The sequence below is a fragment of the Magallana gigas genome, chromosome 4, assembly GCF_963853765.1.
Source record: "Magallana gigas chromosome 4, xbMagGiga1.1, whole genome shotgun sequence".
Classification (NCBI taxonomy): Eukaryota; Metazoa; Mollusca; class Bivalvia; order Ostreida; family Ostreidae; genus Magallana; species Magallana gigas.
The window spans coordinates 5457973-5530061 of NC_088856.1; the positions used below are offsets into that span (position 1 = coordinate 5457973).

Sequence of the window (72089 nt, forward strand, 5' to 3'; positions counted from 1 at the left end):
TATTTTATCATTAGGTGCCAAATTTTATTAATACCATAAAGCAATGGTCGGGATTGCGTTAAGTGAAATTGAAATTATCCGTCACCTTGATAATTGAAAAAAACCCTGGAATATCGATTGCTTAAAAAAGGTTTATTCTCATATAAAATCACAAATTGCATATTCTTGTTTATGGGACAATTAGATTCAAATCGCAGCATCAATATAGTATTTCGTTTTAATATTATAAAGAAAATATTCACAAAGGTAAAATGAATTTATACAATTTTTAGCAATGGTATGATTAAACATCAAAAAAGTCATTGATGACATGTAATGAACTATGCTTGTAGATTACAAATCGATTCCGTGTGTTGGTACAAACATGTATAAAATATAGGCATAAAAAGCTTGTACTTTGTCATTCGTAACGGGACCCGATATGTGAGGCGTAATGATGACATCTGGGTGTGTCCACAGCGGACTGTCCGCGGGCAGTGGTTCCCTGTCTATGGCATCCAAAATGGCACCACCTATCCAACCCATGCTGTTAAGTGTAACATATAATGCATGGTTATATTTACATCAGGTAATTATGATAGTTACTTACTGTGAGAACAATATTAAATGTATGTTTTAGAAGAACACTTTAACAATTGTGATATTTTGATTGTTTTGAGCTAAAAAAAAAACATGATATGAATAGGCACATATCATGCTTGAATACAATGAATTTAGTCAGGTTCGGTTATATTTACAGCCCGATTAATCTAATAATTTTTACCTGAAAAAATAACTATTATTAGTATATTTATGTATGCAGAGTCAACTGTAATAGCATGTATGAACTATCAATTATGAATAAAGAAAACTTACTTCAAAGCCTTCAACACAGAAGCTTCGTCAATAACTTCCCCTCGACCTACATTAATGAAGATAGTGTTCTGTAAATAAGAAGAAAATCAATTAAAAATCAATAACTACATAATATCTCAACGGTTTTTTGCGGACAATTTGGGTGTAGACCAATAAACCCACGATTTTATCTTTCTCACGTCAAATTCGTGTTTGTACATGTACATGTAGCAACTAAAACAATGCTCTCAGTGAAATGTTGTGTAAACAAGCTTGAAACCTAAACTGCAAGTATCAAAATTTTTGATTTTCAATAATACAAAGCAAAATGCCGACTGCATATTTTGATGCTGCAAATATTGCTGTCTGAAATGCCATGTCCAGCTTTGGGGTCTGGTCTTATTGAAACTCATGTAAAAAGCATTCAACACATATAGTGTTTTAAAGACCTTCTCTTGATCTATGGTAATTTGGACACGGAACAGCGTCATAGCAAACTAGAAAACAAAACAATTAATAATAATGATAATAAAATCGTTCCTACAAATCGGGAAAATCATCACGCAAAAAGCCGAGCGATGTTCCGATCGTGATAATTTACTGCAAAAATGAGTTATTATTATTTATTCAACATTTTCACCAACTTACACAGTATGGCACAGCTTTTGAAGCTACTTAATGAAAATTTGATAAACTATATTAACCTTTTCTTGACACGCTATTTAATACATCTCCAGATAACATCCCTTTGGTTTCCGCCGTACTTGGTAGAACACTGCAGACATAGTCACATCAGGCGAGCAATTGGGCGAGATCTTGGCTCTGTCTGCATATATCAAAATAGCTCACTGATATTTATTGTAAGTAATGAAACACTTGATGGACAATTTATAATGAAAACTATTGAAATCTTCCAGGAAAAGTCATTTTTTAAATCACTACGCGCTTGCACGTAATTAACTGTTATTGTTATAGACAAAACGTAAAAAATATTTCTTACAAAAAAACATCGAAGTCAGATATGGTAAATTCGATTTTTGTTCTGGTAAGTCCTTTGACTGTCATCCCAAAAGCCTTGCAAACAGCAGCAACTACACAAATCAAAATGAAAAAAAAATCGGCATAGTTCATATCATGTAAAACTGTCAACCAAGTTATAACCTAAGTTCTTTAAAACAGAAGTTGCTCCTACGTGTTTAAATAATCATATGTGCCGACTTATAATTGAAATTAAAGAAACCCTTAAATTGCTGTAAATTAACATCATTCCAATACACACTGAATCATACTCTTTATGCCAATAGCACCAGTTCCCAGAAATCCAATTGTCAATGTAGTTAAAGACCGTTTCTGGATAAATTTGGATCTGAAATTGATTCAGGGTTAAACGTTATAAAGACTGTCTTCTTCAAATACCCAATCCCATTTTCTATATACACCACAAAGGTTAATAAAGAGATAAACGAAATAGTTTATACCTGCTCCAGGTTTTCTGTCTTTGGTACTTTGCCATCTGAGAGAAATAGTGTTCCCGGGAAATAATCTGGCCCAGCACGTACTCGGCCATGAACTCCCCAAACCCTTCGCCCATACGTGTTAGAACCAGGTGGTCTGGTTGCTACAATTTGTGAATAGTCAACAATTGCAAATGTATAATGCACTGTATGTTTTTTTTGTTTCTTTAAAGTCTATAGTTATCTATTTATAATTATTTCAATGAAATGAAATTTTCTGAAACATTTATTGTTCTGCTTTAAAGTCTATAGTTATCTATCCATAATTATTTCAATTCACTGAAATTTACTGAAACATTTTTTGTTGTGCTTAAACATTTTGTATACCAAATCTTTAATAACTATAATATTTATTTAATAATAATAATTGCAAGCTTTTATATAGCGCTTTTTTAAATTGCCGAAGCAATTCTCAAAGCGCTTTACAATTATTACCCCAGCAGACCTTAAACCATTCCAGAGCCTTCTCAGTGCGGCAGCCGTTAAGGCGCTCAGACACTCACATTCTGACAATATCTTTCACTGTCTATAGCCAGATACATATTTTTACACTTGGGTGGAGTGAGGAAATACATGTAAAGTGTCTTTCCCAAGGACACAACGTCAACCTGTCGCGGCCAGGATATGTTTCAAGGTTCGCAAGGCTGTCGATGTTTTGAAAAGTTGTCGTTGCTTTGCTGTGCAAAGAATACCCTTTTTAGGCCACCTGAGTCGCTCAGATGACCTATCGGAATTGGTATTCGTCCGTCGTCGTGCGTTGTGCGTTAACAGTTTTACATTTTTCACTTCTTCTTGAAAAATACAAGGCTAATTGTTACCCTTTTTATTGTGAAGGCAGGCATCTCTACGGTAAGAAAAATCTATATTGTTAAATTAATGCCCCGGGGGTCACAGACGGGGCAAAATATGAAAAAAGGCCTAATTTTCAAAAATCTCCTTCCACACACGTGAGGAAAAAACTGAGTGCATGGTTATGATGTTCATAAGACCCTCGACCAAAATTGTGAAATTCATGACTCCTGAGGCAGTGCTTAGGGCCTTAGGGCGGGGCCAATTTAACCATATAGTGAAAATGTATTAAATCTAAGAAAATCTTCTTTACGCCCACACATGTGGGAAAAAAACTAAATGCATGGTTATAATGTCCACAAACTCCTCCACCTAAATTTGGAAATTCATGCCCCCTGGGTCAGGGGTTCAGGTCGTAGGGGGGGGGGGGCAATATGGCCATAAACTGTTAATGCACTTAATGTTTAAAAATCTTCTTCTCTACAGTAATGAAGATGTCCATTAAAGTTATCGAAATGATATTGTGGAAGCATTTAAAAAGAGTTCAGGGAAGAGGATTATAACAGTCAATGGAGTTGACTTCCCTTGTTTCATCCTCATAGAGTTATCTTCCATCGCTTGTTCATATTTAGTAATGAATCATTAAATATGATGTAATTGGGAAGTTGTACGATCAAAATAGTGATGCAAGCATTTTTATCATTTGAAACAAAACAGTTTTTTGAAATAAACAAGTATGCCTTTAAAAGGAAAGTAATAAGAAGTGTACTATGCTCCTTGTTTTAGTTTATCTATGAAAACATATAAACATAAAATCTATATAGAAAGTTAACATACCTGAAGAAAATTATTTGTATAGAAGCTGTACACTTTTTTCAGTAGTAGGTCACACACTCTGTTACGAGGTCTAGTGTTAATCGAAAGGATTACGGGTCCTTTCCAAAAGATTTCAGGCAGGGAGGTGGATGTCATTACAATGTTATAATTTTCTACTCCATAATGAAACTCAATTAAATGCATTTATGAAACTCCTCCACAATTTTAATTTGTGAATGGACTATTGTACTCAGGAGACCGTTAAGGCCTGTCAATTTGACAGTTATTGCATTGTTGTGCTTATTATATATGTGTGTATCTATGCAATGTGTATCGTTCCAATCCTCTCAAATTGTCGTTTAACTGTATTCCACCTGTATCTCAAGCGACTGTGTAGTGCGCGGCCAGCGCGCTAGGTTCCGTTCGTCATCGAACGCAAGATTTTTGTCTTGCCTAGATGGCCAAGTGGGTGGCGCGGTGGCTGCTTACTGCTAGAAGAATGGGTTCCATTCGTGAGTTCAAGCCTCGGTCGGGGCGGAGGTGAAGCTCCAACAAAAGTGAATTTCCCTGTGCTATATATATATATATATATATATATATATATATATATATATATATATATATATATATATATATATATATATATATATATATATATCGGTAAAAAAAACCACGAAGCTATTGTGTTGCATATTTTAAATTAAGTATGTTTTGTTTACCAGAGAGCCTAGGACAATGTGAAACTTCGTCCGGTTTATAGACTTAAAAATGTGTGTACATTTCTTTTTCAATGTTTTAATATATGTTGAAGGTTATAGGTTGTCACTAACTTCCTGGAATCGGACAGTTGATGACGGTCAGACCTGGTATCCGGTGTTATATAGTGCCTTTTCCCCCTAGCCATCTTTCCCCCCGGAAACATGGCTATATAGCAGTTCTTCCCCCCGGAAAACTGGCTATATAGCAGTTTTTCTCCCACGGAAAGCTGACTATATAGTGGGCTTTCCCCCTTTTTATAGCCAGATTACCCCCACGGAAAACCTACTATATAGTGGATTTTTCCCCCATTTTTACTTTCCGGCCATCTTTATTGCGGACCATTCGTGACAATAATTTGCAATAACTGATATGATATTAATTTCTCACAAAAAAGGATAATCATGGCATTTATTTTTTTCAACCCCAAATATGAACTAAGGCATGCGCCTTCATAACATGCATATGTCATCATCGTTTATTTCACCTGTTCTCACCCTTTTTTGGAACACCTTTTACACGGATTTCGGAATACCTCGAATCTTTTTCATCTAATCGATGCTTATCTACAGTTTTGACTTCGACGTTATTAACACGTGAGAACACATTTGAGTGAGAAAAAGCCGGTTTGGAAATTTAATTTTCCAATGTATTACCATCAATGTATAAGCTTAAAAACAATTATAATATATTTCTTCTTCTAAATATCAAACGGGAGACAGGGTGCAATGATATAATGAGAAACTGAAATGTTTTAGTTTTACTTTGATTGATGGGGTTCGAAATCATGGGTGAGGGGTATTTTAATTATGTATTAAAAGCATGTGTAAAGTTAGTGTTTACAATTTCGTTTTAAAGTTACGCATATTCATATTTTTAAGCACATTTCTACGAAACGCGAGAAATTATGATGTAAACATTTTAAAAAACAATGAAATGTCTTCACAACCAGAACAATGTCGGTATCTTTGCTGGTTACTTTGGAAAATGTGAAATGGAGCCTGAACTAGCTTTATGTTTATATTGTCACTCACCATTTGCTAATTATTCCACTTTTATGTTTGCAACTTGATTTATAAATGTACAATTTTGAAATCGATGCCATATAAATCAAGATATACGATTCAATTACCTAAAAATTTATACTATAATAATTTGTTTCATATTTTTGCAATTAAAATTTACTTGTGTACCATATCATTTCTACGAACAATTAAACAAGGGTAATTAAAAAAACCAAAACAAAAAAACCCCCCAAAAACAACCAACACATATATTGTGATGAGCTGACTTTTTTTAAAATATAAGCTTGTTCTTCTAATCAACTAACAAGTAAAAAAGTCGTATATGCGCTTAGGTTGGTTATTTATTTTTGATTTTCGGTTTCTCCTTTTCATTGATTTATTTATCTAATTATTTATTATATCATTAGTCATCTTATGAATTGATTAAATGTTTTGAAGAATAATGAATTTTTCTCGGGTACCTTTTTAAAAAATTTTGTTCGTAAATTTAAAAAAAAGCAGCAGAATTAAATGTAATTTTCAATCATTTTGATAAAGAAATATATGAGTGATTGTGTATTTTTAAATGATGTTTTTACTTTTAAATGACCGTAAAAAAAGGTGCATGGGGTTATCTAGAGTTTTTGAGATATGGGGCCCTAAAAATACATATTCTTTATAACTGGATTTCAAACATCGGGCTCGAAAACAACAAAGGCTCCTACCCTGCATGGGGGCTTAAATTTTTGGTGACATCTACTAGTGGTATACCACTACCACTGTGAAAATATGGTTAATTGGTCATCTCTAGAATTTGAGATTCGGGTCCCCACTTATAGAACACTATTCAATCATTATAATGGGGTTTTAAACACAGGGCCCTGAAACATCAAGGGTCACTACCCTGAGGGCTGAAATTTTCAGAGTCATCTTCAAGTGGTAAATCACTGCCACTATAAAAATATGGTAATATGGTCATCTCTAGTTTATGAGACATTGGACCCTAAAGAATATGCACTATAATTATTATAAAAGGATTTTAAGAATCGGGCTCTGAAACATCGGAAACAATTTTCCTCTAAAACGGAGGTTTAGCCTGGATGAAATTCTCACAAACAGACAAACAGTCTGATAGATTTATCAAGAAATTCTTAAAACATTCTCGTTTAATACAATTTCAGAACTTGTAAAACTTTTTTTCAATAAATTACCTAAATTAAGTTCTATGTGTAATTCCATTACACACATGTTCAACTTTCAGCATTGTCTATAAAAATAATAAATCGGCAAAACGAAACTTAACCTGTACAGATGAATGCAGATATACATGTATGCAACTTGGGAGTGTAGAAACATTGATTTTAATCCTAACTGGATTTCCATAAATATTTTTTATAAAATCTGAACCAAAAACGTGAGGGAGAAACCCTACTATGGGGGAAAAGCTACTATATAGTAGCTTTTCCCCCCGGGGGGGAAAGGCTACTATATAGTAGGTTTTCCGGGGGGAAAAGCTACCATGGGGGAAAAACTGCTATACAACACCGGTCCTGTATCAACTTGGGTAATCTTGATAATGGCAACACGGTTATCACAGTGTGGTTCTGCCGTGGATGTAGAACTTCTCCGCACATTGCTTCACACACCATGGAGGGCAGATAAAGCTACACTTGTGATTTTAGAACGGAAGAACGTACTGTTATCTTGCTTAAAACTCGCTCTTCAATATTCTGATACCCGTTTATTACCCATGTTGAAAATTCTGAGTCATGATCTGAACTTGCTAGTTGTTCTAGACAACACACATAATAACTTTGAAAGATATGTTTAGCAATTTTTCATAAATAAAAGTGTTTATAGTTTGAAATGTTTAAGAGGTTTTTGCAATTAATTTTGAAAAACCCCAAAATTCATTTGCACGATAATAATGTACTTTTGTTGGTGGTTCATGTGGGTTCTAAAGGTAGCATAATTCAACAAAAAAATCACGTAAACCGCGTTAGCACGTTAGATGTGTCAGATCTTATGAGATCAGCTATACATCTTCATAAGAAATTTGTTATGCTCCTGCAATTTTTTCTTAGGGTGGGTGGGTTGGGGGGGGGGGGGTGAAAAGAGATGATGTGTAAATCGTGTTCCTTTCATCAATTTCAAGTGTACTTCTTGATAAGTATGTAATTGTTTGTTAAATTTCATTAAAATATTGGGGAAATAATAATCTTGGACAGACTTAAGCTGTCCATTAATGATAAAATTACAAAATAATATCATAATTAGTTCAGATTTCGATTCATTATTGTTTAATGATAGGAAATAAAAAAGCAAAATAAGCCTTTTAAAAGATATCATTATATGATACATTTATGTATAAAATATCAAAAAGAAATAACATCTCGTCTCTCTGCAACGCACTAGTAAAATTGAAACAAAATAGGCCGCAAAATCATGTTCCCAGTACTAATAAGAGCGTGCAGCGTATATAATATCTTATCTAACAGCTCAGGTGACACAATCATGAAGCGCCGGGCACTAGAAATGAGTAGTGCACTACATGTAATTGTTGTGTTATTTGCGGTCGCATGTCACGTTACACAGGCATCAGAGGATGAAAAACTTACCAAAATATTAGACTGATTAGAGAAACTTGAAACTGAAAATAGGAAGAAAGACTCTATAATCTCCGATATTTTAGAAAAAACAAAATACTGTCCTTCTTGAGCTGACACCGACCACCAAACAGTATTGCGTAAGTAAGAAAATATAATTAAAACTGGTTGTTTAATAATACTGGTCATGTTTTCACGAAGATAACTAAATACATGAATGTGCAAGGCTTGCAAAATGCATCCTTGCTAGCAAAGGGTGACGATCCAAGGGGATTTCTATCGTCCGTGCATCTCTATTCATGAATAGGAAAACACCGTTGATCGTCTCCCTTGGCTAGAGAAGATGGTCAAGTGCTATGATCATTCTGATAGTTTGCAATATGTGATTTGTAGTAAAAGTAGTTAAAGAACAATGTGGATATGTAAGTTACGTAAGGGTGTAAAAATAAAGCACACGAACACACCTATATACATGTACTGTGGACTCGTTTAAATTTACGGTGGCCAATTTTCGTTGATTATGGGTTTTTGGTTGTTATTCGTGGGAATGAAATTTCTTGGATATGTTGCTTTTCAATTTCATAAGAATACTAACTCTTCGTAAATTTGTTTTTGTCGAGGTTGTAAATTAATGGGGGAGGACTCCCCACAAATACCTCGAACATTGAGTCCCACGAATTCTAATGATTCAACAGTACTTTATTTTGTTATAGGTGGCAGAAAGCTATTGTTGAGCTCGGCTGCATCTGGGCAACTTGCAGTATTTCACGCACGACTGTCACATGATTTACACTCCGTTGGTAAAGGTCAACCAATCGTCTTTAATTTCGAACTAGTGGATACAGCTAATGCTTACGAACATACCGATGGGATATTTACTGTCCCACTCACAGGGACATACGTATTTCACTGGAACCTGTTGACTTTGGATGCCTCTGGGATGGACACCGTTTTAGAATCCTCTCACGGAACATTGGGGTTTGGATATCTTAGCCATGCGGTTAATGGTGGCAATTTGGTCATTGCAAGACTTGCTGCCGGGACTCATGTGTGGGTTAAAAAAGCAGACAATTATGGAAATTCCCTTCACAAAAGATTTTCTACATTTTCTGGATATTTTCTGACCGAAACTGTTTAATACAATGTTAAACTGAAATTCATTAAATCGTGAATGATATACACACATTGCTACTAGAGAAGTACAATTTTAACACAGCGCAATAGATGAAAAACTACTGTACTTTTTAGGTACCTAAATTCTTGTATCGATAAAATTATTTAGTGACAAATTGGTTGATGTTTTCTAAGATAAAATTACCACTATTTGAGACCATCTCTCTGTCTTAAAAACAAAGACCCATGTGGATGTATTAAGAGCAGACACCAAATTTAAAGGTAAACCTCTCTATTGCTTTAAATCAGCATCAAAAACAGATGTTTGGAAGATCATTATGGTTTCTCCACCAAAATCGTGCGAATTAGACCCGATTCCAACATCTGTTTTGAAGTCCTGTGTTGATACCATTCTCCCAACAATCACAATCATCATAAACAAAGCTATCTTAGAATCAACTGTCCCGACATCACTGAAAAACGCCGTTGTTCGTCCTCTTCTGAAAAAGCAGGGATTAGACAAAGAGGTGTTAAAGAACTACCGTCCTGTCTCTAACCTTTCATTTATTTCTAAAGTCCTTGAACATGTTATCAATTCTAAGCTAGAAGGTCATTTACAATCAAACAATCTGCATGATGGACAACAATCAGCATACCGTGCTTATCATTCTACGGAGACAGCACTCTTGAGAGTCCATCATGACATAACATCTGCTCTAGACAAAGGAATGTGTGTTGTTCTGTTGACGCTGGACTTATCTGCAGCATTTGATGTGATAGACCACACTATTCTTATGAATTGCCTAGAATTTTCTTTTGGAATAACGAGTGCTGCCTTGTCATGGATACAGTCATATCTCAGTGATCGACAGCAAAGTATTGCTATAGGCCAGTCTAAGTATAGAGACTTTCTATTGAATTTTGGTGTTCCACAAGGTTCGGTCCTTGGACCAAAGCTTTACAGCCTATTTGCTAAACCTATATGTGATATTTGCCGTAAACACAACATGAATTTTCAGTGCTATGCTGACGATACTCAATTGTATATTGCAATTACACCTACTAGCAAATGGATAGATATAGCATCTCGTCTGCAGACTTGCCTGTCTGATATTGGTTCTTTGATGCGTTCCAACTATTTGGAGATTAATCAAGAAAAAAACAGAGCTAATTGTCCAAAACACAAAATTAATTACTTCAACGAACTCAGCATCAATTTTGACGGCAACAAAATTAGCGTCTCATCAATTGTAAAAAATTTAGGTGTCAATTTTGATTCGTTACTGAACATGGATCACCAGGTTCGAAACATCACAAAATCATGTTACAACCAACTACGGAATATTGGTTGCATTCGACCCTTAACATCAGAAAGCGCTAGTAAAACCCTTGTATGCTCACTTGTGACATCTCGTTTGGACTACGGCAATGCCTTACTACACGGTGAATGTACCAGTTCCTTGTCAAGACTTCAAAGGGTTCAAAACACAGCCGCTAGGATTATAACGCGTACTAGGAAATATAACCACATAACATCAGTGCTGGTCAAGTTACACTGGCTTCCAATCGAGCAGCGAATTCAATACAAGCTGATCCTACAGGCTTTCAAAGCCTTACACGGAATTTCGCCATTTTATATACAAGAACTGGTCCAGGTCTACAAGCCAAATAGGTCTCTGCGCTCAGAGAGCTCTATGCACCTTGTTCAGTCGCGTGCGCGGACTAGGTTGTATTGGGACAGGCGGTTCGACGTGGCCAGTTCTACATTGTGGAACAACCTTCCCCGAAATCTTAGATTAGAGGGAAATTTTATTCGTTTTAAAAAATTATTGAAAACCTATCTTTTCAGAAAGGCTTATCTAGACTATTCTTAAGTATTTACGCTTTTCAAACTTTATTTTATTGAGTACAGAGACAGCACAGCATTGATTTTAACATGTAAACACAATTTAGTGTTATTTAGGTATGTATTCTTTATTTTTGACCACATTTCATTTTAATTAAAGTTGGTGTATTTAGGTATATTATTGATGTTCTTAGCTTTTTATGCCAATAGCTTTTTATATGTACAGTGCTATAGAGTAATTTAATATAAATTATATATGGCGCTTTATAAATTTTGTATAATAAGGATAATAATAATAATAATAATAGACAAATGAAAAATAGTGCTAATTCACCAGTTTCACTTTGTTAACGCTAGGTAAACGTCAATAACACTATGCAAATTTTTCTATTGATAATGATCAAATTAGATTTAGTTACAGCTGTTGTTTTACTATAATTTGTTTTGCATAAACGTTAAAACAGAAAGAACAATTTTCGATTTTTAAGGTTTTTGAAATTCATTTAAACTGGAATGTTTGTAGAAACATCTCTGACCTGCGAAACTTTGCTTTACAGAATTCTTAATTATAATTAATTAGTATACTATGTTGATTTTTTTAATAAAGCAGTTGAAAACATCATTGTATCACACTATGAAACTGCCTTGTCTTAATCTTAGTACACGAGTTAGAAATCGATTTGAATATTTATAAAAAAAAAATAATAAATTAAAAAGTTTAGAAGTTTAATGTTCGCATACTTTCTGATGTCTCAAATTTATAAATTATTCCCCCTTATGTTTGACTGGTACATGAATCAACATTCAAATACTATATCTTGATGACAGGAACAGTTTACAGGAACAGGGAATTCTAGTCAACTTCAAATTTGTCTCATCGGATTAATAATTCGGTATGTCTTTGGGACAAAACGGCATAAAACAAAATACAACAATTAAACAGAAGTAAAAAGTTTATTGGAAATATAGAAATACCTTTATTGGCAGATTTTTAAAAAAAGTTAATTTACATTTTGTAAAAATATAATAAATAAAAATACAAAATCGCCTTCACTTCTTAGATTATTAATATCCCGATGGAATTTAATGTAATGTTAATATACACTGTATACCATATAACAACCTCATATTATTTTTCGATGTTATAGTATTGAAAAACTACTGAAAAAGTCAGCAAATGCATAGTTATAAAGTGTTACATTTATCTTAGAAAATTTACTTAAATTATCGACATAACAAAAAAGGTTAGGACTTCTCATGAAGCATTAAATCCCAATTTGTTGAAGGTTCATGATTTCTTTTCAATATTACAGAGACTTACTTTCTATCTACTTTTAAAATAATAGCAATTCCTAAAAAAAATTGTTCTACCTTACAGAAACTAACTTCCTACAAATATATATTTAAAAAAAATGAACGAAATTAATTATAGAATTCTTATATTGTATACGTGGCTCAATAAAAGAAAGATGCAATTGTTAAGGTTTTTTAGATCTAAGATTAACTACCATTTTATATTTCTAGACTATTTGACATGGATGACTATTACCAAATCATTTTTAAATTTCTATTCAGGTTTTGTAATAAGACTATTCTTTAAAAAGGCAAAATATGCGTTGGTCAAACAATTACAATATTATAGTATACGCTGAGTTCAATTGATCCTTAACTTTTGCATCAACATACTGCATTTAAGTGACATACAGCGCTTTTGAATACGTTGTTGTCAATACAACTTTCTATAAAACTAAAATGTAACTCTCTCCTTCATAAAGTGATGTTTTTTTTTAAACAAATCGTCATTGTAAAGTAAAAATCCATCCAATGTCGATAATGATGGTCTACTATCATCAGCATCCTTTGTAAAACAATTGCAAATATTTAGACAAATGTTGTTAAATTGATTTTCAATTAAAATGTAATGTAAAATAATGTAATTTTATTACTATGTATTACTATACCTATTTCCTTGAAGAACTTTTCACTTGTTGCAAATAACAGCTTTTGCGTCAGCAGCTGAAACTAGAATGTTGCTTACTCATTAACATATAAAGTGTTCTTATTTCTTCAAACAAAGCTGTCTCAAACTTACTGAATTCCATAGAATGCTGGAATCTGATTGGTCCAGAGATCGGTCCACAATGGCCGCACCATCCTGCACAGGTGAGTGAAATCAGGTCCCTATTCACGGAACGATGAAATTTCTTTATAGCCGTCCCAAACCCTTTCATGGGACCAAATTTAATCTGAAAGTTATAATAAATACAAACTTAATATTGTTAAGAAATGTTTATTCCATACATTATTTACTGTTTGTGTTATTGTGTATATGTCATGGTTTGGGAGTCATATTCCTGCGTTTAAACTCAGGCTCATTAAGAAGAGTGCATTACACAAAAATGGTCTTGATTATAACGAACTGAATTCTGAGTTCTTCTGACAAACCGTATCTTGAGAACCTAACTCTGATTTTGTAAAAAAAAAAAAAAAACCAAAAAAAACACGCTGGCATTGGGATTCGACGAGGCAGGCGCTTGGAGGGAAACACCAACAATTTTATGAAAAAGAACGACCATTACCTTGGAGTCGGAAAGACGCCATGTACACATATAAAACAGCAGCCTGCGAAAGTTAGTGATTGTTTTAATCATTAGGGTTTCATTACGCACGAGCCTTTAGGGGGAACCCTCTGTATTAGAGACAATAATTTTCCCTCCTCCTCTTAGATTTAGAACTGCATGAATCCAACTATTTTTTTTTAATCGATATTCTACAGCTAGTAATTCATTATAATTTATTAAAGGACGTACACTATCAGATGTAACAAATCCATTTTTTTCAAAACAATTTAATTTCTCCTACTAATTGTTATTTTTTCATTAATTACAAGCATCTACTTATTGGAAAAATACTCGGAAACTTTAAATATTAAAAGAGACATTAAAATCACCATAACATGCACACATTTCAAAAGTATTTCGACAAAACTAGCTAATATTTACATTATTTCAACTCACTGGGTAAGTAAAGCGAATAAAAATTTACAATATAGAAAGCATCTTTAATAACAACAACAACAACAACATACGATAATTTTTCATAATTTCTCTTTTTTGTCAAGAAGCAAGAGACTTTTAAAATATAGCTTCTCCCATTTCCTTTTATACTTGTACCTTGGTTTTAACGCATGAAAAATTATTGACATCAATTGCTATAAAATGTCATAAAATGTCATAATGTAGAAATGACATCTTTAGTTTGTCTTGTTTTGATATATTAATGTAATAAGGCAAAATATGGATGTTTTCGAATTGTTTTTCGACAGTGACAAATCGAGAGCATGCTTGCACAAGTACCAATTTTAACTATAATTATATGAACAAAAACATCACTTAATATCGTACTTGAGTAGAACTGGGCTCTTTACTTCCAAAAACAAAATATGAAAGAAAACTGAAACTATTTTCATTTGTTTGCACAATTGCGGAAATAAGCCCGTTTTGTGACGTTAAAGACGTCAACAGCTAATGGACAATGATTTCTTATATCAAATTCAATGTCAACAGCTTTAGGACAATGGTTACTTATATCAACTTCAATGTCAACAGCTTTTGGACAATGATTACTTATATCAACTTCAATGTCAACAGCTTTTGGACAATGATTACTTGTATCAACTTCAATGTCAACAGCTTTTGGACAATGATTACTTATATCAAATTCAATGTCAACAGCTTTTGGACAATGATTACTTATATCAAATCCAATATGAGAGCCGACCTCTGCATAATGTTATATAAAAAATTGATTTTGATACAATACTATTTACGAAATTTGTATAAATATAGGCAGCTATTAATATGAAATAAAATAAATATTAATGCAGCTAAGAAAACATTATAAAAAGTATTCAACATTCAATCATACTGTAGGATCAACAATCAGTCCAGTCCCTCTGGTATCAATGGTGGCGGTCCCAAAGTGAGGACAAGGGTTCCTGAAGTGTTCCCCATTACAGTCACTAGCATATCCATACTGGATTGGTTTTGATCCCGTCAGCGATGTGAACGTATAATCATTTCCATTTACCACCATGCTCTGTAAACGGACATCGCATTTTTAAAGTATTTCAAAACATACCGAACATATCATTTACAAGTATAATTCCATCTGTGTTTATACATAAAATAAAGGATGCGATACACAAGTTTTACCTCTTTCCGTAATTTCACTTTTAAAAATTTTGTTTTTTTCAACCGGAGGCGAATAGCCGATTGGCACTGTCTGTGCTGTATTATCCAATTTGATTCGTCATGAATGATAAAGTTGTTGGGATATTTCAAAGTTATAAAATGTGAAGGCTCAGTCGCTAGGTTGTGACAGTATATTTTCGTTAACCTTCGATTTGTTACAGCTGGATAGACCCAGTATTCTCCGTTTGTTGTAATGCCAGAACAAGTTGAGAGGGCGAGACACGACTCTGGAACTGCAAGGAAAAAATCTTTTAAATGTTCGCGGTTAAATTTCGTTATTTTGAAAGAACTAGTAGGGATGCTCATATTACTTGGATAACCTTGTCGATTAAAACTATTTTTTGAAAATGTTTTTTATCTAAATATCCGACATCAAATGTCATTGCTAATCTTCTTTTTTCTTTTTTTGACGCTTTCATATAATTGAGCTACAAATTATCTACAGTAATAAAAATCAAACTTGTCTTGTTCCATGATAGGTCCTTGTTCCGTACCTAATGAACAATGAAGGATAAATGACTATAACAGCAAGTATACTAATAAAATTAAACTTTTAATTGAATTAACATTTTTACCAATTTCTATCTAAACTTAATACTCTACAATATAAGAAATATCAACTTAGTCTCCTATACTAAATGCATAACTTTTGATTTTTTATCAAAAAATTCATTTGATCTACAAAATCAGGATATCTTGGACACTAATATATCAGCCACTTAAAATATACCATGGGCACCGGCGGAACAAACTATAATGTAAGGAACAAAAATGCCGGGGAAAGATGTTTTTTTTATTTGTTGCCCAAAAACTGCTCTTAATGAAATGATTTTTTTTTACTAACGCCTTAGTCACATTACTCGGCTGGACGCCGTAGACCGGAGTTCTCGGTGATGAGAGCGATGCCTCAATAAAGTGGACAAACATCGGACAGTCTTTACCGATCATCCTACAATGGTCGACGGGTGGCCGGACCGTGAAGCAAACATCATACGATTGTTGTCTGGCCATCTTACACACATTGTATGATACCCGGATGATGGTCGGCCGAGAACTATTAAGTAATTACCACACCTTGCATGGTCAATAAAAGATAATGTGATTTGCACCGATGCATCTGAGATTACCCATGTTACAGTGCACAACTTGTACAAGCCCAATAAAGGCCCAGCGTTGCATTGCTAAACATATGCAGATATTCAAGCGGTAATCGGCCGATGTATTAAATGTTGATCGTACATTGGTGAACACCGTTTGTATATCGGAAGTACATTGGCTGACCATGGGCAAATGTTAGGTCGATAATCGGCCGATGTTTGTTAAACACCTCTAACCTCAAACTCAAAGCGCACCGTACAATGATCGGTCATACAGCGGCCGAATCTTCAATGATGTGTTAATGATGTATTGCCGATGAGAAGCAACAGAACATTGGTGGAAACAACTTATTTTCTTTCAATGACTTCCATCGATGTGTCCGATGACCGCAGTCACTGTCTGATTACTATGGGTGTCCGGTCGGCATCCACGTCAATTTCACCTATAAAAACGCATCGGTAGCACATCGTTTACCCCATAGCTGAGTAATGTGACTGATACTTTAACGAGTAATCAATAAGGAACATTTTTAGTGATGATCGTTATGGCTGAGCAATTGTCGAGTACTCGTTGACATCCCTATTTACGGTAAAATCATTATTAAACACATTTTTTAATGTGAAACTGTATAAGGTCAATTGCATAACCTTTCATCGTAATTTGATACTTTGATTAATCAGCATTACATGTACATGTTTTTGTCTCTTCTTAAATTAACATCTTGGTTCATTTGTGTATTTTTTGTCCGTGTGAATAACTTTTGGAACAATACGTTGCAATCCATTCGGTGAAATAGTTTTATATTTATTAAACATCCAAACACAATAAGAATTACGAATGAAAATATGAAATATGCCTATAATTTTTGAAATAAAGTAATTCATTGCAACCACAAACTGATAATGTTAAAGGCATTGTTTACTAGGGGTTTGGTTTCTCAAATTAGGATTGTTATAAAGTTTCTGTGAAAAGTGAAAAATAAAACTACAATGAAAATTCTTTAGCTCATAATAGATGGTATTTCCTTATCTTCAGTGTTATTTTTTTTATTTTAAGTAAACGTTATTATTAATAAAAAAAAATCTTTAAAAAGATGTATTTTATGATTATGAAGGGTAACATTTTCGACCTTTTTTCCACTTGACAAGACTATTCGTATAGCTCAATGTCCAGTTATAGCTTACCCCATCGAGTTCCCCTGTCTTCCAACACCCAGTAATAGTCGACGTCACCTCTGTCGTCACTGTCATAGATCACGTTGAAGAGGTCACATGATCCGTCAGCCATGTTGTACAATAATGACACACAGTCCGGTTCCTGGGTACACTTGGAGGTACAGTAACTACGACGGAGGAAATGTCCGGACCATATTGCCATAGAAAGCTCTATTAGGTCTATTCGTGTTGTAGTCCGCCTCAGAAATATTTCATCTGAAAAAATTAGTTTAGTTTATTATATGTTAATAAGCATTTTATGAACAAATAAATTTATCCATACAAGATAAACAATATTATGACGAAGAACTTTTTTCTTAATGTAAATTCAATTTTGTTTATATATATATATATATATATATATATATATATATATATATATATATATATATATATATATATATATATATATATATATATATACATTTTCCAGTGTCTTTGACTGTGATAACACTACGTATCGATTTTGTACTATATAACCTATAATACAAATGACGCCGGATTGAGGCGCCAGCGGGGTTTGCTTATTTATATTTAAATATTTAATCGTACGATGGCTCAAGATTATATAAATATAAGTAATAAGGAATGTGTGTGTGTGCGTGTGTGTGTGTGTGTGTGTGTGTGTTGGCAAACCAACTTCAATTCTGTATTTCTTTTTTTATCACGGGTTTTAATTTTTTTTTGAGATTTTAAACTTGTAGTATTTTTATGTTCAATGTATGGGCAAAAGGAGCAATGGTAAATGCAAGTTTATTCATGTTCTGCTTCAATATCACATTAGTAACATCTTCTAAGTTCGGCGAAAAAGGAAATGTGCGATGTTGTTATTAAAAAAAAAGAAAACGTGTTGTTCGCGATAACATTTAAACATTCTAGCTTAGTTTTTTAAAGGGGTGGGTTCAGTAATTGCATACATGCACCATATCAATTTATTTTGAAAAAAAATCCCACAGCAGAATAAGATGTATAAGTAATCTGAAAAATAACACTTTCTATCAATAGACGTCGACTTTAAAAGGACAACTAGTGAGTATATGTGATCTGATTAAAAAAAAAATAAGAAATATAAAAGATAACCATAAAAGACAAGAAATTTTATTCCAACTGTGTCTTATTTAAATTCTGGTTGAACAAGTTTTTACTCTTATTTTATGGAAAAATATCTCAAGAGGTCGATGATTCAATTTTACAGAAAAAAACCTTTAACAGTCTATTTTTTCTTCTATATAATTAAAAGACTATTCATCTTTGGTAGTCAATTTCACTTTTTTAAAAAATAAAAAAAAATTAGTGTTAACATTTGACTTTTAATACTGTAAAGTATCTTCGAAAAGGATTATATCGCAATGTTCGTTTAAAAGCAATCATTCTAACAAATGAATTGATAAATTAATTTATCTTCAATAATGTAGACAACGATTTCAGAATGGTTTTACATTTTTGGGAGTTGATTTTAATCAACTCTCCTACGCAGTTACTCTGGCAAACCGAAAGTGAAACAGTGTTTGGACCTAAGCACAAATCATCACCGCTGACAAGACTTATTTCTTGAACATAATAGAAAAATTCGATGCAATTCGATGCAATGTATGCTGAAGCATTGTTCGTCAAGGAAACTAATCAATAAACACTTTGAAAATAGTCAGATTTTATACACTACAAACAACTAAGATATTTTCATAGTCTCATGTATTCCGAGTTTAATTTAGCCTCGTTCAACCAAACGCTCGACTGTCTCGTAAATCGGAGAGGCTCTCTTGCTTGTCGGAGATTAACGGAGACAACCGAGCGTCTGGTTGAACGAGACTATAGAGTTTGATATCGATAGTGCTTGAATCCATACAATTTTTATAATTGCTTCGATTACTTATTCATAGTTTGAAATATATCTTTAAATATTACACAACATGATTCATTTGGGGTTTCTCGAAATTCTTGTCGGAAAAGTCTAAAATTCATATAATAAAAAAGTGCGTAATTCAAATACAGACTAGAAACTAATTGCAATGCAAGATACGTTGATTTTAAAATAAATGATAATTAATAAAATCAACTCCAGGCAGTACTAAAAAGTGGACCAAATTGATGTATTATTATTAAAGTATCATTACACGCTTGGTAAAAAAGTTTACTGAAAGCGTGAAATACTAAAAATTCATTACATATAACTAACATGAACATCGGTACAAGAATTATATATTTTTACAACAACATAGTATCTAGATTACAAAGTGTAATGTCTTACCTGTTTTTCCCAGTGAAAAAGGGATGAAGCGTAGACACAAAAAGATAAATACCCTTTGTGTATAGTGTAACATTGTCAGACACTAAAATTCTAATTATTAGAAAACAAATTAAAGATTACTGAAAGGCGATACTCGTTAGCTGTTTCTGAGAAATGGCAATTGCATTTAATGTACTTGTTTATATAGTTGTAGATTTACGTAGCGTTATTGATTTATGAGTAAATAATTGACTGCAATTGCACCATACTTTTAAGGGTTACGTAGAATAAAAAAAATAGTGATACTGAATTGTAAATTGTATGATATAGAACTTATATTGTTGTGTTATGTTTTAATTCAAAGCTCTTGGTCATTGATAACCTCTTTAAGCTGTGGTTTTTGAATACTTTGTGAATAATAAAAAAAATTTATCTACGATTTAAATTATGATTAATATTTTCTTCGTTGTTAAAATTATCAAATAATCTCTTTGCAAAATGAAATACAACTCATAAAAAGACAAACTGAATAAATAAAAAAAAATAACCAGGTAAAAAAAACTGTCTCAATTAGTTTTCATAAAATCTTTACCTTTTTGTTTTGCTTAATTAAAAAACTAAATAATGAGATAACCAACACACACATTAATAGACCTATAAAACTACATTTAATGACCTAGTTTTGGTGACATTAAATTTGAGGTGAATGATAATTTTTTCGAGACATGTTGGGATTTTTTTGGCTGTTTTAAGCGTTCAAATATTATAGTTTTGTGTGCAATCACTCCCCTCCCCCCCCCCCCCCCCCAAATGAAAAAGAAAAGTCAAAATTTTCTGTGTGATTCACTTTTCTAGCCTTATTCTATTAAAATAGGACTAAAAATGTCATGTGTTTAGACCAGATCAGATGTTATTCATAAACTTTAACCTGATAACAAACATATTTTGAGAACTCAAACCATGAGTAATCATCATTTTTTAAATATACTTATCATTGTGCTCTGAGAAAAGGACGCTAATGACATTTTTCCCTTGTTAGATTTTAAAAAATAGAATATATCTTAAAATTTTCGAATCAAATACTTTATGAAATAATTTTGCAACTTTGAATTTAAAGAGAGAGAGAGAGAGAGAGAGAGAGAGAGAGAGAGAGAGAGAGAGAGATGAGAGAGTAATACATGGCAAAATCTGTATCACATCCCATACCAACCCAAGCTCATATATCAGCCCGAGGACCGAAGGCTAGAGAACTGATATTGCTCTAGGGTTGATATAGAATATGATGTAGATTTTGACATGTATTGTTATTTTTGTCATATTTTTAAATTGAAAATAGTAGCTCGCGGGAGTTTTTAGAAAGCATATGTATCAGAGTTACACGAGTTAACTCCACGAAATCTCAAATCTTAGTTGTTATTTGCCTATTACTGTACTGGAGACAATTTGTTTCACAAAAATGATTGTATGACGTAGTTTTACACATTTATGACGCCATTGAATTGAATCAAAATATATCTAATCTTAAAACTCTATTAAAGTATTTTTGCATTACTTATTGATAATTGAGCATAAGAATATTGGAAGAGATGTGGATTTTACGAATCATTTGCTAAAAGATATGTTATTTTGCTTTTATTTATCAGCCAAGCTTTCCTCTTTCGTTGTATACGATAAAACAATCCAAATAGATCAACATTATCCTGTGTTCATTGAACTTACAATTTAACACGTATCAATAGTTTGAAAACTGCTTAACTTGAAAAGTGTTGCTAAAATCCTGTGTTTTGTGTTTTGTGTCACTTGGATGCAACATAACGTTTTCCGTGCAAAGCGTATAAAAGTTAGGAGTGTTTTTTTAAATCGAGGAAAATATAGGATTTCAGCAGCAGTTTGGATATTACTGAGACTATGTTTTCGTTAGATTTTTTGTTTTATGGAAACTGCAGGGTAGTGTTGTCTTTTTTCATTTTATGTTAAGGAATTTAATAATGTACTATCCGATTTCATTGCATTGTCATCTATTTTAAAAGTCAATACTTAGATTTAGTTCTGATTCAAAACAATTATTATGTTACTAACCGCCTTTATCAGCCCCCCCCCCTGTTCATCATCCTTTATTTTACCCTTTATTACACCTTTGCACTTTTCATTCCTCTAATTATTTCCCCTGGAAGCAGACGACGTCTTTACCTGTAAACAAATGCGATGGAGAAACGTTCTGGAAGAGAGTTATAAAAGGGAAAGAGAACTTTAGAATTACTAGCCAGGAAACGTGGTGAGTTGGATGAATTATTAGGGTAAGAAAATTCTAGATAAAAAAACTTTGTTATGAATAAGCTGAATCCTAACACTGCTAGAAAAGCAACAGCATATTAAACAAAGTAATAAGCTGGCTGCAAATTATAAATGAAACGTGCGACCTTTGTGATATCCGTCAACGGAAGCTGAATACCTATTTGGCTCAGTTTTTTTGACTGCAACAATCAGAAAGGAGACCAATATAAACCAGACACCCTTTCAGTCAATTCAATGCAGCATCAATCGGGTTTTTTTTTTGGGGGGGGGGGGGGTTGAGAAAGATTCAACTATTAGTATAATTAAAGACAGAGAGTTCAAACATGCATGAGATGTTTTGCTTTCCAACAGAAAGCTGCTGAAACAGCAAGGCAAAGGCAATAAAGAGAAAAAAGAAGATCCCTTTACACAACATGAAATTGATATTCTGTATTCCAATAATTTTCTCGGTGGAAGTATGTTAGTTTATTTTCAGGCATGATAATTTTAGAATAGGTAATCCCCTTCAAAGGGACACACTTATATGTTTATTGGTAAATTACAGCAAATCTAAAGCTTTAAGTAGCACTGTCAATTTTAACAATCTAATGTGCTTCTGTATGCTTCCAAGAACTGAACACGTAAAGCTTAGATGGAGACACATTGAGCGAAAGGAAACATCAACAGGTGACATATTCTTAGAGAGAGCAGCACCCTCCCCCCATCCACGGCCCACCCCCCCAAAAAAAATATGTCGGCAGACAAAGGTAAACCTTATAATTTTTAGCAATATGAGCTGTATTTTCAAAAAAATTATTTTGCTGCAGAAACCTGCTAGTTTGATAAGTCTGCATGTAACTTAAACTTTCATGGTGAATAAAGTTTAAAAAATTCATTAATTTTTGCCAGAAGAAAGATTTCTCTTATAAGGAATATATAGCAAATCAATTTTTGTACAGGACGACAATAATTCAGTTTTGCTCCAATAAAGGCTTCTTAACGGCTTTTCCCACAAAAATACAGCTTACAGAAATTTAAAACCATGATTTTTTTTTTCATTTTAGAAGAAAAACACCTTTTCGTAAAAAAAAATTTCAAGATGAAAATTGCAGCTCATATTGCTTTAATCCTTGTTAATGTCAAATCTGATTTAAATTGAAAAAAAATAACTTATTAGTAGGTAACCCGAGATATCCGGTAGCGATGATCCGATAAAATGCAATCCGAGGACTCTTTTTTCTATATTGAAATTAACAGAAAATCGTCGAGCAATTCGTGGTATATGTGACAACCTATGGGTTAAAATCGCACTAAAAAATATCATAAAGTTAATTTGTAAAGAATCTGGTATACAAGGAGGAAAGGTAAACAATAGCGCAAGAAATTCCACCTTTGCAACTGGTGAACATGCAGGTAATCTGACAACTCTAGTACAACAGCATTCTAGCCATAAAAAACATTTCTTCGATTAACAAATACAGTACTTCTTCTATCAATGAACAAAAAACATGTCTGACTTACAGAATTCTTAAAAGGGACAACAACAGAGGCATCAAAAGAATTCAACAACGATGTAATGAGGTGACAAATATCTACCGGGGCTGGACAATGCTTTTCAAGAAATTGGGAACTACGAATTTAATAATGACATGTCTGCAACTGCAACAATTGCAATTCACAAACTCCATAGCTTATTCACCAGTGCGACAATTATTAAGCACGCAACAATTAATGATGGGACAGAATAAGCCGCCATAATTAATTAGTGTTTAAGACCGTTTTTCTTTGTTGTTAGTTAGTGTGACCAATCTCTGCCCTCGGGGCTTCGGTCCTCGGGTTGGTATTGGAGTTTCGGGCTAATATGGAGTGTGATACAGATTTTGCCATGTATTATCCATAATAATTATCCCTATTATTTAATAATGAATTGCCTTGTAGGTTGATCTGTTGTTATGAGAACTAATGACCAGTGATATCGACCCAAGACACAAAAAGGCATTGATAAAAACTGGCGTTGCGAGGTCGTTATCACTTTTCTATGTCTTCGGTCGATCCCATACTACAATTGTACATTAAAGTTTGTATGTTAAATCATATTATATAAATACTCGAGTGAATTTATATTCAAAATAACTAGTTTATGTAGTATATTAGCTTAAGACTACCAGATCTTTTTTTTTAGCTATTTGTGTTATAATTTAAGGCAGACGATCAAGGTCAGTTGACGGTCAGGACTCATGGTCCAGTTACTTTTTTTTAAGATCTAAATATTCAACTGAAAGAAACTGCTGGCTATGTAAGTGGCTGTTCTATTTTTCTGAACGTATTTCTAAAATATATGCATCTGAGAGAAATAAGAAATTCACAGGCCAAAAATTATACAATATTAAGTATTCACGTTAATTTGTACGCACAAATTGCCTCTTAATATGTGCATAAAACATTAAGAATGTAACAGCCCTTGGGAATTGATCAAAACAAGTAATAAACGATGAAAGATAAGAATTTCCATGAAAAAAGTTCTGAAAAAGGGAACAAAGCTCCATTCCAGAATAAAAGAGAATTGTGTTAATAAAAATTAAGCTAACGGTGGTAACGAAAATGTAATCTAAAGTTAATGGAAAAGAACTTATTTTTAAATATTAGATATTTTTTAAAGCATCATTCTGTATAATTTAAATGAAACTGATGTATGATGTGGCAATGAAAAAAAAACTTGTGAATAAAATATTTCTTTATAATGTAACATTTTGTAAAAATCAATTGAAATGAATTATAACTGTAAGACTTCTCCCGCAGAAAGTCTTCCCGTCTGTACTTGTTATTGACAAAGTCAAAAGTCGGGTAAAAAGCTTCACAAGTTTATTGGATCGTATAGTGGTATCAAAGCTGGTCTAATTCCGTTCTGTTCCAATTCAGTTCTCATTCTCTAACAATTTGACATGCATATATATACCCTTTCGGCCGGGACAGACAGTTTCGGTTACTCATGACCACCTGCGCTGGTCATGAGTGTAGATTTAGTGATCAAATTCCTAAACAATATTTTAATTCTAAATACAGTATCAAAACTGTCAAACTGTCCATCACAGTGTCGGGGGATGTGGGCTTACAATCTCCCGCATCAGTACAAAACATGAGTATAAGTTACATGTAAAAGGTTAACAGAAAACATGTAGTTTGTGACAAGCTTGCAATATCAGGACTCCATAGATTCTGTAAATATGACAAATATAGCTTTACTGTCCCACACCTGGACGTGTGAGATCATGCTGCTGCGCAATTAATTTCCAAAATATAATTTTCCAAGGACTTTCCAACATAGTTATTGACAGATTAATAATTGCGCAGTTTGCATATACAACTTACATGTTCATTTCATAGTACCTATCAAGGTCATCTGTTTACAAAATCAATAAAAAATTGCGCAAATAACTACACTGGTATAATTCACCAAGCTTTAAATTTTACAAAAAATTAATACTTTGTATGCTAGAAGGCTTAAGTTTAGTAAAAGAATATTCGGGAAGTTGATATTTTGTTAATTTTTCCGTAAATATTTATATTTTGGAAATACGAGGGTTGTTATAGTACATGCATATAAAATCATCGCCGACGTCCCATTGATTAAAAGTACTTTTCAAACAAAAAGTGAGACTGTAACTTTAATACATGTCTGTATTGTATTTATAGCCATTAAATTTAACATGATAAACACTCAGCGCCAACAAATCAGGCACATGTATAGCATTGTAATTGTGGAGGGAGACTTTTCCAAATTCTGATCAGCAAAAAACCATCCATCTTGTTTTAAAAACTGACCCGATGGGTAAAAATCCTGAACCGTTGTGAGAATTGAGGTAAATAGTGACAATTAATAAAAACAATCCATATCCAATCCTGAATATCCGAATATACGGGGATGGGTCAGACCGTATTATCAGTTTGATTTGTTAATATTCGGGTATATACATTGTACAATTTCTAACATGTTCCCCGAGGCGATCGAGGAAGGGTAAGGGAGGGGGCAGTTCCCTCAAATTTATCATATTATATATTCTGGGGTACGTATATGAATATAAGCTACATGTATATTGCATGTATATAAAAGTGGGAAGGATCCTTTTCACCGGAAATTATTTACAATGTAATGGAATTTAACTAACTACGATCAATTTTGAAGCATGGGGGACCTGGGTGTCTGCACGATGCTTCCCTCGCTCAAAAATACGGACAAATGCCCGCTAATGGAATTCTTAATACCTTAAATATGGTCATTTTTTTAATTTATCTTATAGCAGCGTATCTATCATCATGACGATCAACGAACTACCGTCGCGATGCATCTAAAATATACAGATATCGATATAAAAACCTGAAAGTTAAAGTTTAATAACTATTTCAAAATGTTTATGTAAATTAATGTTTATGGCGTTAAATACATGAACATGTTATTGTGTAATGTTGTAAATTTTGAAATATATCAGTTTTCAGCAAATAAAACGCAAATTATTCTGTTATAAAGTTTGTGCATTCACTTACGGTCATCTGGTAAATTAAAAAAAAACAACAGCATGGCAATTATATGGATATAATAATCTTACACATTGAACATATAACACTGACAAAAACAATCAAGAAAAGAATATCTAGTAATCATTAATGTAATATAATTTATTTTTATAGCACGCGTTTTACTGCAGATATATCGATATTTACTTTGTACAGGTGATGAAAAGCAATTTTCCCATCGCCTGAGCCATTCAAGTTTATGCATGTATACAAACAAATGGAATTAATTCATTAAACTAGTATTTCCGTTGCCAATCTACCACATAATCCATTTCCTCCCCTTTTAGAAACTTCTTGTAGTTCGAATCAAAGACTTTGGCAATCTGCAAAAGGAGAAACAAATTTTATACAACAAAAGTTTTTATTTTATTTGATTTTAACCTGGTAAGGGAATAGCAAACATGTCAAATCTATCACTAACCCATTTGATGTTTTTGAAAAAATAAGAAAAAACTAACGTTTTTAGTTTAAGTTACTTTTTATATCGTATTTTATCATTTATCATAAAAAAGGCTTATTCTAATGTAAAATCACAAATTGCATATTCTTGTTTATCGGACAATTAGATTCAAATCGCAGCATCAAATTCAGTTATATTGATATAAAAAACAGTGTAAGACAAACTGGATAAAAACAGTAACTGTAAAATTACGTTTGATGAAAAACGATAAAGATAAAACAAATAGATCAACAGAGTGTCATTGCATTATCTTTTTTCTAGACCGTAAAGCATAGCAATATCTATGGAATACGGAATGTTCTTTGACTATTGTGAGGTGATCAACAATGGTCGTGGGTGATCAAATCTTATAGAGCCCAAATGGCATTATGATGTATATAATTTACCCGACCGTATTTGACCAATTCATGATATCCAAAGAATGACTCCTTAAATTATTCCTTATGATATACCTGTTTACTGGCTATGGGAACGATAGCAAGTTTATTGTCCCCTGGACAGCAACTATTTAAGGAGACAAAGCCGAGGGAAATGTAAACTTGCTATCGTCCGAATAGCCAGTGAATAGGTATTTTAATATCATACCCAAAAAACTTGATTTTTAGGCGATGCAGATCTTGTTAATGCTCAACAGAATACTGATTTAACATTGAATTTAACGTAGCGACTCGTTTTACACACGAGGTGTTCCGAGTTAAAAGAAAAAAAACCCACAAGAGAAATCCGCCCGGAATGCAGCCGGTGAATAGTTTTAATGCCTATTTACCATGGCAGATGATAAGGTGGGATATATTATGATAGTATTTCGTTTTAATTTTAGAAAGAAAATATTCACAACGGTAAAATGAATTTATACAATTTTAGCAATGTTATGATTAAACATCAAAATAATCATTGATGACATGTAATGGACTATGCTTATAGATTACAAAATCGATTCCTTGTGTTGGTTCATACATGTATAAAATATAGACATAGAAAGCTTGTACTTTGTCAGTCGTAACGGGTCCCGAAATGTGAGGGTGTGTCCACAGCGGACTGTCCGCGGGCAGTGGTTCCCTGTCTATGGCGTCCAAAATGGCACCACCTATCCAACCCATGCTGTTAAGTGTAACATATAATGCATGGTTATATTTATGTCATGTAATCATGATAATTACTTACTGTGAACACAAAATTAAATGTATGTTTTAGAAGAAAGCTTTCATAATTGTGATATTTTGATTGTTTTGAGTTAAAAAAAAAAATAACATGAATAGGCAGATATCATACTTGAACACAGTGAATTTAGTCATATTTACAGCCCGGTTAATATAATAGTTTTTACCTGAAAAAGTAACTATTGGGATGTAAGCGGGGTACACTTTATAAGCATGTATAAACTATTTTGAATAAAGAAAACTTACTTCAAAGCCTTAAACACAGAAGCTTCGTCAATAACGTCCCCTCGACCTACATTAATGAAGATAGTTTTCTGTAATTTAGAAGAATATCAATTAAAAGTCAATTACTACATGTTTCAACGCTTCTTTTTGCAGACAATTGGGACGTGGATCAGTGAAACAACGATTTGTTTCATTCTCACATCAAATTCTTCCTTCTAGCGCCAGAGCAAAAAACGAATAATAAAAGAATTTTAAAAATTAGAATAATGAATAGAATAGAATAATGAAAAAAACTAAGAAATATATAAACAAACTTGTCACTACAGATCGGGAAAAATCATCACGCAAAAAGTCGAGAGATGTTCCGATTGTTATATTTCAATGCAAATATGAGTGTGTTATTATTCTTTTAACATTTTTACTAGCATACACAGTACTTTACAACCTTTGAAGCTACATGATAAAATTTGATAAGCTAGCTTAACCTTTTCTTTGCATGCTTTTAAAACATCTCCAGATAACATCCCTTTGGTTTCCACTGTGCTTGGTAGAACACTGCAGACATAGTCACATCCGGCAAGAAATTTGGGGAGATCCTGGTTCTGTCTGTATAAATCAAAATGGCTCTCTGATATTTATTGTAACTTATGAAAATTTCTGCAAACATTTTATAATAAATATATATTGATCATAATTCAACGTCGTATTTCATTGTTGTTGTTATAAACAGAACATATAATTACATATGGCTTACAGAATAACATCAAAGGGAGGCATGATCGATTCTTTCATTGTTCTAGCAAGTCCTTTGACTGTCATTCCAAATGCCCTGGATGCCTCAGCAACTACACAGACCAAAATAAAGCAACCAGTATATGTCATATCATTTTATTTAAAACTTTCAACCAAATTGAAACTTTAGTTCTGTTTAACCCTGTAGATTAATGCTCTTACATCTGATCAGTAAAATTATTCTACTGCCAATCTAGCATTCAACACTCTGACAAACAATCTGCTTTGTTGGCTATTTCTCGTGTTATCAGTAACACAAATGACCGATGAAGTGAATCACAAACGTATCTTCAATTTATAAATACTCAGATCTTTATAAATTTATTTCCGTCATAAAGTTAACAAAAATTACATGGTTTATGCGATGCTTTAATATTGATTAGTATTAGTACTAGTGCCAACTTATGATTGAGATAAAGGAAACCTTGCACGATAGTTACTGTAAATTGACACACTAGTTTTCATTTCTAAGACACACAGTATCGTACTCTTAATGCCAATAGCACCAGTTCCCAGAATTCCAATCGTCAATGAAGCTAAAGACCGCTTCTGGATAAATTTAGATCTGAAATTGAATAATAGTTTAAGGTTATAAAGATCATCGTCTTTAAATACCAAGTTCTATTTTCACGGCGACAGTTAATAAAGAGATAAATGAAATTTCTTTATACCTGCTCCAGACCTTCTGTCGTTGGTACTCCGCCATCTGAGGGAAGTAATGTTCCCGGGAAATAATCTGGCCTAGTACATACTCAGCCATCAACCCCCAAACCCTTCACCCATACGTGTGAATACCATATGGTCTGGTGGCTACAATTTGCAAATAACTGCAAACATATAATGTACTGTATGCTTTTTTCGTCTTTTTAAAGTATACAATTATTAATCACTTATTATGCCAATTCACTGAAATTTACTTGAACATTTATTTTGTTCAAATATTTTAAGCGCTGAATCATAAATTAATCTTAAAGGGGCATGGTCACGATTTTGTTCAAATTCTATATTTCTGTTTCTATTATTTACAATGGTTTAGAAATGCATTTCTAATGATCAAATGTAATTTGAGAGTCATTCATGGAGTAATAAGCAAGATACAGGGCTGACAATTCTTTGTCATGTAAACACAGCTTGTCCTATTCTAAAGTAATCAAACAACGCCAACACCACCCCTAAACACCAAATAGACATCATTTAAAACAGGAAGTTCATCTCCCCCTCATTTACTTATTATACTCCTGTTGCATATTAATATCTTATTTTTATTGCTCCTATTGCATATTAATATCTCATTTTTTTTTATTCTATAACATAAGAATATTTGTTCTTCATATTCATCTAATGACTAAAAGGCTTTGACAATATGATGAATATCGTAAAAAAAGGCATTTACACGCCATATGCATTCACTTTCATTAACTCCCGCTTTCTCTCTTTCTTTGTTTTTATTTCTCTATATGTCGAACTTTATAGAATTTTAGGCAACAATACCTATTTTACCCATAGTGATTATTGCCAACAGAAAATTCTTTATTTTTATTTTTTGTGCTATCATTTTCTAAATCATAGCCTCAATTTAATTTTTTATTTCCATTTTTACTAAAAAATAAACTGGACCCAAAAGTTGTTAACTGTTGGAAAATGTTTTGAATGAAATGTGGCGATAACGAACAGTGTTTAGACTACATGTATTTTTGTCTTTTCCCAGTAAAATAACTAAATTTGAAACAGACGACTCAGATTTGGTGGTATCTTTTATTCTAAATTCACTGGGATGTATTAAGTCGACAAAAGAATGGAAGTAACGATTGTTTAATATTAAACAATACCCGTATTGTAAAGTTACCACCCCCCCCCCAAGTCTTTCTTTGCCATGGCTTTATTTTATTCATTACTGGTAGCAGAAAAGCTAAAATACAGCTATGGAACAAAACAATTTGTATAAAATCATGAAATATATAGATTAAATCAGTTTCTAGATTAATGTTCATTTATATCACATGACTGTATAACCGTAACAATCGTGTTACAAAATAAATTACCTTTGGGAATGCATGGAACAATTCCTCTGCACCTTGATAAAAAAAGGTACAACAATGAGGAAGGAAATCAATGCATTTCAATAATTCACATTTTAAAGTGAAATATACCGACAAGTTTTTAGATTACATTTTAGATAAATCTCCGAAATGATTATCTAAACTAATATACGAAGAAATGGTAGTTGCTTCTAATTGACCTTTAATTTTCGTATAAGGTTGTCCAACCCTCAGCCCAAAATTATTTGGTTCATTGTACAAATGTTATATTTCTTTGAAGCTATAAAAATGAAATAAAATAAAACTATAGGTACTGTGAGCAAGCTCACAAATGATACTTCTCGGTATGAAAAAGAAATCTTAACACAAGTACTTCTGTATTCGAAAATATTGGTTGCTTCTTTTTCTTATAGTGACATACAACTTACTAAAGTCAGGATATATTTACAGGTCAGACACAAGCAAGCTTTGTGTCAAAGTTTTGTTTCTAATCATTTCCTTTAAAACAAGATATGACACAGAAAGGTATTAAATTTTTCTGTAAACAATGACCTTGAAATTGCCCAAATAACCTTTGGTCAATGCCATGGCACACCGTCAGGTTATAAGCAATCTCTTTGTGAAGTAAGAACTTCCAATGCTTTTAGATCAGATAGATATGGATTGGACTCGAATTTTACACAGACAGAGACAAACTGACTGACAGACGAATGGACATGGTGATTTCTATATAACCCCCTGCCCCCTAACCTCGTTTAAAAGGGGTATGATGACATTTTTTGATGGTATCCATGCATTTAAATTATTGCAAAATTTTTAACGATGAATATAATGGAATAAATACACAGGTTGAGATAAAGAAGTTGTAACGGTGCATCGAACTCTGTAACCTATATGTAGTGGATCTCCGTCAAGTCATCAAGCCTATCATTACGCTGAATAACTGACAATAAAAATAGTACTACACGACTTATTTTTATCTATATAAAACACTAATTTATCATGCGATTAAAAAGTCCGGATAATTTTGAGATATCAAACATAGCCGAGGATCTGATATCGTAATTGGCTTTGGCGTCTATAAGTACCTTACCAGCGCTAGTCGATTGAAACCATTTTATTGAATCACAGCAAAGTCCATGTTGTACTAAATTGTCCAAAACATGAGGATACGTCAAAATAATATCAGCTGCACTTTCGTTAATGAGTTTCGCTAACTTCGGATAATCTGGACTATCTCTGTAAAGCTCTGTAAAAATATTTTAACTTACAGTTGTATCTAAAACTTTAACGTTAATATAGCTCGGCATATGATGTACTTGTAATTTGTCTGAAATAATTTTCGTGCTTAACTGGCTAAAACACTACGTGCTAATGCTCATAAAAATAGTTCATTAAGTTTCCGAATTTTATTATCATGATAGGGCAAAAAATGGTTAGTTTATCACTTTTATTAGTTAGATGAACGTTTTGTAAACACGGTTATGCAACATTCTTAAGGAGGAGGATGATTCTTCGGATTAGACATATTTTGCAAATATATACGTTTGAAAATATATAACAACTATCTTGCGAGATTTCGTTAAAAAGTATTATTAATTATATATCCATAGATATATCATTTTTGAACTTTGGTACATGTTAAATAAAAAACGAATAAAACTGGTCACGTAAAATGCAAAATGCATACTAACTGGTAGGCTAATTGTTCTCGAACAGCAAGAGGATCATGTCTTTTTCATTGGACACTTCAATAGTATATCGTCAAGGTAAATGGCCACTTTAACCTTGGGTATTTGGAATTGTGTGTAAACACTTTTATTCCAACTAAATACATTAGCGCACTTCAATAGTTTTTTAACAATACAAGATTGGCTTTAGCTTGATTTTTTTTATATAACGATAATCGATATTAAGAAAATCATTCAATTGACTTTAAAATTGTGATCTCTATAATATTTCTATCAAATATAATGTCGCGTTTTAATAGAATCACACTTTGTTTAGGAGCTGCATTAAAGTAAATGTCATTCATTACATTGTATTGACATTTATTTTTTAATATAAGACACGATAAATGAAATGCCGTCAGTTTTTAAAACCTCACTCATTTGTAAAATGATTTTCATATTGTCCATTACCTAATTTGAAAATTTTTTTTCTTAAGAAACTTACTTGTAAATTCTACATCTAAGAATATTTACTAAATCTCTTAAGTGTATACAGTTTAGAAAAAAAAATTAGAATTCTAAGAAAATATAATAATGTTTTGAATAATTCCAATGTTTTTTACATCTCTTTTCCATAGACCCCATGACACAAAAAGAGATGAGATAAATATTTTTTTTTAATTGACATTAAAATCTTATAATAGCAATAATGATAAAAATAATGATAGTGTTAATAATTTAAACAAAAATAGAATATTTGATTCATTTGGCATTAACATTTTGTTTTGTGTTGATACTTTTAGAAAACCATTTATATAACTATTATGCGCAGTAAAGATATATTTCTAGAGTCCATCGTGCTATGAATGTTTAATATATACTTAATGCAAAAATGACAAGAAATCAAAGCTTATCTTAATAGAAGACTATGATAAACGTTGAATATATTGAACGTTTAAAATGAACATAAACTATTGTCTATATCAAATGGACTAAACTGAATTGTTTTTCTGTTATTAGATGTAAACTTTATATGTCATGCAAAAGTTGAAATGATTTTCTCTTACAAAGAATGAAAATGATAGGACAGATCGAATATATGAATTTTAAGTTAATCCAATTCGATACAATTTATAACAATCATATAAGTACTACTTAGAGTGTGGTTATTACAAAATTGGAACTCTTAGCAAATTTTCCGAGAGTTGAATAGAGAATGGTGAGAAGAAAGAAAAATTGAACCGTGGTGATTCTAAACGTGTTTCGTATCATTATCCTGCGCTTAAGAAATCAAATTTACATCAACCCGTTAATAAAAAGTTGCCACTAAGGAACTGTTCGTTTAGAGAAATGGTTTACTTATAATTCCTTCTGTATTTTTAACTGTAGATTAGAGAAGAATTATTTATAACAACGAGGTTTGAATAAACTGGATTAACGGTAACGTAGACTTTTAAAATTCAATGCTCAATTGTTACAAACTATGTTTGATCTTTAAATTGTCACGTTTAAATAGTTTAATGGTTCGGTGGGTTTTTTTAAAATATTTTTGCAAACGGTTGAATATTGATGTAACCGTTCTTTTAAATGATATAATTCAATTTAAAATGTGTTCTACGTTAATGCTATAGAAGACATTCAATGTACATGTAAGTTGAAATGTCACGATGCACAAAAATACAAGTGGTCTAAAACTTACATAATGTATCTCAAACCACTCAGGGCATTCTGCATTTTTTCCTTATGGATACTATACAAATTTTGCTGTTTTGAGCTCAATACAGTGATATAGTTACCCTAAAAATACTGTAACAGTATTTACCGAGACGAATGCATCATATTGATCGAAGAACCAGACAAAATTGTTTTATTATATAGTTCAGCGACACATTGATACATAAACCTTAGTTTAAGAGTTGTCTAGCGAAGATTTTAGCTTGAAGCTATAGTCAAAGATGAAAGAGATATATAAACACGATAACTCATTGGACGATCTGTTTTTAATCCATCAAATGTTATATTGACCTTCTATGTCACCTTTAGGTGAATTTATATTCAAACTTGTTGAATGAGGTCTGATATACTTCACAAGAATTGGAAATTTTGCAAGAATAGACGATTAAGACCAACTGCATTATATACGTATATTAATTTACAACAATGTTTTGAAACCGAATTTTGCCTAATCTGGCCAATATTTCAAGAAATAACTTTCGCATTTTAAACAAGTTTACTGTATCATTTGTTATTCATGATATTTTTATCTCTTTCATAAAATTGCAAATTATTATCATTGTTATTATTTTGATAAACAAAAAAAGCAGTTAAAATCTTGTTATCATTATATTTTCACACACTTGGTACATCTACTGAAAAAAATATGTCCATTTATTCTACAGGAGAATACTACCGTTGTTTATGAAATGTGTCAATGACGAACAGTGCTCAAACTCAAAAGTGCAATTCAAAAAGTATAAATAAGGAGCAGAGCAAACACGGACCTTTTAAATGTAGAGGAAGGGTTAGATGCCATTAAGGGGTGAGCACCCTCTGCTGACCAATCACACCCGCCGTGTGCTCTCTGTCGTAATCGGGAAAACGTAAAAATCTGTAGACAATTCGATGATTAACAATGGTCTGACAATGAGTAAGAAAACAGTCAGTCAGCATTCGACCTAGCCGAACAAGTATTTGCTGACAAGGTTGACGTCGTTTTAACGACCATAGAACTTACGAAAGGATGACTTCAATCTAAACTGTTGGTAATCGTGTCTTATCAACTAGACCATACACTATAAATTTGAAATGGTCATATTCGGTGAAAAATAAGTTTACGATGATACCTGTCAGAATTGAATGTGAATATTATAATATAATTGTATAATTATAATATATGTAATACTACAAATCTTTACTGTGTTATAGTCTGTTAGAAGATATTTATACCGGATTTTTGTTATATTTTAATAATGTATAAATAACTGTAAAAGAAGTTCTAGATAATGTAGAAAATATCATTTTTCAAACGGAAAAGTAACAAGAACAAAACCATTTTTTTTTCTTCAGATATTTATCCGGGAAGTGTTCCTCATTATAACTATTTTTGATTTTTATAGTCACGATGTTTCAAGTTATATGCCAGAAATCCTGGGTTGCTATATATCGATGTTGCCAAGTCATTTCGGTAGATGTTTAACGCATATCTAATACCATTGATCAAAGCAGGTTTATTAGTCAGGTTAATGCAAATTTAAACATGTACGTGTGTTTTATATAGGTCTCAGCAAAAAAAAAAAAAAACGAAAAAAAAAAAATCCCAAAAAACATTGTACTGTTTCCTTTGGTAAAGCAAATCAAACAAACTGAAAGTAATAGCTAGACACGTATCACTGAAGCAAATTTCTAAATATTCGCCCTAAAAATTAGAAAAATTTCAAAATTACGATATCAAATAGTGTCAAACGTTGAGTGAAATATGTTTGATTATTTGACGCTATTTTAAAAAAAAACCTGTAATGATGCTTTTAGTTGTTCGTGGGTTCTTTTTTTTTATTTATTTATTTTATCAAATTGAGTGAATGCATTCAAATAATAGGTTAAATACGAGTTTTAATTTAGAGAGCAATATAGCGCTAAGTGACTGACCGAGACAGGTATATCGCTATAATGAATATAAAGTACACGGGAATACTGCATTGCAAACAATATGGATATACCAAACTGGTGATGTTTAAAAAATGCATATTTTTTTCAAAAGACATTCGTTTTAAAATGGTTCGTGTATATAATTTTGGAATTCATGTATCAAGTGTCAGTATTGATTGCATCAAAAATCCTTCTAAGATATTCAGTCAAAGTTAAAACGACTTGAACAAGTTTTATATTGCACTGTTCCTAATTTGGATTATTTTAACTAACACAATCCTTTAAAAAACAATAAAGAGTAACTTTTGTTTTGTAAAACTCGACATCTTTTTTTCAATGGCTATAAACCAATTGTCTTTGATTTGGAACAAGTAAATACGACCAATACATGTTTACGAATCTACCAATGACATTTAAAGGTTAAATGGACACGAATATGCGTACTATACTGTATCTCTTTAAAACATGAGATGGATGGATGGACACATTTGTAGTCTTCTCTAACTAATTGTGGGTTTTTTATTTGTTAGCCGTGCAGTTGGTTGGGAAAATTGTGGATTTTTTTCACTGCAAAACTTGATAAGGGCACGCATATGTGGATTAAAAAAGCAGACAATAATGATTATTCGCTTTATAAAATATTTTTCTACGCTTTCGGTGATTCATTAGCGAGTCTTAATAATACAATGTTATACTGAAATTCATTATAAAGTTAACATCAGTTAATTTTTAAATGTTTAACTAGTTTTGCTTTGGACTAAACCGGTTGAAAATACAACAAAATAAATCGTTGTTAAAAATATTTTATTATAACATCATATAGCAACTATAATAAATTTATGCACAATAAACAGCATTCTTTACAACAAACATATGCATGTATTCATAAGCAGCGACACAACAAAGATTTCCTTACAATTGGCAAGCAACGTGCATAAAAGCGGTTTAATATAATCCGGGAAAATGTTGAAAACAAGTCAATGTTAAACAAATATCAGCATGTGTGAGATAAATTGATAACAATGGTTGCCTGATATCGGCGGATGTAAGGATCTACAATGACTATATTTACATCTGAATGAACAATCACCTTGTCTCATCTAGGCATCGAAAAAAAAATTATATTTAGCATTGAAAAGATAAATAAAACTATGCGCTTTAAACTTAAAATATATTATGAAAGGTATTTACATATGTAGTTATTTATGTCCATTTTTTTACAACCATTCATAGAAGTAAATACAAAACGCTCTCTTTATCAATGTAATTTGAATAGGAAATGTAAAGTACCTTACAAAGGGCATTACATATTCAATGCTTATGCTTTAAGTTGTGTCTAACTTTTAAACCAACTAAAAAGGTTAAAATACAGTACAACACGGTTATAACGAACACTCTTATGATTAATTGACGCTAACAGCGAAGTCATTTTCATTCACCGTCTCTTTATTACATGTTGCAAACTTAACTGATGTAACATATAACGCTTATAACGGAGTAAAATTTCCCGTCCCTGGGACTTCGTTATAAGCATGTTTTACTGTATTTTGCATGTTCATATGGTCCAAATTCATCAGTAAGATTTAAACACACTGAAGCATTCTCTCGAAGAGTTATTCACCAATGAAACAATATTCCCATTTGAAGTTATAATTTTAGGATATCAAATGATAATTATTTGATAAAAAATGATTTACTGATTTTATTCAGGAAATATAAAACAATATTACATTTATCTTTTCGCGACTTTTCAAAATATAACAACATTTATTATTTTTAGATATTTCTAAACAAAAACATATTTTATACAAATTGACCAACGGGTTTTGCACAATAGTTTCTTCAACATGTTAACCCTCACATTATTGATATAAACTTTTACAAAATGTTTTTAGAAATTTTGGAAAGAAGTTTGAAATTTACTGAATAGACATTTTTCCTAACAGAAAAATCCAAGAAATCAGCGCAGTACGACTCCACCCTTTCCGTCAAATACATTTCCCCCATTATGGAAATATATCTATGGTTTGTCTCTACTTTTCACAAAAAAAAATAAAAACAACGAGCTGTGTTTGTATTGAAGGCACCGAACACGTTAAATCAAATACATGATTCATGAATGATCGTCCGAGCAATATTACTAATGCGTGCCAAAACTAGAATTACATCAATCACGTCGTTTGAAGTCTCAGCCACAAAAACCACTAGAATTACCTTCACGAATAGTATTACAACAAAAAAAAACAGGGTATGTCCCTATAACTATTTTTAAAATCGATAGGAAAACAAAGTAGTGCATTTAAGTAAAACACACATGCAGTTCCTATACTTGCAATGTAAATATACATTTATTGGAAAATTCTAAAATAAGAATGCTTACATGTAGCACATGTCGGAAAAAGGGATTTGCAATTTTAAATGCAAGTTTCAAAATTAGGTAATCATTGAAGGAAAATATTGAAATTGTTTGATGTACACCCTTACCAAAATTGTCACGATCCCTACTTTTACTCTTTTATAGTTTTTCAATAGAAACACATTTTGCCGAAAAACATATCTGACTTCAAACCACAATAATTGAACAGGAGAGAGAACATTTGTCGTGCTTTCATGAAAGGGGGCCCTCGTTACTGAACAAATACTGGGGCCAGAGCTATGAACCGATATGTTTGCATTAATGTCTATGAAAAATACAGTAGTGGACTATTTTTATATAAATCATAAGAACATATGTAAAATTTAATAAAAATAATAATATGGAATAAATGTATTAGTGTTTTACCCATTGACTACATGTACATGTTCTCATTTTAATTCGAAAAACGGGTCTTTTTCATTTTGCATACTCATGATATCTTGAGCAGAGAGTTAAAATGTTTATATTTCTACTTTATACTATAACTTGAACTAGTATTGTCTACTGATCAAATGTTTTTGAATTGTCATCCACAAATATAAGCAAGTAGTTTTCTCCTCGTAAAAGCACAATTTCACAAAGTGGCATACCATTAACTTGCAGTCAATAGAACTATTCAGGCGACATGCAAACAAGATTGATTTGTAGTAATAAAGTATTGAAAAGACGACAAGCTACTCAAAACAAATCCTCTGGATTTATAAACGTTACTAGATACATGTTTAAATGTTCATCGTTTCGTAAACGACAGCAATTTAAAAACGTCAGTGCCGTTTTGAAATTCAAACGCAATCATCTATGATTGAAGCAAGATGTTTTTACATGTAGGAAATGTGTTTATATTAACTGGTATAATCAACTGTAAATCCTTAAATCAATTTAACATTATAACTTAAACAAGTATTGTTTAGTGATTAATTGTTTTGAAACCCCTTTCACAAATATTACTAAGTATTTTTTTCCTGTTAAAGCAACACTTTATGAAAGTGGCATACCATTAACTTGCAGTCAAAACAACTGTAAAACGATTTGTAAATAAGGTTGCATTGTAGAAAAAGAACTTTGGATATAAATACTCTGCTTTATACTTGTATTTATCCTAATGGATTTATCAAACAGCAGCAATAAAAATGGAAACCTCAGCGGCGTTTTGAAATTTTGTCGTGTTCATTATTGAGCATTTAAGCAAGAGGTTTTGCCAGGTATGAACTGTGTGTATATGGGCTGGCATATTAAAATGTAAATATACTTGTATCGTCATAATGGAAGGCCATGGTTTACTTGTGACAAATAATGGCTTGAGCATCTGCAGCTGAAACTGAAAAAAGTAGAATACATAATTTCGTTATATTTTGTTAGTTGTTCATTTTTAATTATATGGTATAGTGAAGATGTCTTACACTTACTGAATTCCGTGGAATGCTGAAATCTGATTGGTCCAGAGATCGGTCCACAAGAACCACACCATCCAGCACAGGTGAATGATATCTGATCTCCGAGAGCAGAACGATTAAAATCCTCTGTAGATCCTTCAAAGGATTCAGGATAAGGAAACGCGCCAAATTCAACCTGAAATAAAAAATCAATTAACAAGTCAGGCTCCTTCCATGACTTTGGAAAAAAAAACTCTCACTCCATTAAAACAATGCGACAATAACTAAGAAAACAAAAATTATAGAAATACATTTGTACATTATCTCCTTATGCAATCCAGAACATCTAACTAACTCAAACACTTCTTAAACAATTATAATTTTATTTAAGTGCTGTAAAACTGCTACAGGTTAAACCAAATGTTTTATCGGAAAATTTTTAAGGTTTGCATTTTTATGACTTTTAACGAAAATTAAAATTAATTCTGCGATAGTTTATTCTTGTTTTAATATACTTATTGTAACAGTTGTCCTATTTTGCCTGGTATATATTTGATAGGTATAACAAATATCAGGCGTACCGCCGTGACTTGATCATAGATCTTCTTGTATATTGAATGTCTCATTTTTACCAATATTTTAACCACTGAGCTACGACGATATACAACCCAATCAAAAGATATAAACAGTTTAACAAAACATTTAAATTGCCATCTTGTGACGTAGTGTTTTAAGAGGTATAAGATTAAGTGAAGTGAGGTACCTTAAGCACAATCATGTTTACAAAACTGTTTAAAGAAGCAAATGTAGAGACAACATTCAATAACATTGGATTATGCAAAGACAAATCAGCAGATAGTTATAATTTCTTTAAATTTTAAAAAGAAAAAAAAATAACCTAAACGCATGCATTGCTGTCCTGTATAAGTTAAAAATGTTTACTACACATTTCAAATGGTGTATTGGGGTTAACGATATAGTAAAAGCATAATCTGATATTTGCGCCAGTAAGCAAAGTTAGCTAGCCTTATTCCGTTTTAATGAGAGAAAAATAATTATTTATAGCTTATAAATTACATTCGTTAACAACTATTTTGCAACGTTAAAACCGTGTGTGTGTTAAATTCTCTGAGAAAATTTATGCATAAAAAAATGCAGTAATGCAGCAACGAAAGCATTACAAAATATAATCAATATTCATTAATACTGTAGGATCAACGATCAGTCCAGTCCCTCTAGTATCAATGGTGGCTGTCCCAAAGTGAGGACAATGGTCCCCGAGTTGTCCCCCGTTACAGTCGAAAGCATATCCATACTGCATTGGTTTCGACCCTGTTTGCGAAGTGAACGTGAAATCGCTTTCATTTACCACCATGATCTGTAAACATCAATGTTTCATTTTTTTTTAATTTTAACCTCACGAAGACATAATTAAAAATTAAGATTTGATCTAAGCGGTTATACAAAAAACTATCATGTTTTTTAATTGTCACCTCTGTCTCTAATTTAACTTTTAAAAACTCCGTCTTTTTCAATGGAGGTTGAATAGATGATTGGCACTGTTCGTGCTGTATTATCCAATTTGACTTGTCATGAATGATAAAATTGTTGGAGTATTTTAAAGTTATAAAATTTGAAGGTTCAGTCGCTAGGTTGTGACAGTATATTTTCGTTCTCCGATTTGTAACAGGTGGATAGACCCAGTATTCCCCGTCTGTTGTCATCCCAGAACAAGTTGACAGGTTGAGGCACGACTCTGGAACTGCGAAGAAAAAAATATTAAAAGCTTGCAGTTAATTTTTTTTATTTATCAATCTGATGTTTAAAAAGGTCATTATTAAACACCTTTCATATGTGGAACTGTTTCAGAACAATTTATTTATATAAGGACGATATAAAATGGTTTGGTGCAGTTACTGCTTTAAAAACCGCGAAACAATGTATTAAAAAGGTGTAAACTGTTTTAAACCATTGTATATCGTATCAAATAATAAATATTGAATTCATTGCTTATAATTTAATTTTCTACTCTTCATTGTAGATAAAAACGGTCATTTGACCTTTAAAATGACGTAAATTTGTACAAAATTCAAACGTAACGCAGGCGAATTGAAACGTTTTTGACGTTAGTCTTACTATGACGAAGGCAACATTCTTTTTACGATATAAGATACTTTTTAGCCAATCAAAAAGCGCGTTACAACCAGAATGAAATTAGTATAATGTCTTTAAAACACAAAGTTGTCTTAATTGCATAGCGATTTCGAAATTAATTTAACTCGACAAACGATTTGCAAATATGCTCACCGTTCCTTTTCCAGCTTACCCCATCTAGAACCACCTGCCTGTAGCACCCAGTAATAGTCGACCTCACCTCTGTCGTCACTGTCGTAAATCACGTTGAAGAGGTCACATGACTCGTTAGCCATGTTGTACAATAAAGACACACAGTCCGGTTCCTGGATACACTTCGAGGCACAGTCACTACAGCGGGAGAAATGTCCGGACCATATTGCCATAGAAGGTTCTATAAGGTCAACCCGGGTTGTGGTCTTCCTCAGAAATATTTCGTCTGGAGAAAAATTAAAATAAATGATGGTATGTCAATTATTTTTGACATTTGTCTCTTGAAAATTTAAAACAAAAAAATGGGATATATATCTATATTTAAGGGTTTTTTTTAAATTACAAACTATACGTGTGTTTAAATTGAATAGTTTACGGTTCATCCAAATTAAAAAACATCGTTAATTTTGGAATCCCTTTCTAATGTAATTTTTAAATCAAAGTATGGAATATTTTACGGAGTCACATTCTGACCTCATGGTGGCATGAAGTTTAGTTTAGTATATATTTGTTGTTTAACACTATTTTGCATATCTATATTGTATATATCTAAAATTTCATTAAAAAAAACCCAAATATTCTTTTTTTCTGATTTCATCATATAAAAACTTTCACTTCTAAATTTATCATATTTTATTTGTCAGGAAGGAATTTTAACTAACTGAAAAGTACACGTGTAATTCTACATGTAATATATACGATGCTAGAGGATATTTATATTTATTTTATCTTTCTTCCATCTGATAGATTGAATTTAAGCGAAATGAGAACCTTACTGAAAAATATGTAACACAAACATCATATCTTTAACATAAACTAATATAAGTAGGAATGTCAGCATCTACTATGCTTTGCAATACCGAATCATTAGCTTTTAATAATTCTGATTTACATACTTGTAATGAGTTTTGCAAAGAATTTGCAAACAGACAATTATTTAACCAAGTTTTTAGTTAAGAAATTATTGTGATGACAAATTGTTTCAATTTGGTATTTTGACCTAAAAATATAATAGTCCATCATTAATACATGTATGACGAAATTTAATATAATTATTTAGAATACTCTTTTCTGTTATTAAGCATGCCTTTTAAAAGGTTACTTTAATATATTCAGATATTCTAATTGATATGTTTTGTTAAGTTATACAGAAAAAGTTGAATTAACATTTAGAAATGTTCCTGATGTTAAAGGTTGGAATATTACTTGCATATATCGAAACTTTTATTTCCAGGATACACTAGGAGATAATTACGCTATAATATACATTTTCTCACATAATATTAACACTAAAGAAAACATTAGGGAAACGGTTACTTAACAAACAAAAAAATGATTGTATGAGAAGTTCATATGAGGTTTGAGAACGACCATTGTAGATCAGAATACAAATCAGTGCTCAAGTTGTACATATTTCTGCAATGATTGCCATGCTTTGACCTTGAATTGTAAGTACTACAAATTCATCACTATGATACTAAAGTATATCTTAATACTTCCCAATCAATTTTTTTAAAGATGACTAAAAGAATTGAACTATGTGAATCGTGTAGCACTGCACAGCATTCCCAAATGATGTTAAGCAACCATATGCAGAATGTTGGGACAATGATATCCAAATTGCGATTTTATAAGTTGTCGTATCTAGAGATTCTGTGTCTGCATCGATACCTCTGGTACTCTGTACTGAGTCATGTATTGAATGTTTTATAACCTTGGTAACCTTTTAAACAATAAACTGATGCATACTATTATATATGACATTTAATATTGTACAAAAGCGATACGTCATACTAAGGCGGGAGACTCAAAGCCTGCATCCCAATAATCCTAGTCCTAAATGACGTAAATTAATCAGGTACGAAATTCAGTAAAACTCAAACTGGAATATATAAGCAAGTTATCAACAAATTGTCATATTTGGCGATCCTGTGTCTGCAATGAAGGCCCTGATACGGCAATCTAGTCATGTAATGCTTGTTCCATTTATTTGACCTTTTTAACCTTAAAGCCATGTATTAATGAATGTATTATGCGTATGCGATGCATCATACCCATGTGGGGGACGAACATACTCAGGACTCGGTGACTCAAAACATCCATCCATTTTGATTAAGATTTTGAATTAGAGATTCTTATTTCTGGGCTGCTACAAATTGATTTTGTAATTTTGACAAAACTATATGGTCACGCTTCTTAATTAACTAGCTTGCGGAAGAACTATTGGGCTAAGTTGTTACTACAGACCCTGAAACGTACTACTACACCACACGCTCGCTGCACGCTCGCTACACGCTCGCTAAACGGTTCACACGAAACGCTGAACGGTTTACACGAAACGCTGCACGCTTTGCCCGAAACGCTAAACGATTTACACGAAACGCTGAACGGTTTACACGAAACGATTCTCGCACGAAACGATTTGCTCGCTTTTCACACGCTTTGGACACGCCTTTATTCTGATCGATTCGGGTCCTCTCGGAGTTTTACCCTGACTCTGTTAGTAACAATTAATTTCAAGAAAACACGATATCATAGAAATACTGATATTAGAAACATATATGTACATAAGTATTGAATTAATTAATTAGATTAATTTGGTACTTATATTTAAAGCAAAAAATTATTTATTCACAGAATTAGCCAAAAATATTACTTCTATAAATATATTTATTGCTCAAAAGAAATATCCATGATTCTTATAATTATTAGTCCCGTAAATAATAAAAATTCCAGAGAAAAAAGTTACCGTAACACAATATTCAATACCAAAAATAAAATCCGTATGATTACAAACTGAAATCGGTTTTTCAGTATTTGGCGGGATTTGTTTTTTCTTCTCACATTAATATTTTTATTGGTTTCAGAGAATACGATGTAAAAATACTAACTGTAAATAAACCTGTAATTATTTACATTGATAATTTGGTTTTTCAGTATTCGGCGGGATTTGTTTTTTGTTCTCACATTAATATTTTTATTGGTTTCAGAGAATACGATGTGAAAATACTAACTGTAAATAAACCTGTAATTATTTACATTGATAATTTTGAAAGTTATGTAAAATAAAATTAGTCACATAGGTTAGAAAAATGCTATAAAACAACCGATTAATTTTTTTATGTCTAATCATTCGCGTAAATAAATGTTCCGTACATAACATCACAGAGAAAAATCAATGGATTAAGCAATAAAGAAAGTTGTCATTACTATTTTGGATTTCGGAAAGAACAAAAAATAAATGATTTAGATTTTTGTCTCAATATTCGTATACATAACCGGCGCCCCGCATAACGGCGTACAATATATCTATCATAATCTATTTCAATTAAGTACCATGCATATAGATTCCCATAATAATTAATTTCATGTGTACATTTTAGGAAATTTTCTGTGTGTTAGTTACTTGTTGTTTTCCGTTATCAGTGTTTAAATAATTAAAATAATAACATGTAGAAATATTTTTAATCGGGATTCAGAAGGAAGTTACTTCCCGCATTTCATAGAAATGAACAGAATATTTTCTTTCTATGTTTACATTTAATTTTGTTCAAATTAATGTTAAATAATCTATCATTGAAATTGTGTGCATCATCAAATACTGATTCCGACTACCTTGAAGTCATTAAATTTCTATTGGCTATTGACAAAAAAAGAGACGCGTGACCATCCAATGAAAACGAATACACAGAGTTTGATTGACAGCCAGGTGCAGGTCTTACCCGATGTCCGATGTTATGTGTACTGGTTGTACACAGCGGAATAGTCTCAGTAACTAGTCTTCTTTCTATACGCGTGCTTTTCTTTTGTTTGTTAAAAATTAATTCAATTTTGTAAAAAGATAAGTATATCATTTCTTATAGATTTCTTTCACGAGAATATCTCAAAGGAGTTTTGCCAATCAGTTTAAAGTAATGTTTAACACGAGCGCTATTTTGAAACAATTAAATTGTCAGAGAGTTCCGAATGAAATCTGATGAACGTTTCACACGGTTCTCGCACGCTTTGCCCGAAACGATTTACACGCTTTGCCCGAAACGCTGCACGCTTTGCCCGAAACGCTAAACGGTTTACACGAAACGCTTCACGATTCACACGAAACGCTAAACGGTTTACACGAAACGCTAAACGGTTTACACGAAACGTTTCTCGCACGAAAGTCGCACGCTTTTTTGGTGTAGTAGTACGTTTCAAGGTCTGTAATATTGATCAAAGTTCCACACGACAACGAAGGCGGAAGGCTTACATTTCTTACTTCGTCCGTCAACTGCACTTTTTCTCGTTTTTGTCCAATTAAGCAATATAAATTATTTTCGTTTGAAATGAACTGCAGATTTATTTTGTTTTGGGACATGAACCGTACATTTTCATTTGAAACCCTATTCAAATACTTTACCTAACTTCAAATTTGATAATTACCTTTATTTTCAACCTTGTTTAAATTCATAAAGATCTATTTTTAATAAACTTAAAAATCTGCTTAAACAATATTAAGAATTGCAGCCTTCACCTGAAAGTTTTCGAAAACGGAGATTTTATAACACTATAAAAGATGAAAATAAACACATGTCTATCTATCTATCTATCTATCTATCTATCTATCTATCTATCTATCTATCTATCTATCTATCTATCTATCTATCTATCTATCCATCCATCCATCCATCTATCCATCTATCTATCTATCTATCTATCTATCGATCTATCGATCTATCTATCTATCTTAATGACACGAACTTCAAGAAACTTTTTATCGTACATGTACGTGAAATCTAGAGCATACTATACAAACTATGATCTAAATATAATCTAAATTGTACGAATTAAGCTAGGACGTTCAATATTTAGTAATTTGAATATCTGCAAATGTTAAACATGGAATGTGAAATATTTTTTACGAGCGATGCAATAATTCTATGGCGATTATTTCTATTAAATTTGCCATTAAAAAAAATACTTATTTCTAGCTCTCTTGCTCCCCAAAAATTAAATAATCTGATGCTACCGATGTAAAGACTTGATTCAAAAATGAGTTCGATTACATTTATCTCTATAGGAGAAATGACTTGAACGATATATCCTCTCAAGTTTGAATTTAAATTAAACTTCATTTAGAAAGTGGCCATCTCAAAGCACCCTGCTAAAAATGATGAATAGAAGATACAACAATTTCAATTAATTTTGCTATGAACAAGATCTTTATCTTACATATTTTCCAAGTGGCATAGAAGTTTTACCTCATAACTCAATCTCAGTAATCCTTATATACAGGCATTTAAAAAAAATCTAAAGACGACAAAGCAAATGGGACGTAGAACTAATCATCTGACATGACTTCACGTTGTTTGGCTAAAAGTTACTGCATACCATGAAGAGGTATGTGCGGCTATCTTGTACATTTGAGAATAAGGATGTAAACATATCTTGAACTGGCTTGTTTCTGTCCAAACCTGACCAAAACTGTTGCCAAAAGATATAAAAGCACTGAAGTTCAGATTTGACATGTTTTTGTGTGTGCAAATAATGCATACAAGGACAAGATATTTTTTTTTTATTCACTTGAATCTCTCTACAACCATTTGTTGAGAAAAGGTTGACTTTTGCACACAAATGTAGAAATCTTGCCTCAAAATATGGCACCCTATTTTTATCAGTCGGCATGAGATCTATGTTTAGAAGAACAAATTCCAGGCTATACTAAGAACTCCCGTGTCCATGGAGGCACTTTAACGTTATTTTTTCATTGATCAAAATAAATGTCAATTCCAAACAATCTGGAATGAATATGACAAACAAACATCTTTATACCAGTTCCTGTTGTTTTGTTTTAGTTCTATGAATATAGATTAAGTTAAATTCTATTTAGAAGTATGATACGGGTTTTAAAAAATTTATTGCCTTAAAGAAAAAATATACATTTTTTTTTCAAGGAAAATATAACTCAAATGTTCCTCCTCAGACATATACAAACATATATCGTCTAAATTTATGGTTTTTGAGACTCATTTAAAGAATAGGTACCCTCTTATGAGACAAAGTTAAAACTTAAATAAGCAGGCTTTGACCTTTCTTTCTAACAAATGGTTGTAGAGTGGACACTAATGACTTCCTTTCATGTCTTTTTCATATATTTAAATCTTAAATTTAAGTCTATAACTGCATAGTTCAAAGTTATTTAAAAATGCATTGTTCTGGCCTTGTATGCGTAATTTGCATACAAAATACAATGCTGAACTATTGCTTTTGTATCTTTTGATAACAGTTTTAGCAAAGGTTTGACCGACACAAACCACTTTAAGAAATTTTAACATTTTTCTTTATAAATGTAAAAGATTAAAAAAAAAGCTCTGTTAATGTAAAATATAATCCGAATAGAGCAAATCGAGGGGATATATTCTTTCAAAAAGATATTTGTTTGGTACGGTATAACTTTGACACTTGACCTACAAGCATTATTCAGAATCACTGCATACAATTTGACCAAAAGCACCATGATGATCAAGTTAAGCAATATTGGGACAAAGGGGAGAAAAAATCCTCCGGACAGAGATACTTAATGTAATCAGCTATTACCTTCACATTCCACCTTGAAATATTGTCTAAGGTACCTGGTCACCTTATAGTATAAGGGGAAACGGGAGAGACGATTTGCTTCAGACAAGAGATCTAAGATGGACAAACGGACAAACTGATTATTATTAGGCGCGTACAGAGTGGTGCCGTTTAAAAACAGTGTTCTTTTGTTTGCTTGAAATTTTAAGCCTGTTTGTTTGTCTACGAGGTAAAATAGGTTGCACATATACATGCATATACGCAGTCAGTTCAAGCATATCTTTTACAACATACACCATTGCATAGCATACATGTAGCATAACATTGACATCTCATAGCAAAGCATTGAAATCTCATACCACAGCATTGGAATCTCATACCATAGCATTCAATCTCATAAAATCTTATTTGTCATATAATTCTATACCATAACATAGCAAAGCATACAACATGATTTTAACTCGGTTTTAATTGTTTTTATTTGGAAGAATAAATGCTCACATTGCAGATTAGTGTTTAACTTTGGTTTTTCATCATTTTACTTCCAAATTTGTGGAACTCATCTGTGTATGAAGGCGTTTTTGTTCAAATCTCATAGCATACCATAGATTAGCATTGCAAACCATATCATTAAGCCCTCCATTTCAATTTCTCATAGCATAGCATACAAATCTCATAGCATTGCATTGAAATCTCATAACATATCATTAACAAATCGCTTACCATAGCATAGCATTAGATTGTAAAAGACATGCATGAAATATCTATCTCTCTCTCTCTCTCTCTCTCACTCTCTCTAAGAAATGTTCAACTGAATCGAGGGTTGGTCTATTTGACCTAATATCCATGCTATTCCTTTAACCATGTGAGAAAAACGAATACTTTCAAACGAATTCTGATTTGGAACCATTAATGTTTTTTTCAGATTCATTAAATTGAATAAAGACAGGGCAGGCCTCTGCCACGTTTAATCTACGTTAATCTTTTAAAACAACAAACAAAATATTGAATCATAGTTAGTTTTTCTATTTTCTAAACCTTTTACAATTATCCATTTGGGATTTGTCCATAAAAAAGTGGCGTGACAACGAACAGTGTTCAAAATCAAAAGTCCAAAGGAAAAATACAAATTCGAAGCAGAGAAAACACGGACCTATAAAAAATACGGGTTGGGTCAAGTGACGTGGGGGAATAATCATCTTATGTTTTTCGGTCTCATCCGCTGTGTTGTCTTTGTTGTTATCGGGAAAACAGAAAAGTCCGCAGACCCATACTCAATTATGGTCGTATGAAAAACGTCATGCAGCATGCGACCTCTTAGAAGATTGTTTTTGCTAACAAGGTCGTTGTATCAACAATACAATTTACGAAAAGATGACTTCAATGTTGACTGTTGATAGTCTTTTTTTTTGTTTAATCAACTTGTTTGTCAGTAGTTTGTTTCGCCTTAGAAACTGTTCATAAATAAAGCACGTAGTTTATCGAATTAACTAAGATACAAAAAATCCATATGCAGCTGATAAAGGTAAGAGTAAGAAGTATGAAAAGATGACTATAGAAAAAAATGAAGTTACAGCATTATATAAACTTTGTTGTTAGGTAACCATAAATTCAATTCAAAAATAACTTCATGAAGTCGATCATGCTGACAAGTATCAATATAAATACAACCACAAATCATAAAAAATTAAAACTTATGTAGAAGACAATACCTTTTATTTTATGCATCTTTTATTGTGAAATAAAATCTTATTTAACTGTCTGAAAAAAGAACAGTTTTTTCATCATTTAATATAAACAACTGGAAACACTTTAAATAAGCGTTGTTATCAAAGTATGAATCAATTAACACTTTCCTTTAACATGAACAATTGATAAACCTATATAATATAATAATCTACATATATTTATATTTGCACATTTTATACATTTGCAAATATGTTTTTCTTATATAAACCTATACAATTGCGAATACATCAATTATATTTTAACCTTTAATGACGTCACAATGATCATAGCACGCACTTAATTGCTTGTCGCTTGGATTATTGAAAACATGTAATCTCGGTAATTTTAACAATTCGAACAATTTGCCCTTTTTAAATGCAAATATAATCGATAAACAGCAATGTTAAAAAATTTACTGGGATATGAACTTAGTCGATCAAAGATTCTGAAAAGCACTTTAGGCTTCACTGGATAATTAAATATATATTTGTACTCCTTAATATTTTCTAGATTCAAAATAATAAGTTTCAATTCTTACCTTTTTTTGCGAGAGAAGTCAAGAGGATTCGTAGACAGAAAAAGAGAGTTATCTGGTGTGTTCTCAGGCAAACCATTATCCTTTTCTGAAATAAAAGCTTTTATACAATGATAAAAGTTTGAAATGAAAAAATTACATTACTCACTAGTGGTTATTATTTTAGACATATGTCAGTAACATTATATTTGCTTTGTAAAAAGTCTTGCTTTTATATGGATTGTTTAATTTAAATGTTCAACTGGATCGATGATTGATCTTTTTAAGTGTAACATTCATGTTTTTTTTCTCTATCATGACGAAATAACAGATAGTTTTAATTAAACGATTTTGAACTATAAATATATATCAAGTGTTTGAATGCCACAAAGGCAGGAGAATGTAAAAGCCACATATTGATTATTTTTTACGTAAATCATTCTAAAAAGTGTTTGTGCATTCACCACGTATTCAATCAACGTCCAGATTGACTTTAGATTTCTTATTTTCATGAATTCAAGTGTCAGTCAAACCTATAATAGTTTTCCACACGAAACAGGAACAGCTGCTGATTGCATACACGGCTATCTCTAGATAAAAAGAAAATCCGTAAATATAAGGTCTCTGTAAACAAAAAAAGGTACCAATGAGGTGCATTGCAAGAATTTATTTATTCTTTAAAAATTGATATAACTTCCGAGAATATTGTCACTAACGTTCTTTTATATATAAAAGTCTTGATATGTGACGTTAAATGGCCATATTACTTTGTACTGTGGATTTAAGAAACAATTCTGAAAAGTAGAAGTTATCTTCGGTGTATATAATGAATAAGGAATCATTCTTTGTGTATAATGAGGTGATAATTTTGGTCGGGGCGTGATCAAATCCAATAAAGCCCGAAGGGCTTATTTATATAATTTTTAGCCATTGTGCGATTAACTATTTAAATATAAATAAGCAAACCCCACTGGCGCCTCAATTTGGCGTCACTTGTATTATGGGTTTTGTAGTACAAAATCGATACACAGTGTTATCACAGGCAAAGACACTGGAAAATGTAAACATATTTTTTGAATATTTAAATAATTCGTTCCGAAATAGGAAATAAACAAATAGGAAATTCTCTGTTTTACCTGCCGTGAAATTACTCATGACATAATTTGATGTTTTTTTCTCAGAGCAAAAATAAAACCACTGAATGCAAAAATTGTATTACAATCTGTTTTTCACGAGCATATTGTTGATGTTTAAAAAATTTCCATAAACTGGGCGTTAAATGGAATAAATAGCGTGTTTGTAATACAAAGCTTATTTCATTAAGTCGGCCATGCTGCCAAATATCAATATCAATAAAAAATCATGAAAGAAATAAAACTCCATCTCTGTAGATGACGTGGATATATTTGCTGAAGAACAATGATGATGGTATATTTGCTGAAGAACAATGTACACACACGACTGGAAAGCTTTTTTATCTATGTGGATTTGATCGACTATAAAGGCTTTAAAATTGTTTTACAAACACAAAACTTTAGAAATTGTCACGTTCAATATTAATAAAAGTTTTCATTAATTCATTTTCCTAACGCAACCACAAAATATGTAATTGAAATATTGTTTAAGAGGAACTGGTTTTTAATGTAGCAAGGACTCGTTTCGAATGAAGCACCCATCAATATTTTTGTAAAATGGAAAGTTGATGTACTTGAAGGCTTATGAGAGTTGCTAAATTTAATGAAATGATTTCAAATGATTATTATTAGTTAGAGGGATTTGTCTTAATTGAATTGATATGCAATATGTAGGGCTGGCCCGTAATGTTAAGTACATGCTGAGACGTGAAATGCGAAACTTGCGGCTATGACTGTTGACTTTACACAGTGAAATTGTAAGAAACAGACGGAAGCAAAATGTATATGTATTACAGTATTAAGATAGTAAACATATAAAAGATATATTTTATTGTATAATCTAAATCTAAAGCTAAAAATAAGACATATATATAAATTCTATACCATTGTTTTGACCTCGACTTTAAGATCCGGGTCGAAATTAGACACCAATGTAATGTTGTTTAAAAAACTGTCAGGTCCAAATTACAGAGATGCCATATGACTCTCTTTCATCCGAGAATAATCAAACGATGGTTGTGTCTTATTTTGTATTGTGAAATTTGCCTAGATAATTAAGTTTTTCAGGGCAAGTTGTTAAGGTTAATAAAGATAATAAAGATAAAGATAATACAAGAGGCCCATGGGCCAAATCTCTCACCTGAGGAACAATAGGTATGATAAAATCAGCTTAATGGAGTCATAATACAAACTATCTGGACAATGTACAATAATACAGTAGATCCTGTTTAAATAAAATCCACCCCCTGGATATTCTTATGTTTATAATTATTAGTCCTTTTTCTAACAGGATCATGTTATAGTCATATAACATGTTGAGTATTGCAGTTCTCAAAGAGATCCTTCACGATTGTTTAGATATGGGATACAAAGCTACATCAAACTCTGAACCTTCTTGTGAGGCCGAAAAATTGTCCTGAGACCAAAGTCTTAACAATTATGAAGAATCATTTGGCTGATTAGGTTCTGAGAAGAAGATTTTTAAAGATATACTCTATATATTTCTATGTAAAACTTTATCACACACCCCCAATGTGGCCCTACCCTACCCCCAGGGATCATGATTTTCACAACTTTGAATCTACACTACCTGAGGATGCATCCACACACGTTTCAGCTTTCCTGGCTGATCAGTTTCTGAGAAGAAGATTTTTAAAGATTTACTCAATATATTCCTATGTAAAACTTCGATCCCCCCATTGTGGCCCCACCCTACCCCCAGGGATCATGATGTTCACAATTTGGAATCTACTTTATCTGAGGATGCTTCCACACAAGTTTCAGATTTCCAGGCTGATTAGTTTCTGAGAAGAATATTTTTAAAGATTTACTCAATATATTCCTATGTAAAACTTTGACACTCCCCCCCCCCCCCCCCCCCGCCCAATGTAGCTCCACCCTACCCCCGAGGGTCACGATTTTCACAACTTTAACTCTACACTACCTGAGGATGCTTGCAAACAAGTTTCAGCTTTCCTGGCTGATTAGGTTCTGAAAAGAAGATTTTTAAAGATTCACTCAATATATTCCTACGTAAAACTTTAACACCCCCCTCCCCCCAACGTGGCCCTACCATACCCCCAGGGATCATGATTTTCACAACTTTGAATCTACAAAACATGTGTACCTGAGGATACTTCCACACAACTTTCAGCTTTCCTGGCTGATTTGTTTCTGAGAATAAGATTTTTAAAGATTTACTTTATGTATTTCATTGTAAAACTTCGATCCTCAATCGGCCCCACCCTACCCCTGGGGGTCATGATTTTCAAACAATTGAATCTACACTACCTGAGGATGCATCCACACACTTTTCAGCTTTCCTGGTTGATTTGTTTCTGAGAAGAAGATTTTTAAAGATTTACTTTATGTATTTCATTGTAAAACTTCGATCCTCCATCGGCCCCATCCTACCCCTGGGGGTCATGATTTTCACAATTTGAATCTACACGACCTAATGATGCATCCACACACGTTTCAGCTTTCCTGGCTTATCAGTTTCCGAGAAGAAGATTTTTAAAGATTTACTCAGAGATATTCCTATGTAAAACCTCGACTCTCCATTGTGGCCCGACCTACCCCGAGGGATCATGATTTTCACAATTTGGAATCTACTTTATCTGAGGGTGCTTCCACACAAGTTTCAGATTTCCTGGCTGATTAGTTTCTGAGAAGAATATTTTTAAAGATTCACTCAATATATTCCTATGTAAAACTTTAACCCCCCTCCCCCAATGTGGCTCCACCCTACCCCCGAGGGTCATGATTTTCACAACTTTCAATCGACACTACCTGAGGATGCTTCTACACAAGTTTCAGCTTTTCTTGGCTGATCAGTTTTTTAGAAGAAGATTTTTAAAGATTAACTCAAGATATTCCTATGTAAAATTTCGACCCCCATTGTGACCTAACCCTACTCCCGGGTCCTAAATCCTGAAAAAAAAGTATATACATGGCGGGAAAAAAATCCTCTTAAACAAGGTCGCCTTGATTATTTTCTCATTTCTGACAGCTTAACAAATCTTGTTGAAAACTGTACTATCAAACCTGGATACAGGTCTGATCATTCTAAAGTTTTGCTCGAGCTTAAATTTAATCCCTTCCGGAGAGGGCGTGGTCTTTGGAAATTTAATAATTATTTACTTACAGATAAAGACTACGTTCAAAAGGTAAAAAATGTAATAAAATGTGTTAGTAATCAATATTTAGAGAATGCAGAGAGTAAAAATTTCCAATGTAAAAATAACATGGATGAAAGTTTATTTCTTGAGGTACTACTGATGGAAATACGGGGAAATACTATCTCATATTCTTCATATATCAAAAAAGAAAAAGACCAAAAAGAAAAAACACTATTGCAAGAAATTGAGGATTTAGAATCAGATGCTTACATTGATTTAAATAAATTAGATGAAAAAAAAGGGAACTCGAGAGTATTAGAAAAGAAAAGTTACTAGGCCACATGATAAGGTCCCGAGCTCGCTGGATAGAAGAGGGTGAAAAACCATCAAAATAATCCTGTAATTTAGAATCTAGGAATTATTTAAATAAAACAATAAAAAAAATTGAATTAGAGGGTACTGGCACTATATATGAACAAACAGAAATTTTAGATGAAGTTAAGATATATTATGAAACTCTGTATAAAAGTGCAGATTCAAGTTTAGTTAATATAAATTTAGAAGAAATGTTCTTGAATTCTAATAATCCTAAAATGGATACAAATACGTCCAAAGGTCTGGAGAAAAACATTGAGGAAAGAGAAGTTCTTAACGTATTAAGGCACATGAAGAATAATAAGTCCCCTGGTAGTGATGGGTATACCGCAGAATTTTTCAAGTTTTTTTGGAGTGATATTAGAAATTATGTTGTTAGAGCTATTAACTGTATTTTTCTTAAAAAAGAGCTTCCTATCTCTCAAAGACTTGGAATAATTTCATGTTTGCCAAAAGGGGACAAACCAAGACAGTTTCTAAAGAACTGGCGACCAATAACCCTTTTAAATGTTCTCTACAAGATCATATCTGGTTGCCTAAGCTTTAGAATCAAACAAGTTTTGGACATTATTATTTCAAATACACAATCTGGTTTCATAAAAGGTAGATACATAGGGGAAAATACTCGCTTTGTTTATGATCTGATGTCGTACACAGAGATACATGAAATTCCAGGGCTTTTGGTCCTCATTGATTTCGAAAAAGCCTTTGACTCTATGTCATGGTCATTTATTTATAAAGTTTTAAGTTATTTTGGGTTTGGAGAATATATTATCCAGTGGATAAAAATTTTAAACACAAATTTCCGTACCTGCATTTTACAAAGTGGGTTTTTATCAGAACAATTTGACATACAAAGGGGTTGTAGACAAGGAGATCCTGTTGCTCCATATTTATTCATTATATGTGCAGAAATCCTTTCAATTCTTATAAAGCAAAACAATGATATTAAGGGCATTTTTGTTCATAATAAAGAACATATAATATCACAGTATGCAGACGACACTTTGTTAGCCCTTGATGGTTCACCAAAATCCTTGTTCGAAGCATTAGAAACTATAGATTTTTACTCCAGCTTTTCAGGACTTAAAATTAATACATCTAAGACAAAAATTGTGTGGATTGGTTCAAAAAAATTCTCTGATCAAGTGTTTCATCATACCAGATGGAAATTAGACTGGGGATCTACATCTTTTAATTTATTAGGTTTCCAATTTTCCGTTGAACTTTCTGAAATTGTTGATATTAATTTTGGTATTCAGATTCCAAAAATCATTGCACTTATGGAACAATGGAAAAGAAGAATTCTTACTCCAATTGGTCGTATCACTGTCATTAAGAGTTTGTTAATTCCAAAACTAAATCATTTATTTATATCGCTTCCTACTCCCAAAAAGGAGATTGTAGCATTTATATGCAAAGCTTTTTTTGAGTTTCTATGGAAATCCAAAACAGACAAAGTTAAAAGGTCTCTTATAACACAAGACTACTTGTCAGGTGGTATGAAAATGGTAGATGTTAGAAGTTTTATTACATCACTTAAATGTACATGGATTAAAAGGTTAACTTGCTCACATAAACCATGGATGGATATTTTCTATGCTCTCAATGGAGATGATATTTTACAGAAATTGTATGATTTTGGAGATAGTTTTGTGTTTGATTGTTTGTTAAAAGAAAATAACGCCTTTTGGAAAGATGTTTTGATTGCTTGGTCATGTTATATGAAATCTTTTACTTACTCTCCGCACTTTAAAAACAAATTTCATTATATTCCAGTGTGGTATAACTCTAAAATAAAAGTTAACAACAAACCATTTTTTTTTAAATCCTGGTATGAAAAGGGAATAAAGGTTGTGCAAGATTTTTTTGATGATGATTGTAATCTTTTAGACTTTGGAGTTCTTAAAAACACATACAATCTATCTGATAGTTGTGTGATGCAATACAATAGCATTGTTACAGCTATTTCAAAATATTTGAAATCATTGTTAATAGATAGGTCTTCTTTCAAAAGACTTCCTAATCCATATGTACCTTTATTTTTTTGAACCCCTCATATCTTCTGAAAAATGCTCAAAAATCTTTTATAATTTCTTGAATAAAAATGAGGCTATTCCAACCTCAATCAGCAAGTGGGAGGCAGAGCTTAGGCCATATGGAGTAGACACAATATCAGTGCAAGATGTTTTTAAAATTTGTTATAAAACCACTAGTGATTCTTCTGCCCAGTGGTTGCAATTTCGAATCTTACATAGAATTGTTCCTGTTGGAAAATACCTTAAGAAAATTAACATTAAAACTTCTGATTGTTGTGGTTTTTGTATGGAAAATGTTGAAACAATAATACATGTTTTCATTGCTTGTGATAAAGTACAAACACTCTGGAGTGATTTAAGTCTTCATATATACAGAAAATCCTCTGAAAGAGTTGGTTTCAATGTTTCGAATGTTATTCTCGGTGATCTACCATTGTCAAACAATAACAGGGTTATAAACTTCATAATTCTATATGTTAAACAATATATTTTTATATCCTTAATGCAAAACAAAATGCCAAATTTTCTTGGATTACTCAGTCATTTAAGAATAAAATACCATGTAGAAAAATATGCTGCTATCCAAAATCAAAAGCTGCGCAATTTTGAAAAATTGTGGCTTACATGGAAAAACATTTTAGATTAGTTTATGATATTATGATTATTACTATTCGTATTATTATTTGTTATTTATTTTTTTTTTTTTTATTTTTTTTTATTTTTTTTTTTTTTTTTTTTTGGAAGCAAAGTAACCATTTACCACTAATATTGAAAAATGTATGTAATTATACTTGTGTGTGAGTGAGTATGCATGTGTATAAAATTTATAAAAACTGAATTTAATAATGTCAACATTAGTATTAGTATGTATGGAACAAAAACAATAAATTATAAAAAAAAAAAAAAAAAAAAAAAAACCCTACCCCCGGGGGTCATGATTTTCAAAACTTTGAATCTACAGTATAGTAGTTTCTGAAAAGAAGATTTTTAAAGATTTACTCTATATTTTCCTTTGTAAAACTTTGACCCCCCCCCCCCATTGTGGCCCCACCCTACCCCTGGGTGTCATGATTTTTACAACTTTGAATATACAGTACCTAAGGATGCTATCACACAAGTTTCAGCTTTCCAGGCTTAAAGATTCTTTAAAAAAAGAACCCCTTTGCTTTCCCTCTTGAGCTTTCAGCTCAGGTGAGCTAAAAAGTCAACACATTAACTATCATATCTACAAATAATTTTGAGATATCATTTGCTTACTTTTAAACTATCACTTATTAAAGAAAACACACATATGTTTTAACTTATTATTTTGATTTTAAAATATTTTCCTTTTTTTGTTGTTGTTTTCTTCTTCTACAATACCGTATTAAACTGGTCACGACCATTTAGCCCTTTTAATATTAAAATATATCTAAAACCAAAGATAATTCTTTATCAAATGAATAATGATAATAACAAACTGTCAACCTTCTCAAAAATCAATAATGCGAAACACAAATTTAAAGCAGAGCAACACAAACTTCTAAAAAGATAGAAGCGGCTGGGTTAGGTGCCTAGATGGAGTAAGCAACCCCTACAGACCGTTCGCACCCGCCGTGTGCTCATTGTAAAGATCATGAAAAACGGAAGAAACCGTATTCATTCCGGTGTATAAATAACAAGTATGAAAAACGTCAGTCAACATGTGTCCTTATGAAACATTGTACCTGCTGACAAGGTCCTTGTATCGACCATTCGCTTCGGAGACCGGAAAAATTAAGGTCTCTACTTTAATTGTGGTTCTGTTTTCGTTCTAATTTCAACATTGATTGAAACACTTTTAACTATTTGGCACTATTTAAAAGATTCAAATTCCGCGGTACGAAGTAATGCATTCCTTTGTTTTTCTGTTTGCTTTGATCTGTTACATGTATCAATTCAAGTAAATATATACAAATGTAACAACTATTTTTACGACTCTTAAATCAAAAAGCAATATGGTTCTTGCTCTTGGCGATGGACCTAGACAGATACATGTATAGCACTACCTAGTCTGATTACAACTATCCATCATTTAACACTCGTTCGGGTCTGACAGTAATCAAAAGAAGGTAATCGCCACATGTCATTTACATCTGAACAACCAGGGAAGGTATTTCACTGTTTTAGAAAATCTATTAAAATCATTCAAATGAGATCAAAAAAATTCATGCTTGATTTCTTCGAAGAGATACACCTCTAATAAAACAAGTAAAAAAATATTTGATGTTTGTTGTGGTACAATTTGATTTTACTCAAATGTAGAAGTCGTGTGAAAATAACCTCTTATCGATACATATAACTTTACGATTGTAAAGAATGAAGATGGTTTTAATCAGACTGATCTCTACTCTGAATAGAAAGAATATGAGAATACTGCATTGCATACAACATGAAAACATGAAACTGAAATGTCGATTTTTTTTTAAATATGTCAAGTTTAGCATTTCGAAATGTATAAAATGATGATTTTTGTTGTATAAAATAGAATTATAAGGTAGGTATCCAGTCATAATTGTTCACGTCTCTTTGTATACCACCCATTATCTTTAAAGAAAAAGAATGAAAAAATAACTTATTTTCGTTAAACTCGATTAAACTCTATAAAATGGCTTTTAAAAAAGACGTACACCTACCTTAGAATGTAAACATAACATACCAGGTGTCTAGCCAATGCACGGAAAACGTTAATACATTTGCTCCTCTTTAATCTCACGTAATTAAATAAAGAATCAGCTAAGGGGTTTTGTGTTAACGAGGTCTCTCTCTAAAGTTCCGCAAAAGTAAGTGGCTGGAAAATCTATCTCCCTGTCCCCTATATCTTTTTCCAATGAAAAAAATGATATGTACGACTATGACAGAGACAATAAAAAACGCGGGTATAATGTCATACAGCATCTACTTTGTTATTCTAGCAATTCAAAGAGTTGCATTATCTTACACCTGAACCATTTTCTGATTGTGTCTGTTCATACTCCGAAGGTTACAAAGTGATGGAAAACCAAAACTGTAAGCCATTTCTGATATGGCCTTATCGATTTTCGATACAAATATAAATGGCGTCTGTATTTCTTCAAGGATACGTAAAACACATACACTTGCGCAATAACGTGCACTTTTTTTTCAATTAAATTCGAAAAGCAATACATTACTTTAATAATATAACTCTATTAAAGATTGAAAGGTGAAAACAATATTTCAGAAATATTTCATTCCATTTTTTAGTTTCGCGTTTATATTTTTCCAGATAACGTCTATAAATATTTGAAAGTAAAAGAAACAAAACGAAAACCGGAATATTTCTTTTTGTTTTAAAATGCAAAATACTGTCTCTCTTTGTAGCTGTCACTCACAAACAGAACTTATCGCGTAAAATGAAATGTATCTCAAAATTAGCTAAAGGGTATTTCTTTTACTGACTAAAATTATCCTAATCAATATACGATAAATTGAATAACTGAGACCTTTGAATATCGGCACTCTCATGTTATTATGATTATCTTAATAATCTACATATAATACTGATAAAACGTATGTTCATGGTTGTTAGATTTTTGTTCACTACACATATGTATTATGACGGGTTATACACAGATGTTTTACAAATTAAATAGGTGTTTCATTGGCTTCCAGTCTACTTGCGGTAGGACTGTTGTTCGTCTCTAAAGGAATTTTGTACAAAGAAAATAAAAACAAGTCTGAATTTGCCTTCTTCTTCGTTGGCTCTTTAGTTGATTAAACTGAATTTAAATTTTAAACAATGCATTGTAAGCAAAATCTGTAATAGATTATAAATTTTGGAAGACTTATACATCATATTATATATACAATCTTATCGATTGAAGAACCAAGTTAAATGTTAATGTTCATAATTTCCGGCTTACTTGGAATCAGGCTTGGGGTGAATTACATTGTAAAATAATGCATTACATTACCATTACTTCAGCAACTAGGGCATTAGATTACCATTACCATTTCTTAAATTTCTTGAAGTAATGCATTACATTACCATTACATGAGTAAAGTAATGCATTACCATTACTTTGTGAAAAGTCAATAAGTTTTAAAAAGTAATTTAAAAGGTAAATAAAGAGTTTTTGTAAATATTTCATAAATAAAACATGCTTAAAATATTTACAGGTTCATGTGCATGTTCATTATCAGGTTCAAATTTAATGACTGATACAAGATTGCTGTTGCACTTGTAGTTCTCAAAGTAAGGTTGGTCCCGTAACATTTACATGCTAATGGCAGAGTTGACAATCTCTGTTATTTATGTCTCTGATTTTCGGAGTGGTTGTATCGTAATTCGTGTAGGTGATGCACGAGTTTACACATAAAAGTAGTAAGTTACGAACGGATTCAATTTTACCTATCATTTTTGCGTGAATCGCAAATGAAGAAAATCGTGTCAGATAAGTCGGTCTTAAAAATTAAAATGGCAACCGTGTCAAAGTTCTTGGAATCTTATTGTAAAAAAAATATTTCTAACGTCAGGTGCCTGTGTTTGTTATCGGTATACAAGTATTCACTTTCTTTGTTAATTCAACAGTTTTAGAGTTTTCGGAGTTTTCATAAAACCTTTATTACGGATACCGCCCGACTTGTGGATGTTCCCTTGGATAAAAAAATTGATTAAAATTATTTACTTTGATATAGTTGTTTGATTTTTCCGGTTAGTAGTAATTAAAAAAAAAAATTTCCTTGGGGTCTTTTTTTACATAATATACCATTGTGTCAATTTTCTACAATTATGAAGGCCGGAATTGAGTAAAATTTAGACAAAGTATCAGAAAAAAGCCAATTTAACATAGATTGTAACAACCAGTTCAAATTTTGGAAGCAGATTCGAGGAAATCCAGGACAATTACAAATTCAAACTTTCAAGACCCCGTCTTTCAGTACTCTCAGTACTTTAATTCTAATTTCATATATTAAATCTATTCTTCTTACGGAGATCAATACAGTCTTATAATGGTCAGGATTATCTAGCTCTCTTATTTTCATTTTAAAATTTTTAAAGTTCATAGATCTATTACATGAAATGCTTTTATTCTACAAAATTTAAGATAATGTGTGCGTAATTTTTAAGCGATTTTATTGGTACAATTTATTAGATATATGTATCCTTAAAGACTATTTACAATGCATATCATAAAGTTTCTGGTCTTACCTGAATTTCCCAGAGTTGCGATGAAGATTAAAAACACAAAAAGAGAACTGCAAGAATTCTAATTGAGCTCAGTATCATTGTCATCCTTAACAAAAAACTTATAAACAAAAACCGGTTAAAATATGTGATCACACATAGTACAGGTAGCTGTCCGTTCAAAGAAATATCAGTCGAATATAATTTCTTCTTTGAAATACACTTTGAGAAGTTATTGATTAAAAAATCTTTTTTTGCAAGATGATTCGTGTTAACATTGTCATGCTACAAATTAAAAAAAGAAACATATTATTCAACAGCCGGTTACAAACTAGAGGATGGTGATGTTTAGTAGCTGTTCACTAAGAAACATGTCGTTAAATATAATTCATTCATTAAACGTATTTGAAGATCAAACAATCCACATTTGGGAACTCATATTCACAAATCTCATAATCTTTACTGACACTTTGTAAACGTGAGAAAACCATGAAACGCTTAACGATCAATTGAACGGTTCTATTAAATTTGTTTATTGATATTTGGAATTCAATTTGTCTTACGTTATTCTTATAGATAACAAACCTGCAAGTGTTCTAAAACTTAAATTTTACTTGAAAAAAATTAAAATTCATAAAGAATAAATTAAAACTCATTTTCTGTTTGGAGATAAAATTCATCTGGGGTGACTTAAGATAAAATTGCAATTTCTTTAATATAACCACAAATCTTTTTTTTCGTTAAATATTTTAACAAAGCCTCATTAAATGCAGTTTTTTTGCTATTTGATTAGCTTTCATATTAATGTTTGTTGACATTTACAAATTATTAAGGCAACTTTATATTGTTTATTTGTTTGAATATGATCATTTTAGGCTTTTTTCTTCCCTACAATAAACTAGGATGTGCATTTTAGACTTTCATGTGTCCCATCGAAAAGGGCCAAACAGAAAGTGTCATTATTAATTTATTTGTTTATAATACCCTTATCAGAGACGCTAAATTGTAAATTTGATATCGTAATCAGTGAACAAAATAAAATTGAAAATATCAACAGATATAAATGCTAATTTCCGATTGATGCTACCTAAATCTAGTTAAAACTGCATTATTATTTTGTTCGGTAAAATTTACAAAGGAAATTTTATTCTTCTTACATCAAACAAAAATTCGAGTATAAATCACCGAATAAGAAATATATATATATATATATATATATATATATATATATATATATATATATATATATATATATATATATATATATATATATATATAATTTAATATTTATTCGTTTGATGAGATATCGGCCCTTCTGATTGGTCGAAAAATTTCTTTGATACCTGCATCAATAAAGTTTTTGCCGGATCTACTTTTCTAAACTGTTCTGATCTAAAGCTATTTATAAAACGGGAATTTCCAAGATAAACACTGTCAACAAAATGTAAAGTTGTGTTTGTTTTATTGTCAGCAAACAAAATGCAACCTTGTGAATATAAAAACCAGAAAGTTTAACATTCAAAAATAAACAAAACACATTATTTGATTCACGAAATGGAAAATTAAGCGTCTTCTCACGATTTCGTCTGCTTGAGATCAATCAACATTTACAGCGAGGCTGGCTGTTCCTTTTCCATGAATATTATAACGAACATATAAGCCTATAAACTTTCACGGTAACACTGCTGTTCAAATTTGGTAACGATAATTTTTAAATTTAGACACGTACATGATCGGTCATCAGAATAAGCGTCGTAAAGAAAGCTATGAGTAGGTATGGAACGCCATAGCTGCCTTATGTGGTTATTTAACGAGAAGGCGGTGCTTTATTATGTTATGCTGTGGTTATTTCATGTGAAGATGGTGCTTTATTATATGAAGATGGTGCATTATTATATGAAGATGGTGCTTTATTATATGAAGGTGGTTCTTTATTATATGAAGATGGTGCTTTATTATATGAAGATGGTGCTTTATTATATGAAGGTGGTGCTTTATTATATGAAGGTGGTGCTTTATTATATGAAGGTGGTGCTTTATTATATGAAGGTGGTGCTTTATTATATGAAGGTGGTGCTTTATTATATGAAGGTGGTGCTTTAATATATGAAGGTGGTGCTTTATTATATGAAGGTGGTGCTTTATTATATGAAGATGGTGCTTTATTATATGAAGATGGTGCTTTATTATATGAAGGTGGTGCTTAATTATATGAAGGTGGTGCTTAATTATATGAAGGTGGTGCTTAATTATATGAAGGTGGTGCTTTTATATGTGAAGGTAGTGCTTTAATATATGAAGGTGGTGCTTTAATATATGAGGGTGGTGCTTTATTATATTATGCTGTGGTTATTTCATATGAAGATGGTGCTTTATTATATGAAGATGGTGCTTTATTATGTGAAGATGGTGCTTTTTTATGTGATGGTGATCACTCGGAACTTCTCTTATTTTGACGACTGAGTTTAAACGCTATTTTTCAAAATTTTGAAAGTTAAACAAAAGAATTAATCTTATTAAAATCTAGTTAATACACAATTGCTAGCTCCTCTTCTTCTTTGCGTAATAAGTATATACGCCAACGAGATGATCTGTGTTCATGTACGACTTCACCTCAACCGAACGTACCATTATTGACGAAAATGGCGGAACCGACAAACTCAATCATGCCGATGAAGAGAATATTAGAAGAACTTAAGTTAAGTAACCTAATCCCGAATTTTGCGTCCGAAAAAATTGATAGTTCTAATTTTTTGAGTTTGAGCGAAGAGCAAGTAATTATATTAGGGGTAACTGCCCTAGGAGACAGGATAAAACTGGAAGAAAAAGTACGGGAAAATCAGAGGGGAAAAAAGACAAATTTAGCTGATCTTATAAAGTCACAACGAGATGTCCTTTTTATTGGTAAAAGAAAAGGGAAAAAGCAAAGAAATACTAGCAAGATATCCTCATCTAATAAAAAGCCGCGTGGAATAGGTAATAGACGTTGGACTGTTACAGTTGTATGTTTACCAAACAAAGATTCAACTTCTATTCCAACTGCACTGCAGAAGGAAACAAATTTCAAGGCTGGCCTTGGACCGAAAAAAATCTGCCTATCAACCAATGACACTGAGGTAATGGCAAAAATATCTTCAGATGCTATAGATGAGAATTTGGGAATTCCTCAGTTACAGACTTGTGGAGGGTTTGAGCTTTTAAAATGCAGACAGAATTGTCGTGACTTAACACTGATTGACTGTGAATGGAATGCAATGACTTTAAAGAAGTTTTTGGGAAATCAAGCAAAAATATATGTCAGACCAATTCAGAGAAGCTTGTCGACAGATCCAGTAAATGAACATAGCGAGCAGGAACAATCGAAAGCCCACTGTCATTACTGCAGGCAGATGTTTAGTGTTCGGGAACTTAGAGAACATTTACATGCATGTGAACTCCGGTCTAATCTAATTAGTGAAAGTGAGGATGAATTACCTGACCCACACCTGACACAAGATTTTTCCAATAAAAAAAGTGACTTTGAAGAAGTGATAGATCAGAAAACTGCTCTTGAACAAGTTGAGGATTTCGTCAGTGATAAGAGTCCAGAAAGTCCTGAACAATTAAGAACTGGCCACTTGACCGTTCCTGAGAATAACAGTTCTGGTGATTTATTTGTTGATAAAAGTTCCGTTCAAACAGAATTTTCATCTCAAATCTTAAATCAGACAGTCATTAATGATGTCACCCCTGCTGAAGACATGGAAGATGACAGTCAAGGAACCACATCTGATGCATGTGGAGGCCCAATGGACTTTATCATAGCAAAAGCCATAGACTATTGTATTTCTGAAAGCATCCAGGACCCTGTAGAAATTCTGAGATACTTACAGTCTGTTATTGTTTGTGGCAGACAATTGGAAATCACAGACACAACACAATGTGATGAAGGAGACACAAATTTCATCATAGTGGACAGAAACAACATATTGGAGACAGGATTCGAAGAGGTCAATTCCATATCAAATCTACAAAAGACACTTGAAGTGCAGTTTTATGATGAGGTAAATGAGAAAATTTTATTGTATTAATTTCATTTCAAAATAGCTATCCTTGCATATATGCACTGTCCAAAAATTTGATTATCAGTTAAATTTAATTTGTGTATGAAAGTAATTAACCCTAATTCTATTTTTTTTTTAAACATGTTTATGCTTTCCTTGTCATGTTCATAACAATTTAAAGCAAAATTGGCAGATTTAAAAAAAAAGGTCCCTAAAAATGGCAGACAGCCATTGATCAAGGAGGCCCCAGAAAAGAGTTTCTGGCCCTAATTCTATCAGCCATAAAAGAGAAATATTTTGACAAAGGACTTTGAGAGTTCATGGCTGCTGACTATACTGTGATCGGAAAACTCATAGGTGAGTATGTATTGTAAATCAATTATCAAAAACATAAAGAAAATATAACATGAATTAAATATACAGTTTAATAGATAAATTATTCAGAAGTTAGCATCTAGACTATTAGTTATCCAGGTTCAATCAAGGGTTTACGAGGATTAAAATGAACATAAATAAATTTACACCTGGTGTATTTTTTAATCACGTGAAAGTAATAAAATCCAAAATGCACACCTGTAAATTAATTGCAAATACATTTAATTTTGTTAATGCATATGAAAGCAGTTTCTGTTCTGATAGTAATATGATAAAAAAAATGTGTTTACATATACTATATAGTGAGTTTCATTAATTACATTAATTAGATTAATGCTTAGATCATATACAATATTAGAAGGGCAAAGCGTTTTTGCATGTACGTGAGTCTCATATATTTCCAAATGTAAATTTCATATTTCCAGGTTTAAGTATGCTACAGAATGGACCTGTGCCAAATATTTTTGATGAAAGCACTCTGAACAGGCTTTTTTCAAACAACAGCTCAGAAGAATTTGAATCAGCATGTGTTCACAATTTGAAGAAAGGTTTAGATTGTCTTGGTCTGATCAAGGTAAATGATGATAAATTGTGTGGAATCTGTTGTCTCCTCCATCAAACTCATATTAGTAATAAAAATTTATATACATATTATCATTAATTTTATAAAAAAAAGTTACATATGTTTGGTAAATACATGAATGTATATTTAATATACATGACAATTTTAGGTTGGCTGTGTTTTGCCAATGTTCCGCCATCTTTTTCGACCAAGCAGTTGTACACTCACAATTAAAGCTGTGATACAGCTTTTGCAGCCAAAATTTTCAGAGGAGGGATCAAACAGCAAAAGATATGAGAGTGCAGTTTATACATTATTTCTGAAATATTTGAGAGCAGTTGCAAGTAAGCTTTTTATAACTCTTCCATCCTTCAAATCTTAGGAAAAAACTAAGTTGGTGAAGACATTTGATGTGTCTTTTTGTTTGTAGATATTTCAATTTACAAATTGATATAAGAAACTGATTTTTGGTTGGTTAAAATGTTTAAATCTTTGTGTGTTACAGTATTATTATTCAACAACGTTACACGCAAAGAATATGTGGAATGTAAATATAAAAGATTGACCACTAAAGGCATGCAAGTCTCTTTTTACCAAAACTTTAGAATTGTTGACCCCTGAAGCTAGGGTATAAATAATCTGATCATCATCTAATGAACATCTGACCCCCTACCCCTTTTTAATGTATTGATGTTTGTAAAGAGCAAATAGTACAAGTGGAAGAGTCTTGGATTAGGGTTAAGACTCCTAAATGAAGCTTAAAAATAAATATGAAAATACGAGACCCCTGACAGGTCCATCTAAGGGCTATGGTGACTGTCAAGGCGGTGGGCCTCTTGGATTTTGATAATACAAAACATTTAGTGCAATTTAACTCCTAAATTGCAAAATGAAATTCAAGTTGGTTTGGGGTTCATGTATCTCATTTTCACTAGGCCTATAAAAAAAATTGTGTGTTTAGGGTAACATTAATGAAAAAATTAGGTTAGGTAGGTAGTGATATTTTTTTATTTTATCATATTTTTTTCTGCATGAATCCTAAGAATGTTTGTTTGTGTCATACTTAAAACCAGATTTTTTAATAGAAATAATATAAAATCACAATCGGATAAAAACAGACATCTAAAAATGGTAGGATCGGGGCATTTTTGTAGGTTAGGTCGGGTTACACTAAACTTACAACTTTTTTTTTAGCAGGGACTTGGTATAATATCCGACCATTTCCATGAACACAGAAAGTCAAATTTAAAACAGTAGTAAAAGTGCAATATGTGTATAAATTCTATGACTTAATATGAGAAATTAAGAACATTGTTAAAGAGGAAAAACCACAATTGGCAACAAAAATATGTATACCACAATGCTTCCTTAAGAAATTTATATTTTATGTTTTAATTTATAGAAATATATTTATCCATTTTGTTCGGAAACTGTTTTGTAGGTGGTAGAAGGGGAACTGTTGGTCTCAGGGATGTACTGCAGTTTGCTACTGGAACAACAGAAGAACCTGTTCTTGGTTTTGTCCTGCATCCATCCATTGAATTTGTGGAAAGCGCACCGGGCACCTCCTTTATTCCAACTGCAAGCACTTGTACCAACACTTTGAAAATACCCAGACCATCTGCTGAAATTCCCCTCCCACAAGAAGAGGATCTTTTCTCGTACTACGATTATGCATTTTCAAATGCATATTTTGGTCTTATGTAACTTGAAAGAACTTGAAATTGATTCTGCACATCACATCGCAGAACCAACATTGCTACATGTAACACTTTGATGGAATAACATTCTCTTATAATATGAAATGCATGTAAGGCCAAGGTGTAAAAGAATGTGAATAATTAAAAGATGTCTTTATTACAGGTTTTGAATAATGTGTGGTAATTTATTAATTTGGACTCATTGATCTGCGAACACCTTGTAATTTTTTTCATTGAGTTAATGAACAGATCAGCGTGTATTCTTTTTACCGGTATATGATTTTGCATATTTAGTTTTTAGCTCCCCTGAGCATCATTTTGTCTGCCACTGGTTTGTCTGTCTTTGAACTTTTAACATTTGAGTATTTTCTAGAACCATTTTATTTTTTCGCTAAAACCATATGGCAAAAGCAATTGACACTTATGTGGAAACATCCTCAGTTTGGGTAGATTTAATTTCATTCAAATCATGATCCCCAGGGGATAGGATGATGACACTATGGGATTGGGGTGTTATTATTTTTACACAGATGTTTTTCAAAATGTGTGTTCCATTTTAAAATATGTGTGGAATTTTAGATATTAACTATTTGAAAAAAAAATGACATGCTATTTTTTATAGAAATTTCTGTTTTTCACTTTTTAAAGCTGCTTGAAGTATCCTTATCATTTGACTGATGTTTCTCATGTGAGAGTGAGGATTGTGGCCCCTGCTAGTTTTGCATTTTTTTAAAGCAGTAGTTCTTAGTCATTAAGGTGTTGAGTTTGATTTATTTGTTTTAGCTAATACTCATATGTGAACACATTTTCTAGAATGTATTACTTCAAAGAGAAGTGAAATATGTGTGATTTGTTATGGTAATTTTCTTTTATTGTTAATGGTAAAGAACCTTCACATTTAAATAAAACATTTCACGACTTTCTTGGTTATTTTAGATTTATGTCAAGCATCAGTGTGCCTATTTTTTTTTTAAACTTTCACCCTTTAATAAGGGAGATAATTATAAAGAAGTTCTCAGAGACAAGAGGTATTGAGAAGCAATTTGCTTATGATTAATACAGGAAGTTTTTAATATGCTCATAAAGCTCGACCAGGGTAATAAAGTGATCATAGAAGGTATAATGATGTACTGGTAAATTAAGGTAAAATAATATTGTTTTTTCTGCAGTCTGTAATGAAGCATTATACACCAATCTACAAAGAATGACAGTCCAAAACTGTCCTTTTAAATGTTTTGATTTATTTCACAAAATATTTGAACTTGAATTAGATGTGGTGCAATTGCTTGTATCTGTTAATCTGTTGGGGCGTTTCTTTCAATGATTTCCAAACATTTCAGATAATAGTCTATTCCAAAGTTAATTGTATGCCTCGGTGGTTCCATTGACAATTCTAGCCTGCACTGATCACTTATCCTGTGATCAAAGGGCTGGAAGATTGGTCTACCACTCTCTTCTTCATTGCTGTTTTCATCAATGTACCCTTCAGTTCCAAAGTCCTGCATATTTGATCCTAAAATTCCAGTGGGGTGTTGAAGTTGTCCACTTGTCCATAAACTCATAGGAGAGGATTTTACATTTCTTATCTTATGTCGAGCCCACGCTTCTTGCCAGAATTGCAATTTTCTATTTATTTCAGACAAGAAAACATAATGTAAAGAAGTTGTGTGGATCAAATTTAAAGGATCAAGAAAACCTTGATCTTCCATGAAATAGAACAGATTGTAGAAAAAACTA

The 72089-nt window shown here is 32.1% G+C and overlaps 4 protein-coding genes and 1 long non-coding RNA gene across 8 annotated transcripts; 2 read left to right on the forward strand and 3 right to left on the reverse strand.

Moving 5' to 3' along the window:
* Positions 1 to 298: 298 nt before the first annotated feature.
* On the reverse strand, positions 299 to 32862 carry LOC109620656 (glyoxylate/hydroxypyruvate reductase A). Of its 3 annotated transcripts, none has more exons than XM_066081022.1 (9): positions 32686 to 32861; positions 31596 to 31627; positions 30225 to 30380; positions 30042 to 30118; positions 29516 to 29606; positions 29247 to 29367; positions 28783 to 28850; positions 28366 to 28477; positions 26922 to 27239 (listed from the first exon to the last, which is right to left on the reverse strand). In XM_066081022.1, exons 3-9 carry the CDS (start codon positions 30311 to 30313, stop codon positions 27153 to 27155), a joined length of 645 nt encoding a protein of 214 aa, XP_065937094.1. In that variant the 5' UTR covers positions 30314 to 30380; positions 31596 to 31627; positions 32686 to 32861; the 3' UTR covers positions 26922 to 27152. The 3 variants fall into 3 exon arrangements, with proteins under 3 accessions (XP_065937095.1, XP_065937094.1, XP_065937093.1); XM_066081021.1 differs by having other exon boundaries at positions 30225 to 30363; positions 32686 to 32860; XM_066081023.1 differs by lacking the exons at positions 26922 to 27239; positions 28366 to 28477 and adding an exon at positions 299 to 526 and having other exon boundaries at positions 30225 to 30363; positions 32686 to 32862.
* Positions 8114 to 9364, forward strand: LOC136274387 (uncharacterized). Its single transcript, XR_010712701.1, has 2 exons — positions 8114 to 8459; positions 9033 to 9364. It is a non-coding gene; the product is annotated as an uncharacterized lncRNA (long non-coding RNA).
* On the reverse strand, positions 12219 to 20227 carry LOC105343726 (A disintegrin and metalloproteinase with thrombospondin motifs 9). The gene is made up of 7 exons (XM_034451607.2): positions 20092 to 20227; positions 17814 to 18059; positions 15493 to 15764; positions 15206 to 15376; positions 13371 to 13524; positions 13240 to 13300; positions 12219 to 13136 (listed from the first exon to the last, which is right to left on the reverse strand). The coding sequence occupies exons 1-6, from the start codon at positions 20162 to 20164 to the stop codon at positions 13260 to 13262; spliced, it is 957 nt and encodes a 318-aa protein (XP_034307498.2). The 5' UTR covers positions 20165 to 20227; the 3' UTR covers positions 12219 to 13136; positions 13240 to 13259.
* Positions 32863 to 40283: 7421 nt separating the features above from the next.
* On the reverse strand, positions 40284 to 43262 carry LOC105325804 (A disintegrin and metalloproteinase with thrombospondin motifs 9). The gene is made up of 5 exons (XM_020066158.3): positions 43023 to 43262; positions 42190 to 42458; positions 41904 to 42074; positions 40730 to 40892; positions 40284 to 40641 (listed from the first exon to the last, which is right to left on the reverse strand). The coding sequence occupies exons 1-5, from the start codon at positions 43213 to 43215 to the stop codon at positions 40601 to 40603; spliced, it is 837 nt and encodes a 278-aa protein (XP_019921717.2). The 5' UTR covers positions 43216 to 43262; the 3' UTR covers positions 40284 to 40600.
* A 22672-nt stretch (positions 43263 to 65934) lies between these two features.
* LOC105347473 (uncharacterized) lies at positions 65935 to 71841 on the forward strand. 2 transcript variants are annotated; one of them, XR_010712702.1, is made up of 5 exons: positions 65935 to 67715; positions 67940 to 68072; positions 68516 to 68664; positions 68822 to 68996; positions 70094 to 71837. XR_010712702.1 is itself a non-coding variant. In XM_034454510.2 (5 exons), the coding sequence occupies exons 2-5, from the start codon at positions 68036 to 68038 to the stop codon at positions 70357 to 70359; spliced, it is 627 nt and encodes a 208-aa protein (XP_034310401.2). In that variant the 5' UTR covers positions 65944 to 67715; positions 67940 to 68035; the 3' UTR covers positions 70360 to 71841. The 2 variants fall into 2 exon arrangements, 1 of the variants encoding a protein (XP_034310401.2); XM_034454510.2 differs by having other exon boundaries at positions 65944 to 67715; positions 70094 to 71841.
* Positions 71842 to 72089: the final 248 nt, after the last annotated feature.

What these genes read in the sequence shown, in the direction of transcription:
- LOC105343726 (XM_034451607.2), bottom strand. Translation starts at nt 20,164, where the DNA reads ATGTTACACTATACACAAAGGGTATTTATCTTTTTGTGTCTACGCTTC. An exon ending in TTTTTCACTGGGAAAAACAG is followed by an intron (nt 18,060 to 20,091) that starts GTAAGACATTAC and finishes TAATTTTTTCAG; the next exon opens with ATGAAATATTTCTGAGGCGG. An exon ending in AAGTGAAATTACGGAAAGAG is followed by an intron (nt 15,377 to 15,492) that starts GTAAAACTTGTG and finishes GTCCGTTTACAG; the next exon opens with AGCATGGTGGTAAATGGAAA.
- LOC105347473 (XM_034454510.2), top strand. Translation starts at nt 68,036, where the DNA reads ATGGCTGCTGACTATACTGTGATCGGAAAACTCATAG. An exon ending in ATTGTCTTGGTCTGATCAAG is followed by an intron (nt 68,665 to 68,821) that starts GTAAATGATGAT and finishes TGACAATTTTAG; the next exon opens with GTTGGCTGTGTTTTGCCAAT. An exon ending in ATATTTGAGAGCAGTTGCAA is followed by an intron (nt 68,997 to 70,093) that starts GTAAGCTTTTTA and finishes ACTGTTTTGTAG; the next exon opens with GTGGTAGAAGGGGAACTGTT.
- LOC105325804 (XM_020066158.3), bottom strand. Translation starts at nt 43,215, where the DNA reads ATGGCAATATGGTCCGGACATTTCTCCCGCTGTAGTGACTGTGCCTCG. An exon ending in AAGTTAAATTAGAGACAGAG is followed by an intron (nt 42,075 to 42,189) that starts GTGACAATTAAA and finishes TGATGTTTACAG; the next exon opens with ATCATGGTGGTAAATGAAAG. An exon ending in TCAGCATTCCACGGAATTCA is followed by an intron (nt 40,642 to 40,729) that starts GTAAGTGTAAGA and finishes TACTTTTTTCAG; the next exon opens with TTTCAGCTGCAGATGCTCAA.
- LOC109620656 (XM_066081022.1), bottom strand. Translation starts at nt 30,313, where the DNA reads ATGGCTGAGTATGTACTAGGCCAGATTATTTCCCGGGAACATTACTTC. An exon ending in CCTCCCTTTGATGTTATTCT is followed by an intron (nt 29,368 to 29,515) that starts GTAAGCCATATG and finishes TGATTTATACAG; the next exon opens with ACAGAACCAGGATCTCCCCA. An exon ending in TCTGTGTTTAAGGCTTTGAA is followed by an intron (nt 28,478 to 28,782) that starts GTAAGTTTTCTT and finishes TACACTTAACAG; the next exon opens with CATGGGTTGGATAGGTGGTG.